The following is a 72089-nucleotide window of genomic DNA, read 5'->3' as shown; positions in this document are numbered from 1 at the left end:
ATACTGATAGAGGTTGAGTAGCCAGAATCGCTACTGAAGTGACGTCACTAAGTTTTGTGTGCTCCACATGATGCATGTGTTATATCCCCACCGTCCATACTTTTGGAGAGATCATTTTAGGATATGGTCCAAAGAACGAGGTAGATCCAAGGCTGGGGTGGACCCCACCATAGAAAACAGTGGTGAGAGTGACGTCCCACCCAACATCCTTGCTCAGGAACTTCATGTGAAAGGCTTTCACATGGAATCAAATCTACCCTTAATGACACACAGGCAATTTGTAAAGTTTGTTGGAAATCTAAGTGGGGCCCACCATGATGTTTTTGAGAAATCTACCCCGTCCATCCATTTTTCCTTATCATTTCAGGCTATTATCCCAAAACTGAGGCATATCCAAATCTCAAGTGGACCACACCATAGGAAGCAGTGGTGATAATGATTCTCACCGTTAAATATTTTTTAGGGCCCACTGTGATATTTATTTGACATCTAACTTATAGATTAGGTCATGTAGACCTGGATGATGGAAAAAAAGCAAATATCAGCTTGATCCAAAATTTTGGTAGCCCCAGGAAGTTTTTAATGGTGAGAGTTCAATCAACACTGTGTGGCTTACTCGAGAATTTGATCTACCTCAGTTTTGGGTTCATACTATAAAATTATTTTTAAAAATGTATGGACGACATGTATTTATTACTAACATCTTGGTTGGTCCCACCTAGCATTTTAGTGGAAGAATTTTATGTGAAAAGGCTTCCATCGCATCTTTCAGAAAGTGGGTGAAGAGGTGTGAGAAACTTACTTTTTTAAACTTGCACTAAGAGTGCCTTCATCTAGACCGTCTATCTTATCCGATGGTTGATAGGAAGGTTCGCCCGAGCCCCCGATGCCGCCGACGGTTTATATATATATATATATATATATATATATATATATATATATATATATATATATATATATATATATATGTGTGTGTGTGTGTGTGTGTGTGTGTGTGTGTCATTAATGTGATGGCTAAGTGTAGAATCCTGGGGCGTTTGAGCTATAACACCTTCACACGTGGTCTTCAACGGTTGTGATTTGACTAGAATCGTGCCACTTGGACGGTAGAGAATCAGGAGAGGAGCCTACATAGCTTGTCTCTGCTTGACATATCCACCTATCCTTTTCACCAGTAACAATGACTTGATAGGAACTGTCTCAGAAAAGCCACGAGTCGGTTTTGAAAACTGCAGTAGCTTTTGTTTAGCACGTGGTGCCATTTCCACCGTATGTATGCCCACGTCACGTGAATTATACAAACCGTCCATCTGGTGGGCCTATCTTCTAACCACCTAAAGACACAAGAATGCGCAACCGTCCAAATTCAATATATTTTTTTAATTATTAATTTAAATATTTGGTTTGCCTAGTCGGTGCAACTCCTGGCCCATGCCGCCCGTTAAGGGAACCGCATCGATGGACAGTTCAAATCACGGTGGGCGGTCATTTGTATGGTGGAGATAACATCACACACAACTTTCTATATGCCACAACGTAGAAGACGCTACATATCTCATCCACCATAGAATAAGACCGAACATCTGAGGTTGGTAGGCCAACTGATTTTACGTGTTGGCCATTTTTACTTTTAACCATTCATTTGATTATCAACGGTAGGATAGTTTGGATCTCACTGTCAATGTGGTCCAGGGGCTATGATCCATCCGCTTAGGGCTCTATGATTTGGACCGTTTGGATTAACACCATGTGCCGAAGGTGGGCCAAAAAGTAATTGTGTTGAGGGACTTGAGGTCAAGGTTTGTTGCTTGTGAGTTGTGACATCCTTTGGTGATGTATGTACTTTATTTACAACGCTTTTCAGCCCATTTAGGGGCGTGACACAAAAACCAAGCATACTAATAGCTTAAGTGGGCCACACCACAGAAAATGGTGGTGATCAACACATATAGTTAAAAGCTTTTTGGGACCCACAAATTTTCTGGATCAAGCTGATATTTGTCTTTTCCCTTCATCGGTTTATGTAACCCTAAAACAGATTGGATTGGATGACAAATGCATATTAGGGTGGGCCCTGGTAGGTTTCAACGGTGGGTATCATTATCCTCAATGTGGCCCACTTGAACTTGCTTTTTTGGCTCATTCTCTAAAATGAGCTAGTAGAACAGATGGACAGCGTGCATATGAAAGGCATATATCAGGCCAGGGTGCCTAAAATTAGGTAAGGTAATACTTATAGTTGAAATCTTTGTGGGGTCTTAGTTCATGTGTTTATATATATGCCATCCAAACCATTCATAAGGTCATTCTTAACATAAAATGCAAAAGTATTAGCTTGATCTAGAGCTTATGTCACCTATAAATGTTTCAATGGTGGAAATTCAATCCTCACTCTTTCCTATTGTGTGGCCCACTTGAGTTTTGAATCTATCTTATTTTGGGCTCTGTGTCTTAACAAAATCTGGTAAAATAGATGGATATGGTGGATTTTTCACACCTTGCTTCCAACTGCAGAAACTTCCTATGCAATCCATATATTATTCTTTTGAGGGGTTTCATGCGGTTGTACAATTAGATGATGATGCAGAGCCGTGGCAGACACTATCACCGTAAAGATGGATTAAAGAAGGCTTGATCAGAGGTGGAAAAGATCCGGACGCAATCTTGGATGAGTTTTTTGACATATTATATAACATTTTGGGGTAGGAAAACCTACTTAAACTAACTAACCCTGCTATGTCGAGTTGTTCATGCTGAATTTGTGAAATTCTATCAAATTGATGATCAAAAGTCCAATTTATTTTCATTTTTACTATAAACAATAAGTTTTAATTAGAGCATAACTTTTGATCATTTAAGTTGTAGAAGTTATGCCTAACATGAAAATGGCTTAGAAAAGTTAAAGAGAATAGTGCAGTTAGGCCAAATTGGACGCTTAATATTTTTGGCTAAAAACTATGAAGTCCAATAAAAATAGAGGTCGTCTGTGAAATAGTAAGCTTACCATTTATAGTAAGTTATGATTTTAGGGAGTTAGAGTCTGAATTTCTGTCCTAGGTTTGAGTTTCTTATTTAGAGAGTTATAATTTTATTTTATTTGATCATCAATCAAATTATTATGAATTTATTGAAAATTATTTTTGCTTTTATTACTCATGAATTTAAGGAAACTCTTTGAGTAGTTCAGAAGGCTCCGTAAATTCAGAGTAGTTATTCCCTAGGAAGATGGTGATCGAACACATCAGATCCTTCCCTGCGCCAGATGACCGAGTGCTTCCATCTAGTGGGCAGTTATGTAGATGGACCCAATCCAAAAATCACATTGACTGGATGACTAGATCCAATTGGTAGCCTTAAAATGGATTGTCTCAGACAAAAATGCTTACATTTAATGGGGTTGATTGCTAAGATAACCTGACCACTGCACATTTTTTACTTGGCCATAATGGGTAGGGCCCATCAAAAGGGCACATCCATGGATGGGCCCATGTGATAAATATGGCTGGGATTATGAAAATCTCACAATATTGTGATAAAAAATCAATTAAATGATATTATCATGCAAATATCATGTGATCATTTATAACCCCAACATTTTTAATTTTTTGTAATTTTATTGCAAAAATATCATAATATTAACAAAAAATTACTTAAAATTTAAATAATCTATTATCCACACATTTAATTTTTAACAAGATTTTCCCAATAATTTTCAGAGAATGTTAAGAGTGTTAAGGTCTCTTGATATACATTGGTATGCCATCCTCTAGCAGATTGAGCTTTTAGATCAAGCGATGATTTAATATGGTATCAGAGTACATCAAAATATATTCATTCACTAGTATATAACGATTAATTTACCAATACAAACACTCTCTAAGCATGAGATTTCAATGAAGAAATCAATAAAACAAAATGAATAGAGAAGTTCGACGAAACACGAATTCATCGATCAAATTCAACTAATAATTCACATGAATGGAAATATAATCAGTCAAAATAGTTGAACGCCTGAATAGATATCAAAAGAGAGCGACCTGTTTATCCAAAACATCTCTAGCCTTGTTTGGTGTGGGAAACCTGTCATTCCGCTCCTTGTCAATTCGGAACCAAGTGGTCCCATTGGCGACAACCCTCGGTTTCAGTCTACAATGGGAGCTTCCCTCACGTTTCTTGAGGTGGGCACATCTGAAAAATGCGTGGGCTGCTACGGCTATATGACAAGTGAATATTGTGTCAGCATCTGGGCCGGCGAACGTGCTAATGGACCAGCAAGGAGCCAGATCAGGAAATTTCTCGTCCCCAAACAGAACCCATGAAACCTTGGGTTTTTATACTGGTAACAGGTTGTGTGTTCTACTAATGAGGAGTGCTGAGATGGCCATAATCTTCTAATTTGGGCAGCGCCCAGCATCTCAATGGACCACTGATCACTTATCCAATCAGTGTAACCTTTCAGTCATGCTCTGTCTACTATACTGGCCCCATGCTTTGGATGATCAAGATATCTGTATAAGTATGCCGAATATAGAAGCTTGACTAATACAAACCAATGACCACAAAGGTTCTTCAATTTAGAAATGTTAGTTGTTTCTTAAATCGAGCCTAAGCACAATGCCAAATGCAGTCTTAAAATGTAAGTTGTTTCCATTTTTTTTTTTACATAAATTTTTAAGTGGGCCATAATAGATCAATAGTCCATCAAAACCAGGCTAGATTTATCTGTTGGATTTTTGTTGCACTACATATGATTTTGATGATAGAGGTTAACATATCTTATTTAAAGAAGCAACGGTATATTTTATTACATGGTATCAGTGGAGAGTCTCTGTAGATAGGTTTGTTTTGGAGTCATTCTTTGAGGAGTTATATGTAGATATCCTAACATACTTCATATGTTTATGCATATTCTTATATTTTATATAAGTTTGAGGGTGAGAAGGTGCTGAAGACAAGACTCTTCAAACTTTTTAATATCAAGACTCTTTAATTAAATGAAGGAAACAACCTAATTGCAAGGAATTTTTTAAGAAAATTCCAAAGGCTATCAAAAAGGAAAATCCAATCCAATTCAATGTGCATCCCTCTCAAGGAAGGTTTTTCATCAATCAAACTCCATGACCATGCATGTGAGCGAACAATCTAATTGCATGGAGTTCCTCAAGAAAATTGTAGATGTTGTCTCTCGTGATCACGCACATATGCAGGAGGCGAACATGCCTTTTCGTCCAAAAGTAAGACCTTTCATTCATGAGGTTCTCACACTTAAAATAAAAGGTCTTTTGGGCAAAAGAATGCCTATATGCAGTTCTCTCTATAGTCATTCTCAATTTCCTCTTTCCTCCCTTTTTTTAGCCATTTTACTCTCTTTTATTTTTTGGTAGCCCTAAATAAGTCCGGAGTGACAAGGTTTAAAAAGTCGAGACAATTAGAGATCAAACCCTAGATAACTCATACATCAAAACACATCTCTACTAGCTCAACTAACAATTAAGAGATAATGCTTTATGCTCTAACAAAGAAGTGTTGGGAGAAGAGACCACTTCTTGGCTACACACATAATAACATTGAAACCAAAACAAAATAAAGAAAATACGCTAACCACAATACAAAGAATTACACGGTTCTCTTTCAAATTTCAATGTGTCCACAAATTCACATCAATCTGTTATTCTCAAAGGCAAAAAATGAGGAAGCAGTTCTCAATATAATGATAGATCTCTCTTTCTCAAAATAAAATATATTACCCCAAATAAAAATAGAGTTTACAATGTAGGGGTATTTTTACACTAGCTCAAGTGAGTTGGCCTGTGGGATGCAAGGGCACACTTGGGGTGGGTAACTTGTGTGAGGTAGGTGACTCATGTGAAGCGGAACCCATGTGAAGTGAGGCCCACGAGGGAAGTTCGGCTGAGGTCCTAACTCATGGAATGCAAGGCTTGAGTTACGAGGTGAAATAGGCAAATGATCCTGATTTTTTTCTACATGCCAAGATTGAGTGCTTAACAACCATGGATTACCAACTTGATGTAACTCATTTGAGTTGACTTGAACTCAATCAAGTCTGAATCAAAATGAATCATAAAAGTAACTCCTAACCCACTCGAGTCCTTGCTCAACTCAGGACCAACGGATTTTGTCTAAGTTGCTTAGTGAGAAAACTAGGCCTATAACTATCCCATATATTATATTTTGGCATTGGATGCTTCTAATAAACATAGCTTAAATTAGTAGTCGTGGGCTTTTAACGTGGCACCCCTTTTCACTTGTATGTATTAGATCAATGGGCACGAGGGTTTAAGAAAACAACCTAATTAATAGGTAATTTACATGTAGGTTTTTTAAAAAGGTTTTCAAAATGCTACCTGATTGATATGTATAAGAATTGTTCCGGCAGCCATGGGAGGTAAAGCGTTGGTACCTATTGTGATGTTCATATAAAATTCACCCCACCTAACATGTACTTCACCTCATGTTAGGCCAAGGGCCCAAAAATTAGCTTCATTTGTGATTTAGGTGGACCAACTTATTAAAAATAATGTACGGGGCGATGCTCACCCTCTAAATTATTTATATTAGTGTGGTCCATGTGAATCGGTTATGATTTTTGGGCCGTAGGCATACAATTTTGCCTAGAATCTAATGGTTGGAATGGATTTCATATAACTATCATGATGAGTTTAGTAAAAATTAAGGGTTGACAGCTCTCAACTATTTCCTTTGGTGTGGCCTACTATAATCATAAGCTAGCTTATTTAGCCTGATTTTTTTGTTTTGTTTTTGGCCAAATATGGAATTGAATATTGAATGGTCTTAGTGGATCTTAAATAAACATCACCGTGGGGCCTATCAAAATGAAAAGGGGTCTATTATAATTTTTTTTTAATTAATAATTTTTATATGGGATGTATAAACCTTATTTTTGGCAGGGTCAACTGTGATGTATATGCAAAATCCACTTCAACTATTATATGCGTAATCACAATTTAGTCGCAAAAGCCAAAAGCTCGACTTGTGATTTAGGTGTGCCACACCAAATAAATCAATTGGGAGAAAGACGTATACCCTTGATTTTTATTGGGCCCATTGTAATGACTATATGAAATTCACTCCAACCATTAAATGCCATATCAAAATTTAAGCTTGGAGCTTAAAAATTAGCTCATTGGTGATTTAAGTTGTCCATACTAAGGGAAATAAATTGGAGAGTGATAGTTGCCTTGTACACTATTTCCAATGTGTGGTCCATGGATGCACATTATTTTTCGGCCCTTAGCCTAAAATGAGGCTACACATTTGATGGTCATGATGGATTTTATATAAATATTATGGTGGGGCCCACCCAAGCAACTAACTCATTTACTTGCATGCCTACCTACACCCACCCAAACGGGCTAGAGAAGTGGAAGGTAGCGGAATGATAATCATATAATTGATGTAGTAGATTTTTTAAAAGCTTTTTGATAAAAGAATTAGAATGTAAATTCAATATCAATTAGGTAGTTTTTTTGTAAAATTTCTTATTTTAATTAATTCTGGTATTTTATATTGTTTTATTACAAAGCCATATTTATGATGGTTGAATGGATGGCTAGGAAAGAAGAATAGAAAGCCCGTTACAAATTTAGAAAATCATCCACAGTTAGGAAGAGCACCCTCCCATCGAGATTCTCAATCTCATGACATTCCCTTCTCGTTCTCCTACTCCTGCGATTCTGTGGTGTTAGATGGTCTCGATCTTCTAATCTTTTTATCATATAAGAGTATTTAGTTTAAATTTTTTATGGCTATTGCGCATTGAACAATTAATCTTAACCACTATTAGCTAATCTTGGCCGTCCATCCATCGAATGTGTGGTCCATCTCTCCCGCTTCCTATTACCATATATATGCCATTAGGCAAAATCACCATAGCCGTTGCAAAGCAAGAGCATGTGCTATAATTCAAAATGGAATGATCGCATATTTTCTACAAGCAATGAAGATACTTTAGCATATCATGGTATGGAAGATGGAACCGGATTGCCTCCTGCCTCCTTCTAGGCAAGGCCTGTGTGGGGCCCACCATGATGTATGAGTTTTATCCACACCGCTCATCTGTTCTTACAGATTATTTTAATCTTGTATTGAAAAATGAGCCAGATCAAAGGCTCAAGCGGGCCACACAGTAGGAAATGAACTCTCACCATTAAAAACTTCTTGGAGGCCACAGGAGTTTTTTATGAGAATGAAAATTGTGTTTTCCCTCTATCAAGGTTCTTTTTGACCCTATGAACAGTTTGGATGGTAAATAAACATCACGGTGGGTCCTTAAAAGGTTTCAACCGTGGGTGTCATTATCACTGCTGCTTCTTACAGTGTGGTCCACTTAAGCCTCTAATCTTAGTCATTTTTGGGCTCATGTCATAAAATGATTTGAAAAAAATGTATGAACGGCGTGGATAGACACCTTACATCACAATGGGCCCCACAGAGCCTCTGCCTTGACACTTTAGGTCCATGCGAGCGCAGGACGCAATCTGCTTCCCACGTACTCATTAAATGCGTCCTATGTTGGGCCCACATCCTTAAAATTTGCCACGTCAATAACTCCATAACTCAGGTGTGGCATGTGGAAATCGTGGGGCATTTGAAAGATGACTTGCACCGTAGAAACTTCAAAATAGATGGTGGATCGACCGTGTGGGGGATATCCCATCCAAACCAGTCATCACATCCACCTCACCGACAGGAAGCGATGGACCGAGAATCAGCCGATTTCAAAACCCACGTTGTCCACATTCCGTGAATATATTGGGTTTATGTGTGATCAACGGTGCTGCTGCGTTGTGTCCCATTTCAGATTTTGATAAAGTATGATTCCGGATGCAGATCCACCTACACGTCGGGTTGACCCCACACACAGCACGTATCGCAATCACCGTACGTTACGTCCGGAAGGATGTGATCATTTCCCACTCAAATGTTGCCACGTCTACGGTGAACAAGGGACACGGATTTCCTGGGAAAGCGTTTCGCAGGAAGTTCCTACGCATGGATGCTGGGTGGGGCCTACGGTGATGTTTGTGATCAATCCACCCCGTCCATACGTTTTGATAGCTCATTATAGGACGTACGACCAAAAATGAGGTGTATCCAATAATCAAGTTAGTCACACGAGAGGGGAAATTGGGGAAGGAAACAAGTACCGTTGAAACCTTCCGGGGCTCCACTCTGATGTTTATAGGCCATCCAAACCGTTCATAAGGTCACTCCCAATGGGATGAGCTGAAAACACAGAAAAGATATCCTGATACAAAGCTTTTATAGCCATAAGAATGTTTCAACCGTGCTCACCGAATTCTCAATGTTTCCTCTCCTGTGGCTCATTTGAGTTTTGGATCTACCTCATTTTTTATCGTATATCTTAAAATGATCTCCTAGAACAGATGAACGGAGTCTATATCTCTCAAATATTGCAGTGGCCCCACCCAGCATTATTGCGCAGGAACTTACTGCAAAGGCTTCCGCAGGAAATCCGCGTCCGTGAAAAAGCAAATGTGCTCCTTCTATGCGTCGGTTCCGTGGATACGGATTGGCTACTCCCCCTGCCACCAGCCCCGTGGGCCGTGGCTAGTGGTCGGTGATCTGTGGGCCCAACGTGATGTATGTATTTCATCCGTTCCGTTCATCCATTTTTAAAGATGATTTTAGATACCCATTTTAAAAATTAGAGGGATGTAATCTCAGGTGGACCACACCACAGGAAAACAATAGTGATTGGATATCCATCATTTAAATCCTACTAAGGCCCACTTTACTGTTTATTTGACATCCAATCTGTTGATTAGGTCATAAAGACCCAAATTAAGGGAAAAAACAAAGATCAGCTTGATCCAATACTTTTATGGGCCCCAAAAGTTTTTAATGGTTGACATCATTCAACACTGTTTCCTATAATGTGGCCCACTTGAGATTGGAATATACCTCTCTTTTTATGTGATACTATAAAACAATCTAGAAAAATAGATAGACGGCATTGATGAAACACATACATCATGTGGGGCCCACAGAACACCGACCATCAGCCATTGGCTGGTGGCAGGGGGAGTAGCCAATCCGTTTCCCGGTTCCGTCGGCGAGGGACGCGGACTGCGTCCGCCCATCTCCACCTGGGAACGGGCATGATATTTGAGTGGCCACTGTGATGTATGGGTCTTATCCATACGGTCCATTCATTTTTTCGTATCATTTTAGTTTATAATACCAAAAATAAGGTAGGTAAAAGGCTTAAATGGACCACACAACAGGAAACAGCGGTGATAATGATTCCAACTGTTGAAGCTTTTATAGGGCCCACCGTGGTGTTTATTTGCCATCCAACCTATTCATAAAGTTAAATAGATCTGGATGAAAATAAAACACAAAAATCAGCTCCATCCAAAACTTCCGTGGCCTCCAAGAAGTTTTCAACCGTAAGATTTTTAATCCCCATTGTGTAGTACACTTGAGCCTTTGATATTCATAATGTTTGGGATTATAATAAAAAATAATAGGAAAAAATGAATGGACGGTGTGGATAATAACCATACATCACGGTGGCCACTCAAAGCTCCTGCCCGTTCCCAGCTGTAGACGGGTGGGGGTAGGACGCAATCTGCGTCCGTTGGCGATGGATTGAAATGCCACGTCACGGGGCGTCACCACCTATGAGAGTTGTGAGAGCAAGAGTACGGCCGATGGCGCTTGGCTTTTGGCAGTCATCATATGCATTTGACGGTTTGGCAGTCGATTGCGAGATCCAAGTCCATCTTCAAATGGGCCCCTTAAGCCATGTTTCTGATCATCAGGTAAGAGACGTCCTGTGCATCGAACGTGGACCGTTATTAAAACTATCTGAACCACCATTTATCACCTTAGCTCCTGGACCATCTTTTTCTTGCGAAATTGTTGTAATGTCCATTTTAAGGCTGAAGAAATATAAGATAAGCGGCTTGGATCATTTTCAAGTGAGCCATTTTGCCACTTGTGAGATCGAGTGCCAAAAAATTGCACTCGCGCGATGACATTTTTATTTACCTCGCTTTCCTAGAACTAACTCTGGTCAATTTCCAGCGATGCGCCTTCGTTTTCTATTCATGTTCGAACCCTCTGGAGACACAATCCTGAATAACTTTGATACTCTTGCAGAGCAGACAGGTAAATACACAGGCATTTAGAAAGTGTACACGTTTTCTCGAATCAAACCTTCCAAATCGGGGTCTCTGATTTAGATGCTAACAAATACATTAAAGTGGTATCTTAACCAGTCGATCTATAGACAATACAATCAACAGTCCAGAACGAAAGAAGTCAAGGGTCCAAATTGATCGAAATAAATATCCATTAATCTGGACCATCCAATAAAAATATTTCAATTTTATGGATTTTATACAATGGAACCAATATACAAACGGTGGAATTTGGGATCAGTAGCTTCCATGTGTATAATTTGGCAGTGTATGTGTAAGAAGTATCATTATCTGCCAGAGCATCAAATAACTTTCCCTCTAATAATATCTGCCCGTACGTGTAGTATCCGGTGATAGTTCACCACCCGTTTTTGAATAGTTATCTCCCATCCATCGTACGTGTTGGTATCGAACAAGTCAATCCAGACCATGAAAATGGTAGGGTCCGATGTGGATGTAGCAAAGCCCATGATAAAGAATCGAACGATCCTAACTATTCGGTTCGTGTCTATCTCAGCCATCGGATCCACGTGTTCGGAGGACAAGAGACCATGACTTTGAAAACTGTGGCAGACTATCACTGTAGACTACACTATGTCCTGCACGATATAAATACCGCTGCTGTACGAAAAGCGGAATGTAGAAACGAGGGTGGAAGAAGAAACAAAGAAGCGAAAGGCAGGAAAGAGGAGAAAGATCCGTTGTTCTCTATCTCAAGATCTCGTCGTCGTCAATCTCTCTCGCTACAGAGCGAAGTTCGTTATCTTGTAGAATTTCGTTTGGTTTATTTCTCCTATGATTCCCCTTTTCTCTAAAAATCGCTTCGGTCTTGTAGGTATCTTTCTAGCAAAATCAGTAGTTCTAGAGCTCATCTCTAGGGTTTTTTTGGTCTGGAAAATCGTACTATCTGGTGTTGTTCATGTGGATTTTCCTAGATCAATGAACTGAATGGTTTTGGATTGAATTTCACGGGTTCAGGGCAAATTTCAGTTGTTTTTGTTGAAAAGTTCCTCAAAAAAAATGCTTTGATTAGGTTCCTTGTTGGGTGTAGAAAGGGCTTTGGATTAGATCCTTGTGGTAATTGTTACTTTTTGAGATGTTTTGGGGGGAAAATGATGCGATATTTTGATATTTAGGGATTTGATGTGTTGGATGCTATGTTCCTTTGGTGGATTCCCGGATCTTGGTGGGAATTATACGGCCTGATGCATCAGGACGTGAATAGGGTCATGATGCGACTGGGCATGCAGGTGGGGCCCATGGTTTGTTGATCTAGACTGTTGATCTGATTTACCTCACCGCAGATTGAATATATGCTCCTAAATTCTTCCATACCAAAATATTCTAACCCTTAAAAAGTAGAAAAGACAGAGAAAGAAGAACGAAAAAGGAGAGCAAAGAGGAAAAGTGTGGCCCGCCATTCAGGCAATCTCAACTGTTGATCAAGGCTATTCTCCATCTGTTTTACATCTATGTGTCTGGATCTGAGAGTTGGGTATTGTGTTTTTTCTCTCAGTGGGATTGTGGATCACTGGATCACGTCACTGCTTAGGCTTTGCTTTGTGGTCCTATTGTCAAATTGTTGCTATATTGCATGCAATTAAATAAGCTTCTGCTTCCTGATTTGTGCTGCACCCATTAAAACATTCAATGGTCAGGATTTTATGACCGAAAAGAATTCTGGGTATCACCAATCCAGGGAGTCTTGACTCCCTTCAGATCGACAGCCTTGATAATTGGGTCATTGGCTCCACCCATATTTACTAGCTCATCGGGACTCACTACTCTTGTTCTGATGTGTCAGGACCGTACAATTCCTGTTATTTTGTGCTTATACTTGGGTATTTCGAATAGGAATTCTATAAACTGGTTTGGTTTTGATAGTGAAATGATTCTGTATGTTGATGCTTTAGCCTGTGTTTGTATGTGCAACTGAATTGAACTGTGAACATCAATTCTGATCAGGTGGGGGATGTCCAAGTTGCCGTGAGGACTAACGAAACTAATAATTGCAATTTTCTCATTAAAAAAATTAATACGTGCAATTCCAATCACAGCCAAAGTGGAGATATCAGCTAACTTAATTTCATTACTTGGTCTTAAAGCTCAGTAGTCTCTGTTGTTTTGTTTCTGTAGTTGTTTGCCTGTGTGCTCTGGTGTTCTTGACTCTGATATTACTGTTATGATTGCCCTGATAATGTCATTATAGTAACAATCTAGAAATGTAACTTTGCCTTCTCAAATATTGGTTTTGGGGTGCACTTTTGAGGTCCATGATTTGCAGGCTGCGGCATAATCAATATATTTCTGCTGTTGATTGAGAAAAGATTTATTTATTATGATTAATGGGGAGTTTTGTCTTATCCAATATTCTGCCAAAAGCAGCCTTTTGGTAGAATCTGTAGATTTGTCATATTTTGTGGGTTCATATGGTGGTAGGAGGAACATAAATAGGCTATAATTGCGGATATTTATGGGTGTAATTATGCATTCTTATTATAGAAGCAAAAAGCCTCAGCGCTGTAGCACTTTGGATGCCTGGATCTTGGTAGAGACTGTTCAATGGATGTGGAGAATTGTTTGAAGATTTCATGTCTATCTGTAGATCATCTACTATAATGAGAGTCCATTTTGAAGACCCTAGGGTTTATTATAGTGTATGCAAGTTGCAGTGTCTGTTCATATGATGAGATTATTGACTGGGGAGCAATTCATGAGGACATTTCAAACGAGGTTGTTTTTGCAATTTGGACTGTGTTCACTGGTTTGAAAATTTTATCTTGAGGTTTGAGAAAGCTTGCAGTTTGATCGTCAGGTTATAGCTTCCGTCCCTCGCATGTAAAGTTTTCAATGAACTTGAGTTGTGTTGTTGGCGTCAGTAGACTAAATCTTACAGGGCCAAGACTTGGAAATATTTTCTTCTTGAAATGATGACACGCCTTTTCTGGATGAACACGAATCGAAATTCTTTTCAACTAGCTTACTGGATTTACCCATATGGATGGAAAATATGTTCAGTTAGTTTTGATATTTCACAAAAACTTTGTTGGGCCAAATAGAGGAGAAGAAGCAAGTTAGGCAGCTAGATTCGTTTCCATGAGTTTTACAGTTTTACATCTTCTTTTGGATGATTTACGCAGGAGGATTGATTATTTTCCTTTAATCTCAAGAGCTTAATTTCTGCATCATCAGTGACTGCATTGCATGCATGAAGTCATGGGAAGTATATCAGTGTATTCTTGTACTTAAAAGAAACATTAGAGAACTACAGTTCTGAGGAAGGGAAGTAATTTCCGGACTAATTTCAGTTTAAGAGAAGCATGGATCTTAAGGCGGGGGGTGGAACCCTTAGGTGGCTTATCTAACTACGTCATGTTTTTCTCTTGAGTAGTGCACGGTCAAAACTTGATTTCTATGTGATATGATGGAAATTGGTTACAAAAAACTGAGATTGATGAATGAAGACTACTAGAATGCAGCAAATACTCGATACAGCCATAACTTCTAATTCAAGTACATACACATGCCTTCAAATGATCTATATTTTCAAAGGTGAACTGCTCTCGGAGCACGACTTCTGAATATACTCTTGTTCAAGATGCTCACTTAATTAATGAGAACTAGTTATGCTAGATATCCAAAATTATGGATTGCATGTGTAGCAATCCATCTTGGTAAAAAGAAGGGGAAAGAAATAACTGCTGCTTATTTGAGAATGGCACCTTGGCATATCGGTTAAAATGAATATTAGTCATGCCGTTAAGGTTCATCCGTCGAAGAAGGCATTGTCACTTGTCGGAGACAAAGTGCGGAACGACAAACTGAGGTAGGCTCACCACATCTTGCTGGCTATGATGGGGAGCTCAGGACAATATTCTTCTACAACCCTCTTTGCTTATTTTTTTTCCTGTATTTTTTTCTTCCTTGAATGTTCTTGATGTTGTGATGTATTGGTTTTACCAGAAACTGGGGCGAATCTGTTGCTGGTGGGCATTTTAGTTCGGTTTGGTTTCCAGACTGCTACGAGCAATTAAGTGATCATGCTATATTGGTTACTATCCACCTCTGGAGATTCAGGAGTGCCTCAGTGCAGCATGATAATTATTATATGGGATCTTATAGCTCTGCTTGTTCTGATGAATCCTTCTCTTGGAGTTATGCTGAATGGAGCTGTGCAACATTGCTAGGATTTTGTGCTTGCTGATTAGAAATACGTCTGCAGCAGTTTACAAGAAAGAGACAATATCATGCGGTGTTTGCCTGCTTTGATCAGGTGACTGAATGCCTTCTGGTGTTTGAACTATTTTTGCTAAACATGTTCCCTTGTGCAGGCACATTAAGTCTTCATTGATTCACCGGGTATTAAATGGAGCCCTCAGTCAAACATTTTCAATCTCCTGGAAATGCTGGATCAGAAAAGCTTCATGAGACAATCAACAATGACATCCAAGCAGAAACTGCCTTCACATGCTCTCAGTGGTCTAATGGCGAGTGCATGCCTGCAGAAGAAACAAGACATGATGGGAACACCATTGCCACTGAAAGACTAGAAAAAGGACATATGCAATATGGGTAAGCCATTATCAAAGTGTTCATTCGCCCATCAACTTAGGTTTCTTCATTATTTTGTTTGTCTAAATCTTGCTTTTGACAGATGTTCACATTATCGACGACGGTGCTGCATTAGAGCTCCATGCTGCAATGAGATCTTTGACTGCCGACATTGCCATAATGAGGCAAAGGTGAGTCAGGTTGTATTTCATGGTTAAATTTCAAAGAATCATTGGCAGTTTTTCTTTTATTTGCCAAATTTGTATAGCACTGGCACGTGTTTTATTTATTTATTTATTTCCTGTCTATGATACCTGGATCCTTCAAAAGTTTTTGAGCTGACAAGTAGGATACTTGGATCCTCGGAAGTGATCCCCTTCCTGAAATGTTGAAACTTGAAATTTAAATAGTGGGATTTTAGTCTTACTAGCTGGTTAACCCTCCGAAATGAGCAACTAGTTCATATTGTAATGTTGGTAGAGAATTATTGACATACTTAATGCTTATGAGCAAAATATCATTCCTTGTCATATTTTTAAAGAATTGTGATTTTGAGGATCCACTGAGCTTGGTCCATGCGGTACTCAATACCAATTCTTGTACTAGGGTATTATAGTTCCCTGTTTTCCTAAGACTGTTAAACTTCCACATCCGAGCAAAACACCTTTTCTTTTCATTGGTAAGCTCATTCTGCGATTTCACATTCCTACTAGTTGCCTGTATTTGCACAGGACATTATTGTAGAAAAGAAGTATTTAAGAACAAAGGCATGTGGAGATCTTTTATTTTAATTTTTAAAGCAATTCTGCATCAGAAAAGCCATATTTTCCATCCTATTGAGATTTCAGAACAACACATCCACCCACACGTAGATATGCACACAACTAGTTGGATGCTAGGGATACCGTCCAACTAGTGCATAATTGCTTGTGCGTATGTGTGTGACATGCAACCTGTCCAATGGGTTGGGTCCACCATGAAGATCAGCCAATGCAAAAATCGGACTAGCCACTCATCAGGTGGTGCACATGTGTGCCTTGTGCTAGATTGACAGCTGTCCATTGTTTTCTATGGTGTGACCCACATGATGAGTGGAGCAGTCTACTTTCACATTAGCTATTCTGCATGGTGGAACCAAGCTTTTAGATGAGTTGGATGTTGTACACATTGAACTTTATGCACTACTTGGAGGATAGCAGTATCTACCAACTAGTTCTGTGTGAGACCTCCTCCACACACACATATATGCGTATGTGACTGTGTGGGGTGTAAGGTGTTCCGTAACGGTAATGGTGGCTGTAACGGCTACTACCGTTACCTTTACGATATGGGGCATAACGGCTGTTACGGTGTGTGTGTGTGTGTGTGTGTGTGTGTGTGTGTGTGTGTTGAAAAAATCTCTGAAAAACCTGTATCTCCCTCGTAATGTTGATTAAAAAGTATAAAAAACCTGTATCCGTCCCATAATAGACCATTACGGGGCTATTATAGCCTTTATAGGGGACTTAACGTGCTGGTAACGGCAATTACAGGTCTTTTTTTTTTTCCATAACAGCTGTTACGACCCCGTAACGTGTAACGGTTGCCACCATTACCTTTATGTAACGGCCTTTACCCCACACCATGGTGGGGTGTGCATGCCAAGGGCTATGGACTATTTTTGAAATCAAGGGTAGATGTTCAGTGAACAGGGACATATTGATAGAGTTTTTTTTGTCTTTTCATCTTGTTGGTGTGGAAATTACCACAAAAAAAAAAAGAAAAAAGAAAATAAAAGAAAAGAAAAGAATAAATAATTATAAACTTAAACATATGGTAATCTGAGGACTGTTTTCATCCATGGATGCTCACTACATCAAAACTCTTCCTTAAGCTGTTGCATAGATGTTAATAATGCCCAGCTTGGATACAATTAGTGTTTTAAATATCGATGATATCAGCTGATATATCCCATGATATATCTTGTATCCCGCCTGTGCGATACAAAACACACAAGTAGTGCTAATATATCCCACCTATTTGACCTAGTGAGCATTTTCAATTTCTGATCTATGTTTTTGTTGTAAATCACGTTAAACCAATGTCAAAGGTTACAAATCTATTATTTTTTATGTTTTCCATGAAAAATTATGGATTTGGAACTTCGATTCCGAGATTTGGGGGATATGGGTCAAGTTGTGGAACATTAAGAAAAAATAAAATTTATTAATTTCTCACATATCAGTTGTGATCTTTATATCCAAACACAAAATTTATGTAACCCAATCTAGTGATTCTTCTTTTGCTTTTGAATGTATTGCTTGTATTTCCATACATGTCTTCTTACGCTTATAAATTATATGAATAGACTTTGAATATACTCTCATCAATTCAGTTGGAACGCACATATATTAGGACTTTGTACAAAGGAAGCCCTTATTATGTGCATTTTTTTATTTTTTATTTGTAACGTTTTGATTTCTAAGTGTGTATTGATGTCTTTTTCAACAATCCTTGAAGTTTCATTGAAACATCCAACCAATTTCTCAATGTTCTCATGTTTCCCAACAATAGCAATACATTACACGATACAACGGATATATCCCATGCAATAATCGATACATATCCGTATCCCAAGGGTGCAATACATTACGCGATAACGATATTTAAAACATTGGATACAATTTCAACAAGATGAGAGCTAGGAATAGCCTCAGTGAAAATATCTGTTAGCTGATCCTTCAAGGCGTAGAGAGAGATAATATCCTTTCAACAAGTGGGGCATCGAGATAATTTCAGAATCTAGCTTTTTGTGAACATAAGTGACAGTCTACCATAATATGTCTAGTTCGCTTATGAAGGACGGGTTTTGTAGCAATGTGGTAGCCAGGGTGTCCCAAAATGGTTACGTATCGGCCGTAACGGCCGATACGTAACGGTAACGGCCGTTACGAGCACGTTACGGGCGTAACGGCCGTTACTGACCCGTAACGGCTGTTACGGGCCTTCGAAAAAAATAAAATAAATAAATAAATAAAAAAACCCTAACCTTTTCCTTTCTTTTCCTCTTCTTCTTCTTCTTCTTCTTCTTCTTCCTCTTCTCGGCCTGCTACGACGCTGCGGCTGCGGCTGCGGCCTCCTCCTCCTCCTTCTTCTTCTTCTCTCTCTCTCTCTCCCTCTCTGTTCTTTCCCTCTTTCCCTCTTTTTTCTTCTCTTCTTTCCCTCTTTTTTCTTTTCGGTTTCCCTCTCTCCTTCCCTCTTTTTTTTTTTTTTTTTTTTTGGGCAGCGAAGCTGCTGTCGTTACGTGTCACGCTGAGACGAGCGCTGACACTCCTCAAGCTCCGAGTTGTACGAACGGTCCAAAGGAGATCAAAGTTTTATAGGCTCCACCGTAATGTATTTATTATATCCACACCGTTCATCTATTTTTAAATATTATTTTATAGCATTATTTAAAAAATGAATCGTATCCAAAGTCGTCCGGACCACACCAAAAATAGCAGCGGAGGTGATGATTTTCACCGTTAAACAATTTGTAGGCCCACCGTAACATTTATTTTCCATCCAATCTGTTCATAAGGTCAAAAAGACCCGAGTGAAGAGGAAAAACAAATTTTATATTGATCTAAAAGTCATGTGAGCCCAAAAAAGTTTTCAATGGTAGACGTTCAATCCCCCATTGCTTTTTGCAGTGTGGTCCACTTGATAATTAGATCTGTATTATTTTTCGTGTCAAGTCTTAAGACAATCTTGTCAAATGAATGGACGGTTTAGATATAACACATTCATCATGCATGGGGCCCAAAAAAATTTGACATGTGTGCTACACTTCACCATCCAAGTCTCACCTAATTTGAGGCCATAAAAAATTGTACCAAAGACATATTAACTTAAAATTTACTAATTAAATTATAAACTGCAATTGCTAACTCACAATGCCAAAATCAAATTATTTGAATAGTTTTTAATTGTTATTCGGTGTACTCTTATGTTTTAAAATAGGGCCTTTTGGTTTTTTTCATGATTCACTATCCAATAAATGTCCACTAATACATAAGTGGGATAATGACAATAAATTGCATGAATTTGAGGCTAATTTGGGGCATTGATTGGTCCTCCAAGTCAGACCGAAATTGGCAACGCCATCTACCTAAATTTAATTTCATTTTTTTAAAGAACTACTAGGAGAAAGATATTAAATTGGTAAGTATATAAATTAGATATTTAGAAAATTAAATATATACATTTTGTAGTCAAAATTCAGGTTACTTGGTTTAAAAATTAATCAGACAGTCCGATACAGCTTCTCACCAAAGAGTGGACCGTTACACCACTATAAACATGTTCCAATTTATAAATGAATGCATATTTGGAATGCTTAGAATATTCCGGATTTAATACATATTTTTTTATATTTTTTTGGCAAAAAAAAAAAGTTACGCCGTTACGGGCCGTTACGCCCCCGTATCGCCGTTACGACCCCGTATCCGTATCGGTTTTGGAGGTCACCGTTACGCCAACCGATACCGATACGGGACACCTTAGTGGTAGCTGCCCATTTATCACAGTATAGCAGAATAGGAGACAGTGGCAAAGTCAAGGTTTGAGAGAAGCGAGTGAAGCCATGGAATCTAACTAGTGCCGTGTCTCATAGATTGGCACTCAGCTTCCGTGGGGAAATGAGCAACAACAGACTGTTTCTTCCTTTTTGAAGACACTGGATTACCACCAACAAATGTGCAGTAGCCAGAAGTAGAGCTACGATCATTGGAGGGGCCAACCCAATCGGTATCACAGTAGGCACGAATATGAAGATGGCCATGAAGGCAATAAAGAATACCCTTCCCTAACACAACGAAGGATTCGAAAGGCAATGTTGAGATGATGGGAGCATGGGGCTTTGAGAAACTGGCTGATGATACGGATTGAATAAGCAATATCAGGCCAAGTAATGACAGATACAGCATCTGGAGGATGGTTTTCCTTGCAGTCTGGTGATCAGTTTGGGGGGAAAGAAACAATAGATGCTTCAGAAATTTATCCAGTTTGGCTGGGACAGTGGCGACGTTGGCCAAGCGTCTTATCATCGATTGGGCTTCGAATGTTAAGGATCTGTCGGGTCATGATTTCTTCTTTTTTGGAGTGTAATTTGAGGCCTGCTTTCTCAGCGGCCTCTCTTTTTATTTTATTTTTTCCTTCTTTTAATGAAATCCCTTCATCTTTCAAAAAAAATGGTGATGCATCTCAATGTCATCAAGAGGTTCAAGACGAATGTCCTTAGAGGTTGGATCATTGACGGAAGGTTTCTTTTTTACTCCATCGATGTATCCCAACTTACATTTGCCACGAAGGTACATAATGGCTGACTGCAACCATTTGAGGTAGTTGCAGCCATCCAGTTTTACAGTAGTTATGCACAAACTGGGGTCCTTGTCAGCAGAAAGTTTCTGACCCTCCGTCACAAACAGATAAACGAAATGCTAACTCAAATATCCCATAAGAAAACCAAACCGGAAGGCTGCATGCACAAACATAAAAGGGGAATGGGGCGCCTTACATACCATGATGAGTGGCCGGATGACTGACAAGATGGCCGAGGGCTGGTCTACACTGTTGTCAGTGGCGGAGGCGAATAGCCGCTGGCAACTGTTGATGGAATGCTGCTTGGGAGACATGACGGACGCTGCTGCTGGTGGCGGCTACAGCCAACTCTGCTTGTGGCAATGGCGGGGGCTGCTGTTGGTGGCAGTTGCAGCCACTGGGTCGTAGCTGTTGCTGCTTATGTTCATAGCGACGATGCCGGTTGAAATTATTGTTTTGAATATGGAAAGAAACACTGCTGCAAAGCTTTTTTGGTCCTTTTTGGGTGTTTTTTTTTTTTTTCTATGTTAGGATGAGGAAATAAAATCATTATTTTGCATTGTCAATCTGATGACTTGTTTATATTGTAATTTATACTTGCACTGTGTTTGTGTTTTGATGGTGAGGACGCTCCCTACACTAACAATTAACAACATGATTGTTGAAATAATTGCTTTAAATATGGAATGAAACACTGCTACAACTACAAAACTTCACCCCCCCCCTCCCCCCTTTTTTTTTTCTATGTTAGGATTAGGAAATAAAATCATTATTTTGCATCTTCAATCTGATGACTTGTTTAGTGTAATTTATGCTCGCACTGTGTTTGTGTTTTGATGGTGTTGCTTCATTGATCTACTGATTCTAACTTATAGTTTGGCTGACAGAATTCTATTAATGTTGAAAAGAAACACAGACATGACCTACCGCGTCATCAAGTACAACAGGTAGATTCCTTCCCAACCAATTTTCATGGCTGGTATCAAGACCTTTTATCTCCCAAAGTATCCTGATTTGATTCCACCCTATCTTTCAGGTCATATGTTTGCTTTGTGGCACTGAACAGGATGTAAGTTTCAAACCTGTGTCCATCTTCAATTTATTCTTTGGTACAGGCCAACAATAGGTCTAGATTATAAGTAGTTTATCACAAGCTGTTGAGAACGGTCACTTCATCAATTATGATCCCTAAGTGCTCTTGATTTATTTGGGTTCTTCAAAAAGATGTATTTTGAGGTTCTATATTTGCATTGTCTAGAATGGTTACTATGGGACCCTGTTACAGGATATAGGGCTGCAACGCCCCATCTGAAAAAAGGCCCATAACATGCTGATACCTTTTTCTAGGCCTTTGGAAAAGATTTTGACCATTACAGGGATGTAATGTAACGGCCATTACTGTTACTGAATACCTTGGAAGTGCCATGCTAACCTCCCCCTTCCAAATTGGGTAGAAATTTGAACAAATAAGTGAGAACTTTTTTTGGTTTCATGAAAATGCTCCAAGTTGCCTATGCAGATCAAATTTTTTTTGAGAGGCAACGGTAATTTATTAGAAAACCACAACCGAAGCGGGAAAGAATACAACAAAAAGCACTAAAAAGAAAAGAAAAGAAAAGAAAAGACTATAGGCCCCAAAGGGCTACAATGATGCAAGGATCCAAATCTTTCAAACCTGAAGCCCACTTGGTGACCCAAGTTAAGGCCTTATGGAAGGTTCAATCCATCGTTTCAGACTTTTTCTCAAAGCACCTCCTATTTCTCTCACCCCAAGCAGTTCATATATCTAGTGACAAATATCAATCTTGGGAATTTATTGGCATGCGTATTTCTTGGGAGATTTTCAACACGAGCTTTTCCTCGGGATATTATTGGGAAAATCTCGCAGAACAATAAATATTTTAAATAAACAAATAATTTTAATATTTTAGATATATAATTGTAAATGAGTCAGTTAAAATTTTTAAATAATTTTTGCATTAATATTGGGATATTATCGTCAGCGTTCATGTTCTCTAAGAATCTGATCCTTATTTGTGATTGGCTCTTGCTGCCTTCTTCAATAAATTCTTTTCTTTCAAAAAAGGAAAAAGGAAAAAAGAAGAGTGGATATTATTGCAATAAAATATCAAAAAAATGAAGTGTCGATATTTTGAAAATCTAGTGGTATTAATAATATCATTTCTGATTCACAAAATTTTCACAATAATATCATGAGAATCTCAATATCTCAGTGATATTTTTCACACTGTAAATAACCACCCCTTTACAGTATAAATACTAAACTGTTTTGATGATTTTAATCTGTCAGAATGGGGCGATGGCAGTGATTTATTTCAATGGATGATTGCTTGGTACTGTGCAGTGTGCACTCTTCCATGTAAAACAAAAGATGCTTGTGAAAACATTTTAAGATGATATTATGCTCGTGTTTTATTTTGTCATTATCTGATGCTTTTCTTGTCCTCTCTTCTATCTCCAATAGTTCATCGTGCAACTTTCCATGTTGCTCTTCGTGTTTGCCCGCTTTGGGAGTCATTCTTCTCTAATTAATCTGTTTTCATTTGTTGTGATTGTCTGTTGCTGGTATCAGGTTAGACAAGTTTGTATCAGCTGTGGTGTGTGCATGGGGAAATACTTTTGTGAGACTTGCAAATTGTTCGATGATGATGTTAGTGGACAAATCCTTCTCAAAACCTTCTTTAGTAAAATTATAAATGGTTTATTTGGGGCTTCATACTCTATATTTATGAAGCTGAATATATTTAGCTTTTTCCTTTCTTTCCCAATTTGCAGATATCAAAGAAGCAATACCACTGCAATGGTTGTGGGATTTGCAGGTTCCCTACTGAATCTCTGCTATTCTGGATGTCGTTTTTGGATTGCCTTTGTTTTTTGGGATAAATCCAAGATTTCTTGGTCACCATGACTGACATAGTACTTGTGTTTGGTTGCAGAATTGGCGGGCGTGAAAACTTTTTTCACTGCTATAAATGTGGTAAGTCCGGTGGTCATGCTAGCATTTTCTTTTGTCATCATCTCTGCTGTCTATTTAATGCTAGACATACTGAATTTTTATGTGAACTTGTAGCTCAAGATCACCTTTGTGGTGATATCTGCTGGTTTTTTCTAGATTAATAATGTCATGAAGTTAATAATTGTTAATGTGTAGTCAGTGGTTATTACATTAATATCTTTGATGATTTGGCAGACCAACATAGACACATGTAGGTGTCGCATGTATAACTTGTAGTTTTTTTTACTACGTAACACAACTGACTCGTTTGGTTCTGAATTGAGTCGTGACTCGGCTGAGTACCTGGCTGACTTGGGCCGAGCCACATCGTCAATACTGACTTGTGGTGTTGAATCAGTTTGGACTTGACTGGGTTCAAGTCGACTTGGACGACTTGCATCTGAGGTGTGTCAATCCTTGATATAGGCAGCATGCTATGACACTCGAAAACAAATTTGTTGTTTTCTTACTTCATCTTTTGGTAGTCAACAGCATTTTACCAAAAGAGCCATAATAGCACCCAACACATCAAGCTATTGGATAAACCAAAAATGAGATGAAGATGCGAAACACCTTCTTTAGCAAGGGCATCCACTGGCTTATTTGCATGATGACACCCTGAAGTCCTCATTTCATGAAGAAAAACCACCAAGGTTCCAAGGAGTGTCCAGATGCCCTAGAAATAGCTGTCCTAAAATTTCTCTCCTTGACCCTCTGGACCAGAGGTATTTTTTGAAGAGATTAAGCCCCATCTTGTTTATTTCCTAATTCTGTGTCATGAAGTTTCTTAATGTGGAAGGCCCTGATAATTATTCTTCTAAAAGGTTTCTGTCCTAATGATAATGTTGATTGGTGTTTGACATTGGAATTCTTTGAAAATTCAATGTCCATGATGTGTAGATGAAAAGGATATAGTTGCAATTATAATACACTTCTAAAGATTTATGGATCATTAGTCCTGCCTGCTTACTGATTTTCCTTTTCTGGTTCTCTCAAATCAAGGTTGCTGTTACTCTATTCTATTAAAGAACAGCCACCCCTGCATCGAAGGAGCAATGCACCATGACTGTCCTGTTTGCTTTGAGGTGAGTTTCATGCTTCCCTTGGAATTTCTGCCACTTTGAGGATAGAAGTACTTCTGGGTTTTTTTACTTGTGGCATGCTTCCATGATTTTGCAGTATCTATTTGAATCGACAAATAAAGTTACTATCTTGCCATGTGGACACACTATTCACATGAATTGCTTGAAAGAGATGCAGCAACATTTGCAGTGAGTTTCCTTTTCCCTTTTCAGTCAAGAGTAGTTTTTTGATTTCCAGTAATCTTACTATGACAGAAATGCGTTTCAGGTACGCTTGCCCTCTCTGCTCCAAGTCTGTCTGTGATATGTCAAAAGTATGGGAAAAAATTGACATGGAGATTGCAGCTACACCCATGCCTGAATCCTACCAAAATAAAATGGTAATCTCTCTCTCTCTCTCTCTCTCTCTCTCTCTCTCTCTCTTACGTGTGTTTGTAAATTGCTCATGCATGTAGCGTGTAGGTTATTCCACGTAGCCCATGAAAATAGCTTAAGTTACATGTAACATACGTTAAATGCTAATTAGCATATACTATCCGCTACATAGCTTACACTACACACTACGGACTAAAACATTATAATTAATTAATATTTTAAATGATTTTAGTAAAATAATATCAGTATTAGATCAGTTCCATTGCTATGTCCCTCTATTCTTAATCTTTGCCCCCCTTTTTCATACTATTCAAGGTTGTGTTTGGTTGCACCAAATATCATGAAATTTCATTATTAATCGGTCTAATTTGGTGTAAAATATCATGAAATTTAATGATTTTGTGCAACCAAGCGCAACCTTGATTTAAAATGTAGTAGGCTATATGCTGTGTAGCTTAGCCCCGAGGGTTGAATGCTATGCTACACGCTATTTGCTATTTAAAACACTGACACTGACACAGACATACCAGAAGTTTTTGGTGCAAGTCCCTTGTATGAATCACATGAATCTCCACAGATGTCATTGTAGTTATTGCATCTAATGAGATGCCCATAAAATCTATCTACTTTGGAATGAGAACTGCTCACCTGCAATCAGTTGTATGGTTTATGCCTTAGGACTTCTATTGATATGTTCAAAGGCAAAATGCTTGAAATAGGTGGTAGGTTGAGTTAGCTCATCAATTGTGGAGTCGTGTTCCTTGTGCCGAAAATTTTGAGCATTGCTGCATATAATGAAGTTTTTGAATCGTTGCCAATGATCTGTACTAAATCTAGGGGGAACAATCCTAGACTTTTGCAACCACCATATTAACCCCCTTTATTTTATTTGAACAAGAGGCATAATTAACACACGCAACATCGTACTGCAAAATCCTGACCATATGATGTGAATTGATTCTCAATGGAAGCAGAGGAGCATGTGGTAAAGATGCATGCTAACCCAAAATTCATGAGATTGGACGTTCCCTCCATAAATGCTGTTTATTACCTAAGTGCTCTCTGTCCTTGTGGGATTGTAACTCATATCTTCCTGAGAAAGAACAATCTCTGGTGGTCCCTCCATGTTGATGGCGGTGCTTTTCTGGTGTTTCTCTAGATACTCTGGGGTGATTATGAAAGCAACTGTTGCTTGCATGCATATGCATTACCTTTTGAAAGAACCCAGCGTGATCCTGGCTCCTAATAAGGTAGTGCTATTGATGATTGGCAGGTGTGGATCCTTTGCAACGACTGTGGGATGAACTCGCAAGTCAAGTTTCATGTTGTTGCCCAGAAGTGCCTTAATTGCAAGTCTTACAACACTCGGCAGACGAGAGGGAAGCCGACCACCGCATCCTGTTCCCGCTGATCTCTTCTTCTGTGTCCTCTTTACTTTGCTGCCTACATCCAATGGGATAACAGAAGCCGGCTCCTGCATCCAATGCAAGTCCCACAATGAAGATAAGAGAGGGAAGCCCGCAGGACCACAGCATCATGCTCTTTCACTACCCTTCAATGTCCAGTTACTGTGTACTTGCAACGTCCAACTGAATAACTAAACTGCAGAGGCCTATCCATGGTCACTTGGGTTTTGTATGATCAGAGCGAATGCAGACGAAAAATGTGGGGAGAGAAGATGTTCCTCTTCTGTTGTGTGGAGTTGTTTTCTTCGGTCTCTTCATTTAGACTGTCTGAGCAAGTGCTCTGACATGTACAGAGGGTTATCTGTCGTTTTGCATCCTTGTAATTCTTTGATTTCATGCATGATTTTGTTTCTTGTGAGAATTCATATTCTAGCGGTGGATTTGAATTTGAATCTCTCCGTCTCTCCAAAAATCAAAGCACAGTCAATTGGGACGAGAACGGTGTTGCATTGGCTGGAAGGAATTTTCAAATGGGTTGAGTCGTGGTAGGGCCATATTGACGGATGGGATGGGGTTCCAAAAGAGTAATGATCAGCCGCAGTTACCATCTCTCAATCTGTCATCTATGTGGAGCATCCCAGCTGTGCAAAACTTGGGTCCCCATCACAGCAATTGCCTAACCTTATAATAGGGCTGGTCCACTAACTGTGTGGACCACCTTGCCCCAAACAATAGGCGGTTGTAAGCCAATGTGATTTGTGCAGTCTGGCCTTTTAAGTGAGTTTGCGTTGCTCCTGTCAGGATACTAAAGCTCAGATTTTCTTGGAAGGCGAGGTACTCATGTGTGATCGGTAGCAGTTATAGCTCTACTTGAGGGAGCACAGGGATCTATCTAAGGAGGTATGGATCAATGCCAGGATTTTCTGACAATGCCAACTGCGGGTGGTGGGGTACTTGGGACTGCAACTGATTGCTTTGCACGAACAAGTTCCCTGTTCACCAGATTTTTTTTTTTTTTCAGCTTGCCGCATCGGATACTCTGAACAAATGCTCATCACCTTTATTAGTTACAGTCTGATTTGCAGTACAACTATGGTACATGTGAGTCATGAACATTTTTTAATTGATTATGAAGCTGTTCTGCGAGTCTAGCATCTACTAGTAACATAGCTCGATATGGCAACAAGGGTTGAGAAAATGGTCGAGTCATATAGAGCAGGCCAGCACACGGGTATAAGATCTAATCCGTTTGTCAGGTGGGTTTTGTTGGCAGATTTTAGGGTTTTACGTCAGTGAAAAGTGAACCATTTTAAAAATTCAATCATATGATTCTCAAGGAATCGTGTGTGCAAAATTTTCTGAATTTTACAAAGATCAAATACTGAGATGAAGGACTTAGATCCTACCCCTGCATGATGAATCATGAGGCTTTTGTTTATTTATTTATATAAAACTGTTATTCCCTAATTGAAGAGGTCTCTTCCTAATCTATTGTAGACGGAGTTGAGAGAACCAATGTCTAATTCCCTAGTAGGGACCAAGGATAAAATAAAATGCTCACAAAGATATATCACATGCACGGAGATCAAGAGAAGAAAGTGGGAAGATGGGATGATGGCACTCACTTTTTCTTCTCTCTCCACAGGGTGATGTCAAGTGGGAGTGTGTCGGCTCTCTCCAATGCCCTCACTCTCCTTAATTTCTATACTCCTTTACAGTATGATCTTAAATGAGGAGTTGGTTTTAGGGGAACACCTAGGTACGGTGCTGTACAACCCTATCAATGTACCACATTGTGAAGGAAATTTGCAATCCGCTTATGCACATGCTCATGATTCAATCTTTTCACTGTTCAGCTCATCTACCATGGATTCAAATCTCACACTGATAAAGTGGTAGAATATCAAACTTGGGCCATTAGATAATCATGAAATGTAATAAAATAAGCTTTAATGGTTAAAATAAAATTTTAATGGTTGAAAACTTTTGTAAAGTCGATTAAAACCCTTTAAATGCTATGCCCAAGCAATAAAACTATTTGATAAGTCACTGATATAATCATATATAGCCATAAACAAGTCCCTAGTTTTACTCAAGACCTAAGACCTATACCCTCCCTCAAGTAAAGATTAATAATTTTTCTTTCACTGTTAAGCCCTTGAGCATCTAATGAGCCCTTAGATTATTGATTTTAATTGTCCAATAGTAGATCTTATATTTATAGCACACTTATACTTCTATGTAAGTTATGGATAAAGGAATAATCGATACCAAGAAGACTCAACGGTGCAGATCTTTAATTCTAACCAATTGAGTCCTTTTATATGAGATAGTGAAACATTTTAAAGCATGGTGTCCACGGATGTATCTCAAGCATTTGTGTCGGTCAAAGCTCTAATCAGTGATCATTGTTCAATGCCAAGTTTATAAGGATTAGAGGAATATCTTCTTACATAATCTATATCATATAAATTTAAGACAACAATAGATATTTATTTAAAGCATATCACATTGTTCAATTCAACTCATAGTCTTTTGACTAGTAGGCCAAGACGCACATTGGTTATGATCCATTTGTAAGAGAATATAAGGATGGATGGATGTGTGTATGAGATAGAGGGAGAGCAACTTGATTAGCCTCATTTTGAGTTAACCTTTCAATGGCCACTGATTATCATCCGATCAACTGTACGGATCAATATCAATGGTCTAACGTACAAAAAAGAATGAAAGAAACATACCTTTTAATTATAGAGCGTAGCACGTGCTTGGGACGAGCCGGACGCCTCCTATATCGGCTCGTTCAATTCGGGCAAGTCGGGTTCTGAGTTAGACCGATTAAGGGAGCTCAGTTGGAACTTGGATGCGGATTGCATACTGAGTAAACTGTGTGTGGTCTGCCGTGATTTATCTACTTTATCCACTCCATCCATCTATATTTAAAGATAATTTTAGGGCTTGAGCCCATAAATGAAGCATATACAAGTGGAACACACTACAGGAAACAGTGTGAATTGAGTGTCTACCATTGAAAAATTCTTGGGACCCACAGAAACTTTGGATCAAGCTGATATTTCTGTTTTCCCTTCATCCATCTCTTTCTGTTCTCATGAACAGGTCGGATAACAAATAAACATCACTGTGGGCCCTAGAAACTTTTCAATGGTGGAAATTATTATTCCCACTGTTTCCTATGATATGGTCCACTTGATATTTTGATATTCTTCAAATTTGGGCTCAACCCTTAAAATAAACTGAAAAAACGGATGGACGGTGTGGACAAACCACATACATTCATGTTGGGCCCAACAGAATTTACACAGTACGATAAAAGCGTACTGAGTAACTCAATACGCAATCCGATTTCAGTTCAATCGTAGAACTCTCTCCTTACCCCAAATAGCTTGGACGATCTGGATCTCAAGTCCATCAAACTAACCGGGTACTTGCATGAAAAGCTGTGTTTTGTCCGAGCACTTTCAACCGTCCATATATTCGATCCAGACGATGAGCTGACACCAGTCTGATTCTTTGGCTGCGAATCTATAATGTGGGGCTCACTTGCATCTCACAAACGGATCGGCTGGGTTCAGATCGTGTGGAATTAGATGGTGGACAGTTAAATGAAAATGGTCGGCATAAATTCACATTCTAAAACACGTGGTTAATATAACTAAAGCACATCAGCTTTAGGTCATGTTTCATCTAAGATTGTGCTTACAATTTGGACAGTCCAGATTGAAAAACGTGTCAATGTGGTTCAAAATATATAGTATATAATCATTTTCTTCAACAGCATAACAACAAGACCGCATAGCGCAGTGGATTAGCGCGTTTGACTTCGGATCAAAAGGTCGTGGGTTCGACTCCCACTGTGGTCGGATGGTTTTTTATTTTTATTTTTTGATCTGATCTGGGCCGTTCATCGTAATGGCCGGGTCCACCAACGTGACATCTGGAAGGCAGTTGTGAAACATGGCCAATTTGCGTAGAAGCTCCAGAAAGAGGATGGGAAGGTTATGCCGTGAGGAATTTAGTTGGCCATAGTGGCCACCTTCTGGGTTAGCTCTTAGGTTAGTTCACCACCATTTTCTTCACTCATCCTCACATGTGGCAATCATCTATGACCATCTAGACCATACAAATTGTAGGTCACATTGTGAATGGACCACTAGATTTACGCTGACTAACTAATCCTAGCCAACCAACTGTTGGATACCAAATGGATGGTTAAAGCTGAATTTTCAGAATTTTACAATCATCTTAGCGTAAATTTTGAATGTAGCTCCATTCGTGCTTGTTTCCATAGTTTGGATGGTCTAGATTGTCACACGATTATGCTATGCGTACGGTTGAAGAGTCACCAGGATTGTTGACATGGTGGTGAACTATCATGCGAGTCTAGCCTCTAGTGAGATGATTGATTGGATGGACAGACGGGTCACATGCGTTCGGATGCACGCTGTGTGGGTCCCACCATGATGTGTATGTTGAATCGCACCGTGCATCGGATGAGACGAGCAATACTAGGCCTTGATTCCAAAATCTTGACTGATCCATAACTCAGGTAGGCCTCACCAAAGTGAACAATGGAGGACACTGGGGAGAGTGATTCGTACCATAGAAACTTCCATACGAAATATGGTGTCCACCATGTTTGTATATACCATCCGAACCGTTCATCAAGTGCAAACCACTAGGATGGAGGGACGCCGTAGAATACAGAACCTTCTAAATACTCATGTGGCTACACCACGTGGATATGTAAGTTCAATCGTGATTTGTACGTTGCTCATCCCACCTGAATTTTGGAGGAAGCGGATTGCCTGTGGCCCCGGGCACAGAGATATACCTGTGTCTGCGGCCGTGTGGGGCCCACAGAGGTGTCCGTGACAAATCCACTCCGTCCATTTGTTTTGAAAGACCACAGTAGGACTGGATTCTAAAAATCAGGCAGATCCAAAACTCATGTGGGCCATATCACACGAAACCATGAGGATTGAACGCTTGGGGGTGACAGAAGTTTCGCATCAGCATGAAATTTGTTCTTACAGTTTATCTGGGTGGTAGTAACCCTGTGAACGGTTTGGATGGAATATAAACATCATGATCAGCTCCAGTAAGGTTTCAACGGTGGACGTTTCTGTTCCCACTCTTTCATTGGTGTGGCCCACCTGAGTTTTTGGATCTGCCTAATTTTTAGAATCCTATCCTATTGTGATCTTTTAAAACATATGGACGGAGTGGATTTGTCACGGACATCTCTGTGGGCCCCACACAACCCCGGGCACAGGTATATCTTTGTGACCTCGGGTCAGATTTTGGATCAGAATGATTCTTGGGATGTACCGTGAACATTAGGCGACGCAACATACGTACGGTTTAGATTCCACGTGCACATCACCGGTGGGCCCCACATAGCTCGAACGCGCGGTCGGTCAGGGTGCGTTCCTCCCAGGAATTTGGCAACTTTTTAGTAGTCCAGCTCCCGTCCGACAACGTTGGAACATAAGCCTAGCCTACAACACTTTTCAGGTGGGCCCCACCGTAGTGTGAACGGTTCAAATTGCAATCACACGCCTCTCAAGTCCAACTTGAAGGCAACAGAGTTGCAATGGGGAGCACAATCCCTTGATAGCTGATACGGATATCAGGCTCAGGCATTTACAATTGGGATTTTTACCCCAAAATTCCTCACTGATATCACCAAACAATGCCTTTACTTAAAATAAAATCAAATAAAATAAAATCATAATTAAATATGTTTCACAGGAGGTGTTCAGTCACCAAAATGGCTCATTAATTTGTTTTTGTTTTTGTTTTTTTTTGTTTTGAGAGGTAACGATTACTTTATTAGAAGGAAAAAACAGATTAACAGGAAAACAAAAAATAGAAAAAATAACAAACATAAAGCATAAAGAGGGAATAAAACTCGCTGAGATAGCAAGCTGAATACCCTCAGCTACAAAGCAAATTACAGCCCTGAAGGTTAACGAAAATGGAGGCCCATTCAGCTATATAATGTTGGACTCTAAGGAGCATTGATTCCGTTGAGTTTGAGTTAGAGATGTCCGTAAAGAATCTCCCATTCCTTTCTTCCCATATAGACCACCAAACTGCCAATAGAGCCATTCTCCACACTGTTTTCTTCTCCTTGCCAAAAGGACCACCTCATGCTTGGAGAAGCCGGTTCGTCGCATGAGGAGAAACCCATGAAATATGAAAAGATTTTAAGGTTGCTGACCAAACGCTGATGAAGAAAGGGCAGTGATTGAACAAGTGATTGACTGATTCTTCATTATCCATGCAATAGAGACAGACGTTTGTAAGGATCATTCCTTTTCTTCTCAGATTATCGATACTCAGGACTTTCTTCTTGCCGACCAACCATCCGAAAGCAGCTATCTTGGGAGGAACTTTATATTTCCATACCTGAGCCGTCTATGAAGCAATGGAAGATGAGTTGTTGCTGTCGAGGGAAGTGTATAATGAAGCAACCGAGAACTTTTTAGATCTGTCCAGCCTCCACATGATCCGATCTACACCCAACTTGTCTATCTTGCAATTGTTGATACATCAAAAGAGAGCCAGGAATTCTTCGAGCTCCCAATCTTGAAGATTTATGCAACATAAGGGGTTCCAAACGATATCGTCCCCGCTAAAAGAATAGCATTCTGCTATTGAAATGTCTCGCTTAGGGGCAAGACGAAAAATGTTATGGAATCTCTCTTTCAGTGCCACTTCTCCCACCCAAATGTCTTCCCAAAATTGGATTTTAACTCCATTTCCGATGGCGAAACTGATACCTTTAAAAAAATCCTGTTTAACAGATAGAATGTCTTTCCAAATGGCAGAGGCTCTATAAGTTGAGGAGTTCTTTGTCCACCAGCCACCCTTTGCTCGATCGTATTTACTCTTGATTAGAGAATTCCAAAGAGTCCCTTCTTCTATTCTAAGCCTCCAAATCCATTTACCCAAAAGAGCATAATTCATCCTTTTGAGGTCCCTGATTCCAATGCCACCCTGTTTGAGGTGTTTGCAGACCTCCTTCCATTCCATGAGATAGAATTTCTCTCTTCTTGCCCATGCCACAGAAAGTCACGTCTGAGCTTTTCAAGGGTAGCAATGACTGAAGGCGGGCATTTATAGAGAGACATGTAGTAAAGGGGCAAATTCGATAACGCCGATTTAATCAATGTAAGACGACCACCAAATGACAAATATCTACACTTCCATCTGGCTAAATATTTTTCAAATCTGACAATGACTCTGTCCCATAAAAACCTGAGGGATTTGCCTATACACAAGGGAGAGACCAACAAAAGTAGCAGGCAAACTGCATATGGAGCACTTGAAGAAGTCTGCGAACTTACATAATTCTTCTTCCTCCATATTTACACCAAACATCTTCAATTTTTGGAGATTAACTTTGAGCCCCGAAGTTGCCTCAAAGCATCGGATAATAATGCACAAGTTGCTAATTTTATCGAAGTCTGCCACGTGGAAAAGGAGCCTATCATCTGCAAATTGGATGTGAGATATCTGAGAACTCATGCCTTTGACCTAGAAGCCGCTAATGATACAACCCTTTTCTCAGCATTCTAGAAAGGGCTTCCCCAACTATGAGAAAAAGAAAAGGGGATAGGGGATCCCCTTGACAAAGGCCACGCTAAAGAACCCTTTTGGAGATCCATTCAGGAGAACAGAGAATAGAGCAATCTCAATGTATTCCTTCATCCAACCATTCCAATTCGCTCCGAAGCCCATACGATGTAACATATAATGGGGAAAATTCTGGTCAACGTGATCATATGCTTTCTCGATGTCGAGCTTGCAAATGATACCATTCAAACTGGATCTATGGCTCAAGTCCAAGCATTCGTAAGCTATGAGAGTTGAATCGATAATTTGCCTACCTGGGATAAACGCACTTTGGTTGTCGAAATATATTGTCCAACACCCCTCTCAGCCAGAACGCTAAGACTTTAGCCTAGATTTTATACGGGCTGCCGGGCTGCCAAGATGACAAATCGACATTTTATATATATATATATTAGTGGTCTAAGTTAGAGGATTGTGGGGTTCACATGATGTTTGTATGACATCCAACTAGTTCAACAGGTGCACCCCATCATAATGATCGGACAAACCCAAAATCAGATCAATCCAATCATTAGGTGGCCCACAAGCTAACTTGGAGGTTTTTGAGTGGTGTATATTGTTTTTTATGGTGGGGTCTGCCTAATGATGAGATTGGCGTGATTTTTTTACCATCTGATCATCACGGGGGTGCGCCCATCAGAAGGGTTTAATATCATGCACACCATGATCCCACAATACTCAGACTCCACTTTTTATACCATGTGGACCCCACAATACTCCACTCCACTTTTTATACAAGTAGACAGTACTTTGGTCATTTCTCCCCCCTTGAGAATCATCTTGCAACAGCTTTTAAAACTCAGAAGGCATTGTTCAGTAAAATAAAAATTCTTGAGGAATTTCGCAGAAAAAAAAATAAAATCTGCTATCCAATTTGATAGTGCATTCAAACACGCCCTTTAACTACTAACATGCAATAAAAACACAGAGACACAAGGATAAGCTACAACCCATTGCAAAATATCTCCTATTTGCACAGCTCAGTGTCTCACCTACACAATACAAAGCCATCCTGAAAAATTTTCAATTCTTACAAGTCAAAATCCATACACTGAAATTCTCTGCAAGTCAAAACATTAGAATGAATCGATGTGATCCAAACGAATATCACATATGCTACAATGGCTAAATTATAAAAAAAGAAAAAAAAAAAAACTTAGAATCATGTAATGCTAATTATCTCCAATATGATATCGAACAGATTAGAACTCCCGACCTCAATTCGCTATTTAGTAGCATCTGATGTGGGCCCTGCCTTCCTCCTCCGACCGTTCCGTTTCACGGTAACGGGCGTGCCAACCTCAGCTTCTCTGCCCTTTGGCTGAGTGGGTTCGCTTACCGGGCGGCTTCTTGTCGAATTCATCTCCCTCCTCAGTCGCAGTATCTCTCCTTTCGCTGCTGCCAGTTCCTCTTCGAGCCTTTTACCCCTCTTCTCCAGATTTTCTCTCTCTTTACTAAGCCTTGTAAGGATGTCTTGGGCGTCTTCTAAATTCTCCTTTGCCTCTTTCGTAGCATCTTTTTGCTCGATAAGGGACTTGTAGAGCATATTCTTCTCGGATTCAAGGCTGGCGGTTCTAGAATTCACAATCTCTAGCTCTCTAGATAGCAATAAGGTGTTCTTGTTCATTTCATCAAGTGATTTCGTAGCATCTTCCAAGTCTGTTTCAAGGTTCATCCGGGCTTCTTTATCTGTTGCAATCTGTTTCTTTGATGCCTCCAGGTCTTTCTTCAAAGAAGTGACTGCCTTTCTTTCTTCTCCCAAATCATGAGTGGCAATCTCGGCTTTCTTGTAGATCTCCAACAGCTCCTTCTTTAGGCTCTCATGAGCTGCTGCTGCATCTTTCAACTCTCCCGTCACAGCAACTAGCTCTTGCTTCGTTTTCAGTAGAACTTCTTTAACTGAAATGAGTTCATCCGACAGTGCTTTCGAAGTAAATTTTGCCTCATCCAGACTCTGACTAAGCAAGTTTTGCGTTTCTGCAAGTTCTGCCTGAAGCCTGGAGACATCCAATGCAAGTTCTTCGCATGACTGTTTTGACTGTTTCAATTGCTTCGACAGATTGGTGGCCTCAAGTCTAGACACTCCCAAAGCTTCTTGGGTGAGTTGAAGCTCACCCCTCAAATTCTTCACAGTGCTTGTTTCCTTCTCCAACCTCGTACTTAAATGGTCCCGTTCTTTCGTTAGATCGGTGATCACTTCTTGGTTGCTGCTTGCTTCGCTCAAAGCAACCCCGAGCTTTTCTTCAAGCAGATTGAGTTCACGGTCTTTGTCCGATAAGAGTTTGGAATCGGAGGCTGCTTGTTTTTCGGAAGATGACTTGAGATTGCTATATTCTTCCTGAAGAGACTGAACTTTTTTGTTGAGTTTGTCTCTTTCTGCAAGTAATGATTTTATTCTCACATTCAAATCTTCCATTGAAGATATCTTCAAATCTAATTCCTCCCTAGTTTTAAGGAGTTCTGCTTTCAACCCTTCAGCTGCGGAATTTGCCTCCTCAAGATTGGCTTTGGTCTGCTCGCAGATAGAAATCAAGCTCTTACATTCTGATTCCTTTTCGGCAAGCAACGAGGTGAGATTTTCGATACTCATTTCCTTGTCCTTTATCTCCAAGGAAAGCAAGCTTACCCTGTCTTGTAGGACATCAACTGTATCTTGCTTCTCTTGAAGCTTAGCTTCAAGAATCTTTCTTTTTTCGTCGGCTTGTGTGATGTTGCTCTCTAGTTGATCTATCTGCAATTTAAACTCTTGGGCTAACTTCTTTTCTCTATGTAACTCCTGCCGAACTACCATCAATGCAGCGTTTGCAGAAGAAAGCTGGTCCAACAAAGAGGCTTGCTCTTCTTTGGCCTTACCTATTTGTTTGAGTTTGTCTTCTCGCTCATTTTGTAATCTGCTCTCAAAGTTCTTCTCCAGCAAAGCCATGGCATCTGCTTTTTCACTTAGCTGAGTCTTCATCTGCATGTCACATGATGTCCAGCTGGGTCATGTTGACTTGATACTGAATTATTAAAGTAATATGAATATTTAAGTAATGATAGCTATTTAATAGGTTCTGAACATTTGAAATTTACGTACTACTTCATAGAAGAAGTGCTTGTCCTGTTGGGGCTTTGACACTCTTACACTGGCCTTATAAATATATATATTCTGAAAAGCAATCACCAAGACATGGTGACTTGGTTCGAGTTGTGCCAAGTCACATCAAGTTGACTGAGTCTCAACTGAGTCGAGGTTGCCGGCAAGTTTCCTGGCGACTCAGCTCGAAATCTTGTATAGTCATGTTGATTCGGCCAAGTTTCGAGTTGAGTCACCGAGTTTTTAGAACTATGTTGAGAAATAGTAATCCGTGTGAGGTGACCTATGTAAAAAGGGCACTTCACATTTTAGAAATTTGTCATGTCAGACTAGCGTCAATTGGGGACGTACTGGAATCCTCTAAAGCATCTGTTTTACACAGCGCAAAAAACACCCAAAAGCTTTGTGAGCCTACCATGTTCTCTGCATGAAATCCACTTCGTCCATCAAGTGTGCTCCTCAATGATATGCCCTGGGGCAAAAAACAGCCAGATAGCTCGGGTGAGCCACACAACCTGGAACAATGTGAATGGAACCCCAACCATAGGTTGATGTCTGGAGCCAATTCATCAAAGCTGTTTGTCAGGTGTGGCTCACAAGGATGAAGGGAACAAACAAAAATAATCCTGATCCAAAACTTAGGCGGGCTGCACCACGTGAACTTGAGAGGTTTAAACATAATTTTTTATATTGACCCATTGGTGTGGCCCATATCAGTTTTTTACTAGGCCAATCTTCCGTATGAATGGTAATTATAAGGGTTATCACCTAGTGGATGGAGTGGATTTCACATATACAACATAGTGGGCCCCACAGAGCTGGGGTGTTTTACACTGTAATACAGTTGTTGTAAACGATTCCCGTCCATCTGGTATGCATGTCAGGCACACATTGACATAGCAGTTTGAAAAAAAAATTACACAGCCTTTTAGTGTGTGATATTTATTTTACAGATTTGATAGTCATTCATGTATGGCCCTGCTCATCTACATGCCTATGAGTGTGCCTAAATCATAGACATTTGCAAAATGTCAGCAGTCCATCAGGTAGCCCATGCTGTATAGATATTCTGGCCCTGAAATTATGCTGCTCCACTCATCAGGTGTGTATGAAACAAATGGACTGATAAAACAAGCTTCTTCTTGCTGTTCATTTCTTTTATGCATTGAGGCCCACCTAATAAGTAAACCCAACAGGTTTTCTAGTTAGGGACTCTATACAGTGTGGCTCACCTGACCAACTACTCAGATCTTGCACATGCGCACTGGCATGTTGGTGGACAGGGTTGTCCACGTGTGTGGCCGTAGAAAAACTTTATATATTTATAAAACATATTTTTATCATAAACTGTATGGAAATGTCAACATGTTGGGTTTTCTAGGGTCCATTTGTTATGGAAATGTCAACATGCTGGGTTTTCTAGGGTCCCTTTGTTTGACACCAACATGTGCCATGTCTACATAGCACATGCCAATGAGCAGCAATAGTCTATCAGAACTAAAAGAAAAAAAGAACTTAAAGATGTAGGTAGAAAGGCAACATACAGATTCGATTGTCGATTCAAGCTCTGTCTTTTCCTTCCATGTCAATGCATATAATGCACCAAGAACGCCTAACCCAAACAATCCAAGTTCATTCAGAAGACCCACAAAAGGGTTTACTGGAGCCTGTACTTGCTGCCATGGAAAAGCTACTCAACATGATAGAAGTTTGAGAAACATTACAATCTCTAAATCGGTTGCTTGTAAAGTAGAAAATATTGGAAGAGGCTCAAACCTCGGTTTGGTCTTGCAGTCCAGAGGAGATTCCCTGAAGATTCTGGGGACCATCTACCTCCGGCATACTTCTATCTCGCTTTTCTAGAATCACAAAAGGCATAACATGCATGAGAAGGGCCAAAACCAACCATAGACTGATCAGATGGAAGAAGAAGCATTCATTAGAATAACCACAAAGGCTAGAGATGAATGCAGTATTAGGAACCTTTTTGGACAACACTACATATGCTGCAAAAACTCAAGGATGATTCTGATGTCATCCGATCAGATAGCAAAAGTTAGACAATTTTAATTTGGAGCCTAGACCCTCAACATGAATGGCAAGGAATTTACAATTTGTTTTTTCTTTTCTTCTTCTTCTTCTTCTTTTTTATTTCTTTCTTTCTTTCCTTTCTTTCCTTTGTTTTTTTTTTTTTTTTCCAAGACGTGGAAATTTTGCAATTTGGTTATTTCCACGTGTTAAAACAATAATTCCAATCACCTCGATATTGCATTCAAACATGCCATAAAGGCATTTGCTCATGCTGTAACTGGAAAAAGAATAGAACTATGAAGAGAGGAAGAGAGGAGAAAACAAGGAGAAACGAGAGTAAGATATAGATTTCAGAGGAACTCTAAACTAATCGACTGGACTGATCAGAGAAGAATAGAACCAACACCACTTGCACATGTAGTAATCGAAGAACAGAAAATATGAAGAGAAGAAGAGAGATGAAAAAGGAGAGAAGGAGAGGAAGAGAGATTTGCAAGGAACTGTGTAAGTTGATTAGGGTTGGTCAGAACTGGGACCAGGATCCAGCTGGCTCAAAACCAGAACAGGGCTGCAGCTGGGCTGGAATCAGGCTGCGGCTACTCCAGAGCTGGAAAAGGGATGGAACTGGATCCAAACAAAAACTGGGGCCAGAAGGGGTGGGGCTAGACTGGAACTGGAGCTGAAAAACAGAGGGGTCAGGCGTGGAGCCTGAACTGTGTGTGTTTGCGCGCGCGTGTTTCTGTTGTGTCTGTGCGCGGGCATGGCCTTTCCATGTGTTGTTGGATTGTGTAAAGAACGTAAGGGAGAGAATGTCTCGGCCAAGACTGGCAAAAGCCTGTGAGGGCAAACCTGCTGGGAATTCACATCTTTTCAAAAAGCAAGACATTCTGTCCAACGCATTGACTTTATATACTCATCTCAAAGCAATTATTTGCTTGTGATGATCTTTACCTCATGAAAGAACAACTCCATCTTCAGGCATGTCCATTCTCACTAATGCACCCAGAAAGAGTTAGGTGTAGCTAAGTTGTGTTCCCCAACATTCTTAAGGGATAAATGTCTGCAGTCAAATTTGGTCAACTCATGGTCAAAAGTGATCAACTTGCACTCAACGAGATACATGAACAAAAGAAGGAAATCGTTAAAGTTCGGGCTCAACGACTGCATGTTACTTTCTAAGGGGGAAGAAAACTGAACTCTACTAGGCACTTGCTGTATCTCTCCAGGCCAGGGAGCATTTACCAAAGCAGAATTTCAAAAAGAATCTTTGGGGATTCTTTAGTTAAATTTCTCTTGCGATTTTTTGATAGATAAGAAAGTTAAAAGGTTATAGCTTAAAGCCAGTTTAGTAAGTTTCTGTATGGCATTTAGGCCACTGTCATCTTAACCTTTTACTAGCTATTTAGGGTCAACTTCCAGTCATTGTTTAACCAATCATTCTTATCTAAGCCCTAGCCTTGGTAAGTGAACAAGCCTTCATATCCCTTCTCCCCACCTACATTGAAGTCCTTTCAGGTCTTCTTCTTGTCCTGTCTTTATTCCCTTCAACCTCAACCAATGTTCCCCCCAGAGCTATATCCGTTCTTCATTCAACATGAGTGACATGACCAAACAATCTCAATTTGTTCGCATCATCTTATCTCTCACCAGTGTTCTAAGTATCAACAATATTGGCCTATATCACGGTGTCCCCACTTGCAAGATACGGTATCCCTCAGAATACACTTTTTTTTAATACAAGATATCGACGATAATATCATTGATATTGGCTGATAAGTCGTGAAATTCCTACAAAATCTATAATTTTTCCCATGACCATGCCACCTAGGACCCAAAGATCAATCCTTCATTCTATACGAGGGTTTTCTTCCTGTTGTGTCTGGTTGAATCACTCGAAGGCCACTGGAAATTAATTGTGATCACCTCTTCAGCAAAGATGTTGTGATTACATTTACCCTCCTCTCAACATGGCAAATGAAATGAATGTCCTTGAAGCTAAATCGCATATTTCGTCGAACATAGCATACAATCTCCACAGCAGGGTAACTCCATGTAGATTCGAGACCAGGATATATCTTTGTTCCTTTTAGTTGCCTTTTGTTTTGTTTTGTTTTTTGTTTTTTGTTTTTTTTTTGGTGTGTTTTATTGCTTGTATTTATGACATTTGAATAATATGAACCCATTTTAGATATAACTGCATCATTTATGGCCAACAATGCATAGTTTTGTACTCTAAACAATAAAAAACTATTATGCACTTTTTTTTTGAAAAGTTTTAAGCACTTTGTAATCATGTGCTATTTTTGTAAAGTTTCCCCAAAATTCTCTCAGGTTGTGATACTTTATGCAATATCTATGATATTTCCTGAAATATTTCCCATTTTGGCAGGTGCAATATCAACACTTAAAACATCATCTCTTATTAGGACTACGGCTGGGCTGCTTTGGATGGTCTCATCTTCAATTCTATCCTTCCTCACTGCACATCCATCTCAACATCCTCATCATTGCAACACTCAATATTTGCACATATTTCCTTCCAACCATCCAACACTCTACACCATACAGCACAACGGATATTAGGGGTAACTTAGGTATATAGTATTGGCATATTAATGGTCCTGAATTCCAATTAGTTGGGACAAGGCTCGGATGATGATGATTAAGGAATCTGCATGATAGCTGGGGCAATGCTCAGATGATGATTATATTAGGGTTCTATATTTATTATATATTGGACCATGAAACTTAACAAACATTAGAGTCAATTTTTTAACTTTCTTTTCAGTAACATAATCGCCTTTATTATTATTATTATTATTATCTTCTTCTTCTACTACTTCTTCTTCTTCTTTTTGGCTTAAGTAAGAGATATTTTATACCAAAAAAGATAGTATCTTGTATAAACCTACTTAATAGCAATGCAGTAAGCAGTCCCAAGCTCAGCGAAAGGATGGTTGATGTCAGGTACATAGTCTATCATTAAACCTCTCCCAAGCAATTATGGGAAGAGAATATAAGCTAAAAATAAGGGAAGTAATAAGAGATTCTGCTAAAACCATACTGTCATAAGGGAAGTAATTTACTTTACAACAAAAGCTAATTATCGTGGACAGAATCTCATTACGTCATCTCTTTCCCCATAAAATCGATTCACAAAGATACCATTCAAGCATCTCTGATGGGGACATCACGTGCACACGCGCACTCACGCCGCCCCCCCTACGCACGTACGTATGCAGAAGGAGGACCCCACCATCGATCTGGCTCGATGACGACGTCCAGAGAGGGCCTCCTAGCTAGAAGACAATTTTTGGTTCAGAAAAGTGGCCCGATAGTCAAGAAAAGCCCACCATGGGATCTCATGATCGTGGCCCACTCATCGGATTGGTTTTATATTTTAGGTTTTGCTTATTGTTATTATTTAGAACATCGTGAACGCTTTAGATTTTCTCGTTTGATTTTTATTTTAGTTTACTTAATCGCCAAGTAATAGGTGTCACACATGGTGCGAGTTTTTGGGTATAGGGTTCTCCCTATAAATAGGCACCCCTTGTAGTTCTTTTCATTCATTGAAGTTAATAAAAAAATTCCTGCTTTATTTTTCTGCTCTCTTCGTGAGTTGTGGAAGAATTCAAAAGTGGGTGTGAAGCCCTCCCTTTTCGAAGGGCTAACTACCGTGGTGCGAAGCCACATCGATCCCAATTCACCCCCATCTTCCATCATCTTTTTTTTCCATCTTCCCCCACCATCCATATGTCAAATTTGTCCTTTTGTTGCATCAGATTTCTTCATTGAAGCAGGTTTTCAGATTTCAGCCCGCAGGCGAGCTGAAACTTCGGCGGAGCACTACGCACAAACCGTACATCGGATCGAGCTGAAATTTGGAGGTTTTGGAGTCCATCCCTGGCTGACCAGGTCCAAGGTGGCCTTTTCTGAATAGTGGGCCCCACACACGTGCGGCCGGGATCACACACACGTCCATCTGGACCATTGTTGCTGTCCACACGCGGGATCATCTTTTGGTTTAGGTTTTTATCTTCTTTTATCCTCTCATAGCCGTTTTTTTTCATGAATCCTAACCCTATATTACATGATCCCTAATTGATTTGCCCCTTTTTATCACCTTAGGGTTCCTTGAATTGAAATTAGGGAATCTCTTGGATTAGGGACTGATTTTTATGCATGAGTAGTTGATTTTATTTCCCTTTGACATTGTTTGGTTTATAATTTTATTGGTCCAGTCCTAGCCTGTGTCGGCTTGGACCCGCATAGATTCCCCTTTAATTGAATGTTTGGATTTTCATGTGGGATGTGGAATTTGTGTGATTGTTTCTGAATTGGTGTGATCTAAGCCTGCAATCTTGCATATCATATTTAATTTTCCATGTCCTGCATCAATCTCATATGTTGCTTTAATTTGAGATGAGCCATCAATTACTACTTGGCATTGACACGGACAAATCTTGCAGCCACATCATCTCCCTAACCTCAAAATCTAGGTATCAATTACTACTTGGTATAGTTGTCAAGTCTACTTGGAGACAAGGGTTGCTCGTGGGAAGTTATAATTGTATTTAGGCACTAAGATTCACTAGAAATTGAAAAAGCTACATGGGAATTGGTGTAGGCTTTTGGGGTATTTTTAGAATGTCCAGTGAATAGGCAAGCGCAGTGAACAGAGATTGTCTAGTTTGTAATATAGCTTCTTTTGAAAATGGAATGCCCACGTATGTCGTTCCTTGTTCCGTTGATGTTGGGTTGCCCTCTGATGTAAGATGGGTCAGGGACGAGTCAATGGAGTGCCAGGACTGCACAGATTCAAGCCAGAGGTGCCTTGAATGGGCAAGAATGGCCTAAAAGTGCAGTATAGCTTCCAATCACCATGACTTTATGAATGGCTTTCAGATTCACATGTATTATATGTCACATTGTCACTAGAAAGCTATTGATGAGCCCTACGACTTGGCATCTAAAAGAGGGTTCAATTGCCCTACAACATGGCAACTGACAAAGGGTTCAATTGCCCTACAACATGGCAACTGACAGAGGGTTCAATTGCCCTATGACATGGCAACTGAAATGACACTTTCGGATTAAAAAATGTGTGAGATTGGCAAAATTTTCATTTTCAGTGAGCGGCTCACCGAAAGGGTTCTTTGCATCTTCTCGAGGGCTTCGTCAAGGTAATCCACCGTCTCATTTTCTTTGTCACAGTTATGGAGGCTCTTAGCAAAATGATTGATAGAGGTGTACATCTTGGTTTGGTCAAAGGTTTTGCAGTGGATAATTCACTCTTTCAAATCTCTCATATTCAGTATGTGGATGATACGCTTTTACTTTGTAAGGTAGAGGATTTCCTTGTGCAAAATCTTCGTTCTATCATCATCAGTTTTGAAGTCGTATCTAGGTTGAAGGTGAATATCATCAAAAGCGAGCTGTTAGGGGTTGGGATTTCCAAAGAAGAGGTCCGGTCTTTCTCTTTTCTGTTTGGTTGTTGGGAAGCTTCATTACCAACTACCTACCTTGTCTACCGTATGTTTTGGAAGACCAACAAAACACATGTGGGACAAAGTGCTTGAAAAATGTGATAGGAAGATGTCTAAATGGAAATCAAGGAGTTTAACAATGGGTGGGAAAATGACTCTGATTAAAGCATCTGTGTCAAATCTCTCGGTTTACTTCATGTCTATGTTTAAGTGCCCAAAGTCTATTCTAAACACGTTGGAAAAGAGGAGGGATTTTCTATGGAAAGGATCGGGTGAGAAACAAAAGTTCCATCTTCTGAAATGGGAGGAGGTTTGCAAACCGATGGATCAATGGGGGATGGTATAAGTATAAGCTTTTGGAGGGATAAGTGGGTGGGAGAGGTGAAGTTGTATGAGAGATTTCCCTTGTTAGCAAGGTTAGCTAGGGATGAGCGGATGAAGGTTGATAGTTGTTTTTCGGCGAGGGATGAAGTAGTCAGTTGGTCTCCGTGCTGTAGAAGGAATTTGGCCGACAAAGAGTTTGAAGAATTTTTGCAACTCCTTCAAGTTTTAGAGAACATTTCTCCGAGGCTATCAGACTCAGACCCCATAAAATGGCTAAAAGAAAAGTCAGGCTCGTTTTTTGTTTGATCCTTTTATCAATTTCCTCTGAAAGGAGCAATTTTGTCAGGCTCATCTTTTGTGAGATCCTTTTATCAGTTTCCTCTGAAAGGGGCAATTTTGTTAGGCTAGTACCAACATCTTGGCTATGGTGTTGCAACGCTCCTTTGAAGGTGGTAGTTTTCATTTGGCTTGTAGGGAAGAATATAGTGCTCACCATTGACAATTTGTGCAAAAGGAATACGATTCTCCCAAATGTTTGCCTATTGTGCTACAAAGATGCGGAATCAATAGATCATCTCTTTATCCATTGCTCCTTCGCAGGAGAGGAGTTGAGTCATCTTCTTCGGCTTTTCAGACTCGAGTGGGTGTTTCCGCGATCGATTCAAGATTTTCTTCTATCTCGCCATGGGGAGGGAATAGGGAAATCGGGGAGAAGGGGGTGGAGGCTAAGCTTGTCAACAGTTTTTTTGGGCTCTATAGTGGGAAAGAAATGACCGGTGTTTTAGGAACAAAAAGGGAGGCGTAAAAGTTGTTATCAAGAAGGTGATTCTTAATGTTAAGGAGTGAGTGGAAGTGTCGATCCTCCCAAATGTTTGCCTATTGTGCTACAAAGATGCGGAATCAATAGATCATCTCTTTATCCATTGCTCCTTCGCAGGAGAGGAGTTGAGTCATCTTCTTCGGCTTTTCAGACTCGAGTGGGTGTTTCCGCGATCGATTCGAGATTTTCTTCTATCTCGCCATGGGGAGGGAATAGGGAAATCGGGGAGAAGGGTGTGGAGGCTAAGCTTGTCAACAGTTTTTTTGGGCTCTATAGTGGGAAAGAAATGACCGGTGTTTTAGGAACAAAAAGGGAGGCGTAAAAGTTGTTATCAAGAAGGTGATTCTTAATGTTAAGGAGTGAGTGGAAGTGTCGATCCTCCCAAATGTTTGCCTATTGTGCTACAAAGATGCGGAATCAATAGATCATCTCTTTATCCATTGCTCCTTCGCAGGAGAGGAGTTGAGTCATCTTCTTCGGCTTTTCAGACTCGAGTGGGTGTTTCCGCGATCGATTCGAGATTTTCTTCTATCTCGCCATGGGGAGGGAATAGGGAAATCGGGGAGAAGGGTGTGGAGGCTAAGCTTGTCAACAGTTTTTTTGGGCTCTATAGTGGGAAAGAAATGACCGGTGTTTTAGGAACAAAAAGGGAGGCTTAAAAGTTGTTATCAAGAAGGTGATTCTTAATGTTAAGGAGTGAGTGGAAGTGTCGATTCCTCAAATTCATATTTAGTTTGAGTTGGGAGCTTGTTTGGGTTTATTTATTTATTTATTTGTACATTTGTGTTTTTTTTTTTTCTTTTTTGTATAGTTATCATCATTGTTTCAAAAAAAAAAAAGAAGAAAGAGGGTTTAATTGCGACATGGCAATTAACAAAGGTTTGGTTGCCCTATGAAATGGCAACTAACCAGTTATTGAAAAAAGCCTGCTTTTGGCATCAAAATTGCATTTTAGTTCAAAACTTACTATTTTTAGAAAGCTCCATTTTAAGATCTTGGTTGTAGTCTAAAGTCTTCATTTTTGTCATCTAAGAGTTGCCTATGACTTTGGATAGATTTAGGCATAGCTTTACAATTCTAGTATTTTTTTACTATTTCAGGAAAGCTTCCTACTTTTTTTTAGTCCAATCAAGAGCATGGGGCCTTTTTTTCTTATCAAGGACATAAGTTATGTTGTAAACAATATTTTTCACCAATAATATCAATTTTCTTTCTTGTTCTTAGAGATTTTCATTCCCTATGGATTCAAGGATTATCAACTAGGAGAAGGCTTTATCCATGCACCCGCTACATTTGTTGGCATTAGAGCGAGGTCTTTCCTCAATTCAATGGCTTCCAATAGCAGACCGAACAACAACAATACTTTTTTTTTATAATGATGACAACAACGATACTACAGATGGTGTTCGCGGGAATCAAGTAATAAATATAGTAGAATTCATGGCCTTACAATGAGAAACCCCACATCCATGCGGGACTTGCAAATGATGATTGCTTGGTTGATTGAGGCCATGGGGCATGTCAAACAACCACTTTCTCTATGTTCCTATGCGGAGTTCCACACCACATGTGTGGGGGAGTGTTAAAGTCGGCCTTGATATATATTGCTACACCATCCTCCAACAGCTCGAGCTTTTAGAGAAAGTGGATGGCAATGAACGGGTCACGACTCACAACTAAAAAAGGAGCTCGCGGTCAACCAGTTCATGGCCCAATAGGTCCAACACCATGACAAATCGTAAACCACAACCCCATGACAACGGGTTAGCGATGAGTTAGACAAGATCATTCACCAATATGGAGGACAAGGAGGTGATTGGGACTGCTAACTTAGGTAGATTTCCATTCATTTAATAGCTAGCTTCACATGGAGGACTTCGTCAACTGGCTTATGGAGGTAGAGAGTTCTTCAATTGTATGGAGATCCTTGAGGAGAAGAAAGTAAAATTGGTAGCATACAAGCTTAGAGGTAGGATTTCTGCAAGGTAGGAGCAACTATAACTCTCATGGATGTGGTAATTGAAAGCACCAATTTGAACCTAATTGAGGATGAAGCAGTTGACGTGAACATAATTCTTGTGAGTAGACTATGATTAGGTATTGTTCCAATACCCACCAAGGAAGCCTTATGACGAGGGATTATGTGGAAGAACTTTACCACTTATCCCAATGTAACGACTTTACAATAATCGAGTCACAGTATGTAGCAGGGTTCACAGTTAGATTGCATAGGGCAATACAAGATCGGGATAATGATGCAATGCAGCCGGACCCTAATGTTGATGTCAAATTGGCAACCAAAGTGGGGACGCAATTAAAGAGGATTGTTGCAAGCAGTGTTTGAAATATCGGTATCGCTTTATGTGTTGCATTCTTGGGATACGGATACGTATTGGTTATCGCATGGGATATATCGGTTGTATCGTGTAATGTATCGTTACTGTTGGAAACATGGGGAAACATTGGGAAATTAGTTGAATTTTTCGATGAAACTTCGGTGATTATTAAAAAAGACATCAATACACACTTATAAATCAAAACATTAAAAAAAAAAAAAAACACGTACACATAATAGGTTTTCTTTGTATGAGATCCTAATCTATACGTTATCTAATTGAATTGATGCAAGTAAATTCAATAGCTATTTATATAATTTACAAATGTAAGAAGATGAGTGAAAACACAAACAATACATTCAAAAGCAAAAGAAGAATCATTAGATTAGGTTACAGACATGTTTAATGTGATGTTTGAACACAGAGATTGCAAATGATTTGTGAGAAATTGAAAATTTTTGATTTTTTTTTTCAATTTTTCACTACTCAACATATCTCCTCCAAATCTCAAAATCAAAGCTCCCAATCCACGATTTTTCATGCAGAACATGAAAAATCATGAATTTGTAACAATCTGACACTAATTTAACATGATTTAGCATCGAAATTCGAAAATGATCACTAGATCGAACATGTGGGTATATCGCACTACTTGTAAGTTTCGTATCGCACTAGTCGGATACAAGATATATCGTGGGATATGTTGGCCGATATCATCGATATTTAAAACATTGGTTGCAAGAAACCAAGCAGTAAGGGAAATCGTCATTGCCAAACCATCACATGATATGATGCAGGCCCAAAGGAAAAGTTTGACCAAGTGACGCTTGCCATGAACTGAGAATCAGGAGAGTGCATAAGCCAAACCACAAGGAGGAGCAATCAATAGTAGAGATACGTCCCGAAACTCCTATGCGCCATTCAGCTGGCCAAGTATTACAGGTGTAGTCAACCTTGGCATCGATCTAGTCAATGTCCTAAGAGATAGATAGCTAACCTGGCCATTAACTCAGAGGAGACGGATGATTGCCGACTAGGTTTTGAAGAGGAGAGGGATGAAAACTCCCAGAGCAACGAGAAAGAGGACATGATAACTTCAAGACCATGTGCAAGATCAACTAGAATATCTATTATGAGATTATAGACAGAGGCAGAAACAAGAACATAATGTCCAAGATGGTGGAAGACAAGCTACAAAAGGGTCAACCAAATGAACATAAGTGAGCAATGCCCAGTTCAATATTATAAAGATGAAGTTGTGGGTAATGTGGCCATTAGTTGTATCATAATATTTTTCATCAACAAATATCAATTTTATTTCTTGTACATAGAGATTTTCTCTCAAGGATTATCAACTAGGAGAAGACAATGATCTACTTCCTTTATGCACCCACCCACCATGTTACCCTCTTCTATAAATGGAGGCATCTTGGATGGATGGTGGAGAGTGAAAATCAAGTGAAGCGGTGAGAGGATATGGTTGACAAGTTAGAAAAAAAAAGGTTTTTGTGCAGTTAAAAGTGCATACAAAGTTTAAATTGCACATTTCTTTGCTTTTCTTTCCTTCTCCTTCTTTTTGTTTGTGTATGCACGAGACATGCACCAGCATTTGTGTTTAGGGAACCAGTACTGGTTAAGCTAGTGTTTGAAACATCATGTTAGACAATCATTCCTAAGTATTCATCCAAATTTCAATAACCACCGTTATTATGTTGGACCTGAAAGAAATCTAATTGGAAAATTTGAGGGCTACTTCCCCATTATGAGTACAAGGAAACATTGTTATGATCTTACCATTTCGTGCCAATTGAATCGAATGTCAGAAATTAAACTCATCTGTGCATCAGAACACAGACTTGATATGCATTCAGAACTTTGAAGCTAGATTGCAACCCTTATGTTGAGACGAATTGAAATGTCCAATGTTGGACCCGTTCTAATTTGTCAATAGCTTGATTTATGTGGGATAGTAATAGAAAGAAACAATTGTGATAGTATTTGAAAACTAGCATCTAGGCTGTGTTGGGTTGTGACAAATATCATGAAATATTATGATTAATAGGTCTAATTTAGTGCAGAATATCAAGAAATCTCATGATATTTGTTGCAACCAAACGTGACCCTACACCTGGAAAAAATATTGTGATCATTCACATCCACTTCAATGCAGCTTACTTATTGCAATCTAAATCAATTGTACATCCAAACATACCCTCAACATGGTGGCAGACTATTATTCTCACTTCTATGAAAAATGAAAAAAATAATAATAATAAATAAAACATACAATGAGAATAAATTAAAAACAAACATCCAATAAGAAAATAAAATCAACTGAACAAATCCAACTATGAAAAATACTAATTACAATAAATACGTAGTAAGAAACAATTCCAATTCCGCTTAAAGAAAAGAAACGGCATTCCTTTTAATACATCCATTTTTTAAAAAAGGAAAAAAACACCAAACCCAATCCACCAAACTCATGAAATAGAAAGAAGATAACCCAAAAGATAGGAAAGTAGAAAGATTGAATGGAGAAGATAAAGAGTACCCAACTGACCTTTCACTGCAAAATCTTCAAGAGCTCTTGCTCTGGGCTGTAGAACGGGGAACGCAGAAAGACCCATAAGCAAAAAGGCTCTCCTTTTCAAGAAATTCATGTCATTTGGGTTCTCATGATGTAAGGAAGCCATGGGAACTATCTTCTTCTTCTTCCTCCTCTTCAAGGCATCTCTTCTTTGAGAATGAGAAGAAGAAGAAGAGACTGAGGAAGGAGGAAGAGATTGAGACACGCAACAGCTTCCTAATAAAACTCCCATCTCTGTTCACAGAAAATACATCCAACTTTGAAGATCGATCTCTCCCTCTCTCTCTCTCTCGTTTTGTGGAGGAGCAGGCTTCCCTCTTTTCCATTACTACAGTAGACTTTTCCGGACGCGCCGAGAAATACCCCTCTTTCGGGGCGAAATTACCGGATAGCCTTATCTGGAAAGAGGGTTTATACGTGGAGTTTGCTTCGCCTGTGTCGCGACTGAGCTCGGGCCCACACGTGCAGAGATATCACAATGATCGGAACCGTCCATGTTCTGGGGACCACCATAAAACAAAGAAAAAAAAAACCCATAGGCGGAAATGATATAATTCTCATCCTCTATATATGTCTATGAATATGGACCCTTGAAAAGAATTCTTCCAATGGCTTATGTTCAAGTTCATTAAATCATTTGCCAGGATCTTCCTTTTAGCTTTAGGGGTCGTTTGGTACCGCCGATTGGAGGGGATTGGAGGGGGTTTCATATCCCCTGGTCATTTGGCAGCATAAAGTAACCCAGGGTTTGAAATCCAGTGGGTTTTCAACTCGGGGGCTTGTAATCCACGGTAAGAGCTTGGATTTAGAGCAATACACAAGTCGAGCCCAGCCGAGTATTACTCAGCTTGTGCTTGGCTTGCATGGCCCGAGTCCTAACTCATATTCAGCTTGGCTCGGCCTTCAAGCTCATATGCCTAGCTTGTGCTTGACTCGTTCGAGTTCGAGCCGTGTTCGAGCCGAGTTTTCGAGCCGAGTTCGATCTAACCCATGGAACCCTCTACTCAGGTCTTTGGACCTTGGTTTCAAGATGAATTTGGATCGGTCCTAGTCAAATGGAATTCTACGTGATGGGGCCCACACCATGGATGAATTAGACTGCATACACATGTGCTAGTTTGACATGTGTGGAATGTAAACGGGCTCTCTTCCTTGCATATGGCTTAGTAAGAATCTCCTTCAAACAAATGAAAATCACTAGGATTAAAATAATAATTCTTACCTGGCGGACGGACAGGGGTACTGGGCAGGGCATGGATGAGCTGCGGACAAGGGTGTCGGGCAGGCTAGGGAAGAGTTACGGCAGGGACAGGGGCACCGGGCAGGGATGAGTTGCGGACAGGGCAAGGCAGTGATGAGCTGTGGACAGGAGTGCCAGGAAGTCGTTATGGCCACCGGACAGGGCAATGTGAGCGTTTGAGAGAGAGGGAGGAAGAAGAAGGGTAAGGGAAATAGTAACCGGGCAGGGCAAGGACCACCGAACGGTTGTTGTGGCTATGCGGGTTAGGGTTTTTTGAGAGAGTGAGGATGGAGAGAGATGGCTTTTTGGGAGGTAGGGTTTTAATTTTAAAATGGTATATATATCCTGTACCGAGTTACCGAGTCAAGCTGAGTCGAGCCGAGTTCGAGTATTATTCGAGTCGAGTTAAGTCGAGCAGGGGCAAGCTCGAACTCGGCTCGAACTCATTTCAAGCTCCAAAAATCAGCTTGAACTCGGCTCGAGTCGAGCGAGTTCCGAGTCAAGTCGAGCTTTTTTGAGCCGAGTCGAGCGAGTGACTGAGCTTTTGCTGCCGTAAGAACTCTACTTGGATTACACCTAAAATCATTTCAATAGTTGCAGGTGTAACATGTGTGTCACTATACACTCTCATTCTATTCGGCACATGACCCACTAATGATGATCAGCACCGTCCAAACATTGTCCAGCACTGTCCAAACATTATCCATGTAAGTCAACGATTAAAAATCTAGTCACTCAGGCATGATCTTGTGCTTGGCCCCATCGAAACCTGGAATTTCCTTATTTTGGGGCAAAACATATATTTCAGTGAGCTTATCACAACCATTGTGTGAAAAATTACATATCTCACTAATTAGAGATATTAAAATTGATTTAGTAATTAAATTCAAACCCTGTAAATATACCATCATGCATAGATACTTTTGGATTAAAGTTATTCACACTCTGGGGGGCGAAACAACATGAGAGGATTTCAAATCCAGAGGGTTTCTAATTCTGGAGGTTCCATATCCGCTCCCAAACAGGCCTTTTTTTTTTGGGGTTAGCTTGTTAGTACCCACCCGTGGCAGTACACACACTCCTTGTTAGCCACCCCCGCTAGGGATCCATACCAAGACCTGAAGATAGCACAATAAAAATGGTACTGAGAATTTGGACGGTTCTCATCATTGGAACCCATTTTTAGGGCCCGTTTGGCCGGGTGGATTGGAAGGGATTGAATGGTATTAGGGTGGATGGCATGGATTTCTAGGTAATGATGTCTGGAGATCCATGGGATTGATATATCCTTGGATTGCTATATCCAGTCTGTTTGGCGCGCCCGGCCAATCCCGGTATTAAACCTTCTCATCCCTTCTAATCCCTCAAACCAAACACGTCACAGGCAAATTTGAAGGATTAGGGTGGATTGGATGGGATTTAAATGTAATGATGGTGTTGTCAGCGGATTGTCTTGAGATACATGGGACTGGGATCAGATCACCGACTCTGTTTGGCACGCCAGGCCAATCCCGGGATTTGGCTTCCAATCCCTTCCAATCCGACCGGCCAAACGGGCCCTTATGGTGATCTTGAGTCCGTCGCGACATACGCAAAACAAGCTCTTATCTATATACGTGTATGGCACTTTGCACACCGTACACGTGTTTACATTTCTGATGGGTAAGATTTATTGTTTGGCAATCCGAACCGACGATCTGTCGGGAATCAGGATCAATACTAAAAGCTTATTTCAGTTGAATGTGTACTGTGGTTGTATTTTGTCATCTCAACCGTCTACTTCATCACATTCGAAGGACTCCTAAACTGTCTTATTTACAACTATTTTCAGCGAATGGTACAGGAAAGGTGGGTCCCAGAATCTCAACAGTCTGGATTATTTAAAGGTAGCCGCTAATTGTTATAATTAAAAACGCGTGTATACTGTTCAGATAGGCTGGCCACGTATCATATTAATTCCTCGGAAAAGAGCGAAGCCGACATGAAACAGGTATATCCGAAACTCATGTAGGCCGTACGACATGAAACGGTTGGGATTGATCGTCTGGGGGTGACAGAAGTTTTGTATTGATATTTGTTACTACAGTGGTAATAATCCTATTAACGGTTTGGTTGGCATATAAACACCATGGTCAGCTCTGGGAAGGTTTCGCAAGTGGACGTTTGGCTCAAATGATTTTTTTTCCTACCTTATTTATTCTACTGTTCTACTGTGCTCTTTCAAAACAGATGAACCGAGTGGATTTCTCACCGACATCTTTTTGGGCCCGCACAGGCCCGGTACAGGTATCTGTTTGGAAGCGTGGATTTGAAACCCCCTAAGTGTGTTTGGCATGGTTTATAATCTTCTCTAATTCAAAAGTAATTATGTATCTTGTATTTACAGGAAGTTGAATTTAATTACTAAATCAACTTTAATAGCTCTAATTAATGTAAGTATGTAATGTTTGACATAATGGTATTAATAATGCCGTTGAAATATATACTTTGCTTATAAATGATAAAATTTCAAGTCTTGGATGGACCACAAGCAAAAGATCACATCCGAGTAACTAACCAACTATTTTTAATTATTGATTTACATAGACAATGTTTGGATGACACAGATCATTATATTAAAGTAATTATAGTAATGCAATTGATAATCTAATTATTTTGGGATATCCGATATATTAAAAGCATAACGACATTCATGTTACACATGCAACTCTTGGAAGGATTTTAGATGTAACCCAAGCTTTTATCTTGGATTTCAAACCCCCCTCTTTGAGGGGATTTGAAGCCCAATTTCTTTATGTGCCAAACATATTAGGAAATTTGAAATTGCCTGAAATCCCTTCAAACCCCTTCGAATCTATGGAGCCGCTTGCATGTGCCACAGGCATAGAGATATCTATGTACCTAGAGCTGTGTGGGGCCATAATGATGTCCATGAGAAATCTACTCCGTCCATATGTTTTGAAAACCACGATAGGATGACACTCTTAAAATCAAGCATATCCAAAGCTCATGTGGGCTATACAACACTAAATAGTAGGGATTGAACGCCTGACAGTGACAGAAGTTTTGTATAAGGATGATATTTGGTCCTAAAGTTTATTTGAGCGGTAATAATTCTATGAACGATTTGAATGGCATATAAACATCATGATCAGCTTTAGAAGTGTTTCAACGTTGGACATTGCTGTTCCCACTGTTTTGTTGGTATAGCACACCTGATCTACCTAATTTTGATATTCATGTCCTGTTTTGGCCTTTCAAAACGGATGGATAGAGTGGATTTGTCAAGATATCTGTGGACACCACACAGCCCGCTTGGGGCACATGCAATCCGCTCTCGAAAAAGAGTTAGGGAAGGAAGAAATTTTTCCCACTGTAAATCTCATATTGTACCCACCAGCTTTTCTGAATCACTCAAACTTTACTTTTCCTAATTAAACCACTGTTGTACGGATTAACTCTTTGTAGATGAAGATACTCTTGCTTTCACGGAGTTGTCTATGGTGCCATCGTCTACTACCAGAAAAAAAAGGTCAAATACCGTAACTAAGGACATATAGCTACAGATTATAACTATAGCAAAACCGTAAGCTAAATATATATAGCTATGAATTATAACCGTAGCAAGGCTGTAGTTAAAGACATATAGCTACAAATTATAATCGAGTAAGTTCATAGCCATTAGTAGCGTAGCCATTGCTTCATTAGATTCATAGCCATTAGTTTATGCCTACGGATCTATTTTGTAGTGAAAAGTACATACAGCCACAGATAATTGATCGAGCATAACATGAAATTGATGGAGCTTCACATGAAATTGACCGAGCTTCAAATAAAATTGAGCGAGTTTCACATAAAATTGATCGAGTTTCACATGAAATTGACTGAGACTAACATGAAATTGAGTGAGCTTCACATGAAATTAATCGAGTCTAACATGAAATTGAATGGAAAACACAAATACAAGCTTGATCCAAAACTTATATAGCTCGTAAGAAATTTTTTTGATTTAGGATTTATTACAATTTATTCAAATATACCTGTAGTGTGTGCTTTCTTTAATGGATGCACTATTTTCATCATTTATTGACAAACTAAAACGAAAACAAAGAAGTAATGATTTGATGGAAGGTTATTCTAAGAAGAAAGAAGATTTCTGAAAATGAGTTTTAGGTAGATGAGTATTATTGTATGGAGATGATAGAAAATTCTAGAAGATGAATTTTAGGTAGAGTGTTGTTGTTGCGTGAAGAGGAGAAAAGATTCTCAAAAATAAGTTTTTAAATGATAGGAGAGGAGAGAAGATTATAGAAAATAAGTTTGTATTGCAAGTGTATTTTTGTATAGAAAAAGTCAATGGTTTAATCTTAAAAAGTATAGTTTAGGAGCAAAAAGCCAAGGGAAGGAATAAGGAACTGTATGGTACGAGCCAGCATCATTTTGCAGTACCCACACACATTGAATTTTTGAGAACTGAGGTCCATGCTTCAGTGATTAAGACCATTGATCTTTTCTTCCCTACCCTAGATAGAATATTTCAAGAATATTAACTTAAAATAACTTTTTCCCATTTGTGAACTAAGTATGGACGATAAATAAGGGAAATCAACAAGGATCTACATATATCCTATTATTGGTTGGTTAGATCTTCCAATTTGGGAGAACTTCGGCATTTTTTCATCCACGCGGTAGTATCGCAGTACTATAAAAAAAAGGCAATGGTATGAAATACGAACCTTGGCCCCCACTTAAAACACGTGTATACATATAAGGGCGTGTTTGGCTGGATCGATCCAATGGGATTAGGAGGGATAGGATCGGTTTTAAGGTAACGATGGCGGTGTTAGTGGACGGTCGGACATCCCATGAGATCCTTATATCCCGGGACCTACAACGTCTGCTTGTTTGGATACTGAATTGCATCCTGAGACGAGTAAAGTGAACCGGTTTGGATGCAAGTGGGATTGGACTAAACCCATTCACACACTCCACCCCGCGCCCTACCATGATGTACGTGTTTCATCCATTCCATTCATCCATTTTTAAAGATCATTTTAGGGCTTGATACAAAAAATGATAGGGATATAAGTCATAGGTGGGCCACACCACATGACAAAAATAATGAATGAATATTCACCATTAAAATCCTCCTAAGGCCCACTGTACTGTTTATTTGACATCCAATCTGTTGATTTGGTCATAAAGACCCAGGTGAAGGGAAAAATCAAATATCAGCTTGATCCAAAACTTTTATGGCCCCCAAAACATTTTTGGGGGTCAAAATTCATTCAACACTGTTTCCTGTAATGTGGTATACTTGAGATTGATATTTACTTCATTTATTTTTCCCATTACATAAAATGATGGAAAAAAAATAGATGGACGGCAGGGATGAAACACATACATCATGGTGGGACTCACATAGCACCGACCATAGCCAATCCGTTTCCCAAGTCGTCCCATGCGGAACCACCTTTGTCAGGCCCCTGATTGTACGGATTTGACTGGTCCAAAACGTGCTTGGCTACCCCTCTCAAACCAGCTCCTCGGGTTGGGATGAGATAGCCCTTGATTTCCAAACTGGCAATGGGATGGGTCCTCCTTCCGTATTCGACCTAATACCGCCTACTCCCACCCAATGTGACTGTCCAAACACGCCCTAATACTGTATCATGGATTTCCTCCTTAATAAAATATCCTATATACAACTCCAGTTTGCTCAGGTCAGGACCACAGGGCCCGCCTTGATTTATTTGTTTTATATCAACTCTGTCCATCCATTTTTACAGCTCATTTTAGGATGTGTGCCCAAAACTGAAGCAGTTACAAATCTCAGGTGGACCACGCCATAGGAAGCAGTGGTGATTGAACACCTATCATTAAAAACTTCCTATGGCCCACCCTATGTTTATTTTCCATTCAACCGGTTGAAAAGGTCAAACAGACCTGGATTAAGGGAAAATACAAATATCAGCTTGATCCAAAACCTTTGTAGCCCACAAGAACTTTTTAATGGTCAGTCACCACTGTTTCCTGTGATGTGATCCACCTGAGATTTAGATATGCTTTAGTTTTAGGCCCTCATTGTAAAATGATCTCGAAAAACGGATCAACGGCATGGATATACAACACATACATCAAGCTGGGCCACACAGTCCCGCTCTCACCCGGTCTTGACGTGATTGAATCCGCGCCCGTCCAGATCACCATATCATGGTGGAAATCGGATTGCGTACGTACTGACTTACTCAGTACGCAATCCGCTTCCATCATGGTGACTGGCCGCGACCACAAAACTGAGGAGAATATGATTCAAATCTTGTAAATTTACATCTTTGCCCTTGACTTTTATTAGAAATTGTGTGGGTTTCCCAAGCTCTGATTGAAAGGATGGATGTTCTGAACATCTGACAATTGAAATAATATAAGATATGCAGCCAACGTTATTGGACGGGGCCCAATTTTTAGAGAATCCATACCGTTGATCTGTTGCTTTCCACCATCATAGACTATGGACCTAAAAATTGCCTTGATCGGACAGCCATAACCTTTTGATTAGTGGCTTATAAATAGACGGTTACTAAGAAATACAGCCCTCCGTTCATGTCCAACTGAAAAATTCGAAGGTTGATGGCTTAGGGGTAGGTTTGCAGCGTGAATTTGGATTATGAATATCTTGGATTTTCAATTTTGGATTTTGGTTAGACTTAAATTTTTAAATCTATAAATTCGAAAATTATGTTCGGCAGCCTAGTGACATTGATATAAATTAAAATTATAATTTACAATCGCCATTGATGCCTGAAATCTTTCTTTTATTTTTTATCTTTCAAGAAAGTTTTTTATACACACGCACTCACACGTCAATGTGGATTTCCGCCTGGATAGATACTGTAACCCATGACCTTGTGTTAAAGCTCTTGTAAGTCTACCATTAAAGTATGAGTAAGGACCCAAGCCTGTCGATCTCAATTTCCTATAGTTTGCTGGGCTAATCTTGTTTAGTCCAAAGAAAATATTCCAAAGCACTCTACTGTGGTGTAGATGGTTTAAGAAGGCTAAAAATTAGAGTCTCGTGTTTTAATCTTTTTACTAATGTGGATGGTCTCTTTCGCTTGAGTGCTTCAAAATCTGTTAGTTACCTTTTCTTGGATTGTTTCTTTGTAGATGGGTTTAAGTGTGGTTGCATAAAAAATTAAATAACTCATATTTCCTGGCGATTTCCATCCTTTGATCGGATCCAAAATTTTATTGATAACGTTGTTGACACCTTTAGCAATATCATCAATTAGCTGTGTTTGTACACTTTTGATTGGCATGTGTGGAGGGAAAGAAATAACTGTATTTGAGAAAATTTCTATGCCAAAAGAAATCCTTGTTAGAAATATCCTTGAAGAAATTAGGTCGGAAGTAGGGCGAAATGTGAATAGTTTTGCTCTAAATAGACTCTTGGCATCTTGGAATCTCCCTACTTCTACTGCTCTCCCTCTAGCCCTTTCGGCCTAGAGCCCGTCGGCATCCTTACCATGTTCATCTGAGTTATTGGAGCTTATCCCATGCAGCTATTAATAACTCTAATATGGGTCTTTTGTGTCCCCTCTCGTCGCCCCTTTCCTTTTTTCCTTGACTCAGGGTGTGAGCTTGTGACTTGTTTATTTTTCCTGGCTTAAAATGTGGGTTGCTTGTCTCCCTAGTCCAAGGTGTGTGCTCTTTTTCTTCTCTCTTATTTGGCTTAGGGTATGGACTTTTTTCATCTGCCTAGATGTAGGTGTTTTTTCTTATCCTAGCTTGGGGTGTGGGTTCTTTCTAAGTTTTAGCTTGATGTGTAGGCTCCTCCCTTTTCCCTTTTTCCTCTCAAAATTTCATGTATCCTTTGTGATTTTTTAGGCTTTTGCCCGTTGGATGATAATAAAAAATTTTCTACTTACCTTTTTAAAAAAAGATCTAACTTTTGCATCCTTTTTTATCTCTTGAAAATTAAAAAAGGTGCTTCTGAGGATTTTCAATGCAAGTTGGATTTGAAATTTAGAAATTTGGGAGTGCCAAACATGATTTGAATTAAAAATCTTAATTTCCAATTACTAAATGCCTAAAATCTAAGTTGTTGAATTATCCCTAAGTATGTTACAATGTGGGGGGATTTTAGGTGCATGCTTTGTCCATGGTTGGGTTAGCAAATCAATGATTTGGATTACATTAAAACATGACTCATAATTGAAAATTAAAAATGAGAGGAGACTTGGCAAATCAATGATTTGGATCGTAGAAAAAACATGACCAATCAATGAAAGTTGAAAATGAGAGGAGAATTGTGTATCGACACAGGTAGTATATTATGTAAGAGAATTGATCACTTACAGGTGGCTCATCTCAACTTATCTAGCCTTTGACTCATTTAATATTTTTTCAAGGAAGTGCAAAAAATTGATTTAAAATAAGTAATTCTTTAAATTTGTTTATTGACAATTGCTTATGCTAAAAGAAATATGCTAGCTAAATATATATAAGAAAAAAAATTGGATGAAAATGTTTTAATGGTTTTCTTAACCACCTTTTAATTTTGAGTCATCAACTGTTTATAACATCAAGGCCCACATGATGAGTGCACCAACCTGACTTTTGTATGACAATGTGTTGACAATTTGACCAACCTAAAAGTTGGCTTTGCACAGTCTGCTGTGGTGGCATATGTGATGCCATCGAAGTAAGTGTTGATGTCATTGAAGCCACCTTTGATCCCATTGCAAAAATCATGAAAATATGATTTTTTTTGTTAGACAAATTTAGGCACTTTTCAATGCCATCAAAGGCATGTTCGATACCATCGAAGCCGAGTTTGATCCAATCAAAGGAGGTTCGATGACATCGAGAAAATACAAGAATTTGAAAGTTCGTTGCTAGACAGTTCTTGATTTCACCCAGACTCTTCGATGAGAGCTTGATGCCATCATTGCGATAGCTATGTAAAATCAAGTTGGTTCTGAAGTCAGTGCGAATCAAAACTATATAAATAGATGTTTTAGGATCTTTTAAACACGAATTAGCGTAAAAGGAATAGAGCAAGGAGTTATGAAGCTGTAAGGAGTCATTCCTCCTCTTCAATCTTTCTGTTCTAGTTAGTTTTTATATTTTTTGTTTGAGTTTTAGTTCAATTTTATATATGGTTAGGGCTAAGAGGTGAAGCTTGTAGTTTTTCTTAATAATTATTTTACTTTGATTTAAGTTATTTGGTTTTCATGTTGAACAATTCATTGATATTTGGTCTGAATTAAGAAGTGTATTTAGTTTATTTTGATCCATTGTTGACTCCGGGCACATTGGATGCTTAGGAAGACTATGAATGTTTTCTTATGCATTTTATTAGAAATTGATCTGTAGATTCCATTGATCTATCGTTGACTTCGGGCACGATAAATGCTTTGAAAGTATTACAATCAAGTCGTTGATGCTTTATGAGGGAACCAATTTAATGAAAGTTTAAATTTGTTTTTAAGCGTATGAATGATGATTTAACTGCTCTATTATCCAGCTAGATAGGATATGACTTCGATTCCAGTTGTGATATCCAATTGAATCAAGTAAATTAACATTAAGGAAGCTATAAGTGGATCATTGGCAATCTAGTGTTTTATATCTGATAGTTTCTTCCACAATTACTCTTTAAACTATATTTTAGTAGTTACTTAGATTCTAATTTTAATTCTAACGTATTCTAGAAATCGCACAATAGCAAGTCCCTATGGATATGACCTCAGTCTCACTAAGTTATTACTACATCGCAACCCTACACTTGGGGTTCGTGAACACATTCAAGGTATGTATATATATATATATATATATATATATATATATATATATATATATATATATATATATATATATATATATATATATATATGGCTCTCTTTAAGAGGTCGTCATATGACTAATAGAAGTGGGTGTGGCTGAGCACATTTATCAAGTCCATTAAGAGTCAATTTGGCTAAAAATGTGATCCATTAATTTTTTAAGGAACTTGTAACTTTAATTTATGAGATCGGATGCTCATTAAGTAAAATTTTTCATAAGACCTAATAATTAAAAGGTTTTAAAAGTATTTTCTATTGTTAAACTTTTGTTTTAACTATTGGAAATGTTTTGATCGCACTTGATGATACTTTGATAATTCAGATCTAGGGATCACCACTTGATCTACATGGGCATTGAGTCTTTAATAAGTAGTCATGATAGTGGAAGGATTTGATCAAATGTAGGTGTATGGGTGTAAAATCCTGCACTTTTCCATACTCATGTGTTATTATGGAAATCAAATGTAGCTATGTGTGTGTGGGACATGTTTAACTTACACACCAATAATTTTTTTAAATTGGTTTTTATATGGGAACCTATTTCCAAATATTAGACTTTGATAAAACTTCAAAACAGAGCCTTAACAAACAAATTAAACCTTTCATCATTAATTGCAAGACTTAAATTTAAAAATCCACCGTTCATCTAGTCTGTGGCATTTTGTTCAATGATTAAATACTAGATCACATGAATCTGAGTATTAGATGGTAATACTGACTATTCAAGTGCTCCTAAACTAGTTTAGGACCCTTTTAGACTGTGGATTATTGACAACAAGTCAATTTGACCATTGGATTCTTCAAGATCAATGGATGAAATCTTAAATCCACTTTTGTGGTCCATTCAGGAGCTAAAATCATCTAACTATCAAATCAACTGGCAAAGTATAATTAGATTAAACTAAGAAACCCTAGAACCATTAATAATTGAAATCAAGAAAAGTTGACCATTGGATCAATGGAAATTAATGCTTATGACCACAATTCAATTGATGTCGGCTCACCTGAGCATGGGGACTATTTGATCAATGGAATGATGTCCTATCTAGGCGAGTAGAATCGAATGGTCAGAGTAGATTTGTCCAAACATCATCGTGGACCCCACAATAACTATGTGTGTACACAGTATGTCTACACCCTCGACCACCGAACCCAACACCCGATCAAATGTGTGTTGACTTGAGTAATTCCAGAAAAAAGAGAGAAATCTCTCTCTCTCTCTCTCTCTCTCTCTCCTATTTTCCTACCCGATGAGCATTTAAACAAACAACTGTTCGCTGTGATGGTTGTGGCCCACTATTAAGGACCACTTCAATGATCCAAATCATCCATCATGTGCGGCCCTCGATTCTGACCAAACCCTAGCCCTTTCTACATGCTGATATACATGTGCATGCACACGATTTCAATTGTAAGTAGGAGGTGTGTGGGACTATTTTCAAAAATGGATTTTTTTTGTTTCTCCCTACTACGTTGGCAATCCATGTGCGTTCCTCTCCCTTTATCTTTGCCACCCATTTAGAATCATCCCAGCCCTCCGTTTACTGTCACGCCCCAAACTCGGAAACCGAGCTCACAGAATTCTCGATCGCCGAATCCGGTGCCGACAGCCTCCGTAGTACCCCATTCTCAGCTCCTAGCGTCTATACGCCAAATTCCGATCCTGGGATCCTACAAGGAGGATTTTTCAATGTACGTTTAACTCTTAAGAAGCAGAACCACAAGTATACCCAAATTACAAAGGCAACATCATCATCACATATCCACTAATATAAACATTTGAATACAATGCTGAAAGAGAAATACATATGTCAAAAATAAAATTAAAACTCTAAAAGACAGCTGCATGCTCCAAGCTCAACGCCGCTGCAACCAACGTCACTTGCACGCATTTATTGTGCATAAGCTTATAGAAAGCTTAGAGGGTGGTGAAAGTGTGTGCACAAGGCAAGTGCTAAGTATTCAATACAATGCCATAATCATACAATACCAAAAATACTGGTAATTAAAATCATGAATCATACGATATCAAAGTAAGTGGAAATACTGACAAGTCCATGAGTCAATCAATATCAAAATATGCAATACAGATCAACTAAGCGAATGGGGAGTCATAAAGAGCCAAATATCAGATGCTGAGGATGCAATGCAATATACAATTCCTGATGAGTATTACAAATAGTGTCAGTCGTACCTAGACCATATAAATGTAGAAACAAAATAATCCAAAATGCCATATATCACGGATGTAATGCAATATGTGGTGCGAATGGAATGACCATGCTGGAGTGTGAAGTCAGGATGATAGTATGTGGTATCGCAGGCTATGGGGTCCATCACACGAGACTTCTATCCAAACCCGTCCCATACCTAATTTGGATAGTCAGACTCAATGTGGTAAACTCCTGATCTCAGCTTAGTCGCGCCCCAACCAAAATCCTGACCATTACGAAGGTACACGTAACAAACAGTTGCGCACCACCAGCCCGAGTGGATAGTGAATGAATAAATGAATATGCAATGCCTGCTCAATAAGTCCACATATCAGTACTGTTCATCTCTAGGATTATCACCGGGGTCTAGTACACTCTACATGCAAATCGTTGCCCACTGACGCGCGATCATGCAAGTGGAAGAGACCTCACTATCCGCCTGACTAGTAGTCGACCATTATCTAGCTGGCACGTCAATAGCGGACCCATTCACGAGCTGGTCAAACTCAGTCTAGTTATGCCCTCTACGCTCGGGCGGGTAATGCCACACCCCCTCCCAACCGACTACAACACAGTGGGAGACGCGGTCTACTGGTATTCGGCACTCGGGCGCTCATGTATCCACTCGGTCTCGACGTTGGGGCGTCTTCTGGCCATGGAGGTTTAAGGACTTTCACCACGGACAACCAAAGTGCCTAGATGCTCGAACCAAACATTTTCGGTGTCCCATCTAGCCATCCATGACATGCTTATGGAGGCTGCGGCCGTGATGTCGCTAGGGCGTATAGTAACCACAACACATAATGCAAGATGCATGAGTCATACATCAATCCTGCGCATACCATGCGCTCATGTGAGATAACCTCCGTCTATCAGGGAATCTCATAACAACCTGCCCAATGACATATGCAATGATCAACCACATCTTATAACAAACATGCAGATGATGCGTATGGGCATGTATTATGATGTTATGCTGTTACATACTCATAATCGATATCAATAACCGACATCGACAATCGACCTCGACAATGTGGACATTTAACCAACATTGCCCCCAAGGGATGACCCACATAGAGCCTAACATATAGTAGACCCATGGCCTCATATAAGAGCCAAATATACGACACCATGGGCCTCACTCAAGGGCTTAATACACATCACGATGGGCCTTTCACGTGGGCCTAACGTACATCATAATGGGCTCCATCGCTTGGCCCTCGAATGCATCACAATGGGTCTCATCACATAGGCCTCATATACATCATGTTGGGCCTTAAACACGGGCTGGTTACACATCACAATAGGCCTTAAATATGGGCCGCATATACATCACATGGGGCCTCAAACATGGGTCGAACGCATATCACAATGGGCCTCAAATACGGGCTGCATATACATCACATTGGCCTCGACAATCGGAATCGATCGATAATCGAAATCGGCAATCGGCCACAACAATCAAAATCGATCGATAATCAGCTTTGATGATCAAAATTGACAATCGACATCGATGAGAATGGCCTAACAAGGCCCAAAGGAAGGTCACAATGTGGACATTCAACTATCATTGCCCATCTATGTGGACATTTAACCAACATTGCTCCCAAGGAGTGGCCCACATAAACATCATTACATACATCATGACAAAATCACACATCACATCGGGCCTTGAATACACAATAGGTGGGCCCCGCACCTAGGCCTCAAATACATCACATGGGCCTCAAATACATAATAGGTGGGCCTTGCACCTGAGTCTTAAATACATCTTAATGAGTCTCAACCCATGGGCCCCAAATACACCTCAATGGGCCTCATCCCATGGCCCCAAATATATCACAATGGGCCTCAACCCATGGGCCCCAAATACATCATATTAGGCCTTAACGAATGAGCCGCAAATACATCATATCGGGCCTTATACAAGGGCCCCATATACATCACATCGGGCCCTTCCAAATGGGCCCCAAACACATCTTAATGGGCCATATCAAATGGATTGAATCAAATGGGCCAATATATATATATATATATATATATAAAACATCGGGCCAAATCAAATGGGCCGGGTCGAATGGGCCGAATCAATGGGTAGGGTCGAATAGACTTAGTCAAATGGGTCGATTCGAATGGGCCGAATCAAATGGGCCGAGTCAAACGGGCCGAGTCAAATGGACTGAATCAATGGGCCGAGTCGAATGGGCTGAGTCAAATGGGCCAAGTCAAATGGGCCGAATCAGATGGGCCTGTCGAATAGGTTGAGTTAAATAGGCCGAGTTGAATAGGTCGAGTCTAATACATCATGCATTCATTGCAAGGGATTATTATGGTGCATAAAAAAAATGAATCATATGCAAAGGATCATATGGACCATACCACAAATGACAATGGTGAGAATGATTTCCACTGTTAAATTTCTAGTGGGCCCACCATAGTACTTATTTTCCATCTATACTGTTCATAAGGTCACAAGGACCTAAACAGGGAAGGAAAACAAATATTGTATTGAATCAAAACTTCTATAACCTAAAGGGGTTTCAAGGGTGAGTGTTCAATACCACTGTTTCCTGTAGGGTGGTCCACTTGATATTAGATCTGTCTTATTTTTAGTCTCAAGCCCAAGGACGAGCTCACCAAATGTATAGACGGTTTGGATAAAACACATGCGGCATGGTGGCCCACATCCAATCTGATGGACGGCTGAATATAGAATACATGCATCAAAAGGGGGCCCACCGTCCCACCATATGGACGGTGTGGATAAGACCCAAACATCACATGTGGCCCCTCAAAATTGGATGGATGGTAAGGATACAACACACGCATCATGGTGGGGCCGCATGCACATCAAATGGATGGACGACAAGGTTCACATCACAGTGGGCTCCACCCGTAAGATGGATGGACGGCTTGGATGTCATGCCTGCTGCACCGTCCAGCAACTGGACGGTGCAGATGTAACATACATCATGGTGCGGTCCACGTAGTGGCCCACCATACCATATATAATATAATATAATATATTATCATATAATATAATATAATATAATATATTATATTATATGATAATATAACATAACATAAAGAAAAGCCACTGTCCAGAGAGTCTGATGATCTGGACGGTGCAGATCAGATGCATATATATCGTGGTGAGTCCACACATGTGGCCCACCAATATAATATTCTTAATATATTGTATATTATATATTATAATATTATATATTATATATGTCTGCATGGCAGCAGACTAGCCATACTCACCGTTCAGATGCACCTGGACGGTGTAGGTATCAAGATAAAGGTGGGTCCCACATAGCAGTGGCCCACCACATCATTCATATAATATGTAATATATTATATTATATAGTATATAAATATATTATATGCATTATATATATACATATTTATATATATACGTGTGTGTGTGTGGCCGTGTAAATGGCAGCGTCTAGCGTCCAGGGACGCTGGACGGCCTGGATAAAAGGGGGCACACCCCACTAGTAAGCCCCACATGGACGGTTTGGGTGGCCCTACGCAATATGGAGGCCCTACATCAAGTGGGCCACACTCTTGGATCAAGCTGATATTTGTGTTTTTCCTTCGTTTGGGCCCCTCCAAACTGACTGCCATGTGGGCCACTCGGTGGACGGCATGGATAAAATATATACTTCATGGTGGGCCACACACACACATACCATCCATACGAGAGAGAGAGAAAAAAGAGAGAAACGAGGAGATAGAGCTTGGATGTGGGTCCCCTGTCACGCCCCAAACTCAGAAACCGGGCTCACAAAATTCCCGATCGCCGAATCCGGCGCCGACAGCCTCCGTAGAATCCCATTCTCGGCTCCCAGCGCCCATACGCCAGGTTCCGATCCTGGGATGCTACAAGGAGGATTTTCAACATCAATTTGATTCGTAATGAGCATAACCACAAGCATAACCCACGAACAATAACCACAAGAACACCATCACAAAATCCACTATGAACAAAAACTTTAAGTACAAGGCGTATAAAAGGGGAAATACAATATACTGAAAGTGACAAAACTCCAAAAGCTCCAGAAGACTGCTGCACGCTCCGAGCTCAACGCTGCTGCAACCTAACGCCACCTGCACGCATCTATCGTGCATAAGCTTACAAAAGCTTAGAGGGTGGTGAAAGTGTGTGTAAGGCAAGTGCCAAGTATACAATATCATAGTAATGCGAAAATATGCGGTAAGTCCATGAATGCTATTAGCTATAATAAAGCTAAGTGATGCAAGGCATGAATGCTATCGGCCATACCAAGACCATGCAATGCAAGATGCAGCTCAAGCATGCCAATCCTCATGTCAATACGCTTATCGTCTGGATAATCAGGGTCTAAGTACACTCTACGCTACCGTCCCTATCCTGGACGCACAACCGGAAGAGCGAACGAGACCTCACTATCCGCCGCCAATATCGGGCCGGCTCGTCGATAGCGGACCGATTCCTCAAGCCGGTCAAACTCAACCTAGAAATTGCCCCTTCACTCGGGCGGGTAAGGTCACACCCCTTTCCAACCGACCACGACACGGTGGGAGACGCGACCTCTGGTATTCGGCCCTCATGCGCTCGTACATCCACTCGGTCTCGGCGTTGGAGTCATCCTCCGGTACCATCGGGTTTAGAGATTTTCACCCGGGGACATCTATGGCGCCCGTATGCTGTAGAACCAAACATTTTCGGTATCAATCCACCCACTCACGATGTGTCAGTGGAGGCTATGGCCCTAGTGTCGCTAGGGCATACAAGAACTACAATCACACAATGCAAGTGCATGAGTCACACTACTAGCATGCAATAGTCCTGCGTAAACCATGTGCTCATGCGGGGCAACTCCGCCTATCAGGGACCTAATGATCTGCCCGAAGGCATATGCAAAGATCAATCAAACCACATACCAGTAATAAATATTATGCGTATGATAATAAATTATGGATCTATACTAAACATGCATATAGGGATGGGCTCTGCGTATCACAGAGATGGGCCTAGACGGCCTGCAGAGTATAAGTATGGACCTATCAGTGGGCCTTAAGGAGTGTGACAATGCGGACATTTAACCAACATTATCTTTACAATGTGGACGTCAAACCAACATTGTTCCCAAGGCATAGCCCGCCATAAAGTACCATTACACAAACCATAGGAAATCACACATTGCAATGGACCAATATACATCTCATTAGGCCTCGACCCATAGTTCTCAGATACATCAAATGGGCCATCTCATATGGGCCTTATATAAATCAAGTGGGCCGCATTAGTGGGCCTTATGTACATTGCAATGGGCCATAACCCATGGGCCTTTAAATACTTCAAATGGGTCGAATCACATGGGCCTTATGTATATACCAAGGTGGGCCTCAACAATGGCCACAAATACACATCAAGGTGGGCCTCAACAACGACCACAAGTACACATCAAGTGGGCCTCAACAACGGCCATATGGTTGAACAACTTGGATGCAACACATGCATCATGGTGGGGCCCATAGAGGCCCACCATCATATATATATATATATATTATATATAATATTAATATATGTAAATATATACAATATCATATATAATAATAATATAATATTATATATATATATATATATACATATATATATATGTATGTATATCCACACACACTCACACAAGTGCACACACACCCACATGCATACACACGTGCACACACGTGCAGCAGGGAGGGGGTCCCACCGTCCAGGAGGACGGTGCGGACGAACACATACATCAAGTAGGCCCCACCGTCCGTCTGGACGGTGGGCATGTAACACATGCATCACTGTGGGTCCCATGTGAGGCCCACCACAGCGTTTATCTTCCATCCGATCCGTTCATAAGGTCACACGGGCCAGGGTGAAGGGGAACAACAAATTTCAGCTTGATCTGAAACTTCTGTGGACCCAGAAAGGGTTTCAATGGTAGAGTTCAATTCACACTGTTTCTTGTGATGTGGGCCGCCCGAGCGTTGGATTGGCCTGATTTTTAGAGGGGGTCCACGTCAGATAGTGGCCCACCAAATGGGCGGTGTGGATACAAAGTATACATCATGGTGGGGCCCGCCCGTGTAAAACGCAGCAGCGTCTGCTGCTGTGTCAGTGGCAGCAGGCGCTGCCCTTATATATATATATATATATATATTTTGAAATCCATGATCTTGGGGTTTTTCAAGTGCGGGGCCCACATCAGGTGGATCCGTCCCAACTATCAATTGCTGGGTCTCAAAACAAACCCAACGAGCCCAACATTGGGTATTTTTCGGAGTACAAAGACGGTAGGGTGATTTTTGACGGTAAAGAAGTTGTTTTCGTATGCTCTGGCCCACCAAAAAAAAATTGGATTAGTCCCATCCTTAGGCTCAACGCCTAAAATGATCCCCTGAATGAGATGGACGGCGTGCATTAAGCACAAACATCAAGGTGGGACCTGCATGAGCGGTCCGCCCCAAAACCCAAAGAAATTTCCCTTTTTTTTTTTTTTTTGGTTCAGCCAACGTCCAGCGTCCCTGGACGCTGGACGGTTTTGGGCAGTGACTATACAAGGTGGGCCCTGCTCTGGTGGACCACCAAGGATGAATGGTGTGGGTTCAACGCATATGAAGTGGGCCCCTCTTACCGATGGCTTGGATAAACCACATACTTCATGGTGGGGTCCATCCAAGTGGACCACATGGCCACATCATTATCATATGAAAGAAAATGAAAAAGAGAGAGTGAGAGAGAGAGAGGGAGAAAAAAAAGAGCGGGACACACGTGTGATGGAGGGACCCCGACATTATGGGCCCTCCCTTGCATCCAATCATACACAAAAATAATCAAAGTGGGCCATCGGCCATATCTTTGGGTCCCAAGTGAGATCCACACCATTGATCGGTAGGCCTCACTTGGCCCATCATAAAAATATGAAAACTAGCCTATAGGAGCACCCACCGGTTGATCTCTTCGGTCCGTTGGAACGCCAATGTCCTTGTGCTTCTCTTTGATGTAGAGGATGGGAGATGAATGGCTAAGATGGAGGATCTTGGGAGAGGGAAAGTGGGTCACACAACACTCTTTCTCACACTTGAAAAACCATGGACGTGGGATTTTTTTTTTCTTTTTCTTTGTTGCTTTGAAAAAATGAAGGAATGAAAAATAAAGGAGAGAGGGAGAGATAAGAGAGAGGGAGAGATAAGAGAGAGGGAGAGTAGCTTAGGTAGGTAATGATGACTTGTAAGAGAGGGTGGCTAGCATTAAATGCTTGTAAGAAGGGCTAAGGGTAGGGTGGCTAGCCATAAGTACTTGTAAGAAGGGATAGGGGTAGGTAGGGTGGCTATAGCTAAGGTAGGGTGATGTCATCGTTCTCATAATTTCCTAGAGATTGGTGCCACAAGGAATAGGTGGGCCCCGCAATACGCGGTCCACGGTCATTATAATGCATGGTCCCTAACTTATGAT

The 72089-nt window shown here is 40.0% G+C and overlaps 2 protein-coding genes and 1 non-coding gene across 4 annotated transcripts; 2 read left to right on the top strand and 1 right to left on the bottom strand.

Annotated features, from left to right (window-relative positions):
- Positions 1–11847: 11847 nt before the first annotated feature.
- Positions 11848–27401, top strand: LOC131254484 (probable E3 ubiquitin-protein ligase RZFP34). 2 transcript variants are annotated; one of them, XM_058255382.1, is made up of 11 exons: positions 11848–15782; positions 15865–15961; positions 21989–22048; positions 22138–22170; positions 23695–23772; positions 23898–23941; positions 24059–24099; positions 25120–25202; positions 25297–25388; positions 25468–25579; positions 26848–27401. In XM_058255382.1, the coding sequence occupies exons 1-11, from the start codon at positions 15577–15579 to the stop codon at positions 26983–26985; spliced, it is 984 nt and encodes a 327-aa protein (XP_058111365.1). In that variant the 5' UTR covers positions 11848–15576; the 3' UTR covers positions 26986–27401. The 2 variants fall into 2 exon arrangements, with proteins under 2 accessions (XP_058111365.1, XP_058111366.1); XM_058255383.1 differs by having other exon boundaries at positions 11849–15782; positions 15865–15952.
- Positions 27402–30787: 3386 nt separating this feature from the next.
- Positions 30788–30861, top strand: TRNAR-UCG (transfer RNA arginine (anticodon UCG)). The gene has a single exon. It is a non-coding gene; the product is annotated as a tRNA-Arg (tRNA).
- Positions 30862–35581: 4720 nt separating this feature from the next.
- Positions 35582–51635, bottom strand: LOC131254468 (MAR-binding filament-like protein 1-1). The gene is made up of 4 exons (XM_058255381.1): positions 51282–51635; positions 39495–39577; positions 39263–39394; positions 35582–37598 (listed from the first exon to the last, which is right to left on the bottom strand). The coding sequence occupies exons 1-4, from the start codon at positions 51538–51540 to the stop codon at positions 35868–35870; spliced, it is 2205 nt and encodes a 734-aa protein (XP_058111364.1). The 5' UTR covers positions 51541–51635; the 3' UTR covers positions 35582–35867.
- Between the last annotated feature and the right edge of the window lie 20454 nt (positions 51636–72089).

The sequence above is a fragment of the Magnolia sinica genome, chromosome 1 (assembly GCF_029962835.1).
Source record: "Magnolia sinica isolate HGM2019 chromosome 1, MsV1, whole genome shotgun sequence".
Classification (NCBI taxonomy): Eukaryota; Viridiplantae; Streptophyta; class Magnoliopsida; order Magnoliales; family Magnoliaceae; genus Magnolia; species Magnolia sinica.
The sequence above is the reverse complement of the archived record's forward strand: the minus strand, read 5'-3'. Positions and strand labels throughout refer to the sequence as shown.

Bases quoted from the DNA above. Each gene is read 5' to 3' on its own strand.
- LOC131254468 (XM_058255381.1), bottom strand. From the start codon at position 51,540: ATGGGAGTTTTATTAGGAAGCTGTTGCGTGTCTCAATCTCTTCCTCCT. The intron at 39,395-39,494 runs GTTTGAGCCTCT...TTTCCATGGCAG, and splicing joins GACTGCAAGACCAAACCGAG to CAAGTACAGGCTCCAGTAAA. The intron at 37,599-39,262 runs GTATGTTGCCTT...TGTGACATGCAG, and splicing joins TTGAATCGACAATCGAATCT to ATGAAGACTCAGCTAAGTGA.
- LOC131254484 (XM_058255382.1), top strand. From the start codon at position 15,577: ATGGAGCCCTCAGTCAAACATTTTCAATCTCCTGGAAATGCTGGATCA. The intron at 23,942-24,058 runs GTTCCCTACTGA...GTTTGGTTGCAG, and splicing joins AATGGTTGTGGGATTTGCAG to AATTGGCGGGCGTGAAAACT. The intron at 25,389-25,467 runs GTGAGTTTCCTT...AATGCGTTTCAG, and splicing joins GAGATGCAGCAACATTTGCA to GTACGCTTGCCCTCTCTGCT.